The following is a 72,089-nucleotide window of genomic DNA, read 5'->3' as shown; positions in this document are numbered from 1 at the left end:
GTCCACAACAAGCTTGATAATAACTTGAGGTTGTGCTGAGCCCACTGCCTATCATCACCAGATTGCCTTACTGGTTCTTTTACTTCCTCATTTGTCTGTGCTGATCTTTGTCCTAGAGTAAGAGGAAGCCATACTATAAGTTCTCTAGGACTTGCAGTCTTTTTGTTTTGTATTTATACAGGATGCAGCAGAGTTGCATGGGGTTGATGCCTGAAGACCTAGATGTTACACTACTGCACAGCTGCTTGAGTAAATTTGGATCTGAGACTTAAAGGATTTATGGAGAGAGCAGAGAGGAATTAAAGAGAGAGGATGGTTGTGGAATGGCATCTTTGGATTACAATTCATTGATGCTGAGGGGAGGAGAAGGGGAGAAGGGGAAAGACCGGAAGGATGAGATGTACAACAGAAAAACAAAGGTAGGTGAAGCAACATGTCAGGAAAAATAAGGTTAGAGCTGCAATATGTAAATCAAAACAAAACCACAGACAATTATCAACATATAGTTTACTTAACAAACAGTAATTATTCTAGAAGATGCATTGACTGGATCTGAGTGAGACCCACAGAAGCAGCTGTTAGAAGAGTGGGTTTGTCCAATTTCAAGAAGCAAGACTGCAGAAAATCTTGGCTGATCCCCATCAAAAAAGCTCTTTGACTGCACAGCTTACAGTGTTCTTGGAATTATGAATAACCGATCCTAATACAGTATCTGGATGCAAACTATTTGGTTTCTTTATTCTGTCAGGAAACAAATATAACTAGAAGAAAAAAGAGGGAGGAAGACTAATTAGTTTTTTAAGATGTCTTAACACATGGTGTTTCATACATTACTTGCAAATTATAATTGGGTCAGGAAATTAAACACAATACTCTGTAGAAATTTAAAAAATAGAGCAAGCTTGAAGAAAAACCTTAAATAAAAATATCTTTTAAAATATGATTTTAAAATAGTTATGAATACATTTGAAGCCACATGTTGAAAAATTTATGACTGCTCTGGTATGCAGACCCCACTCTGTTTCAGCCTCTCTTCTTTATTTCACTTTTTATATTTTGGTTCAGTTTGGCAATAAAATGGACATATTAATAAGGTTGGTAAATCAGTTCTAATGTGTAAAAGGGGAATTTAGTGTGGACATACATATTCTTGCCTCTCATACTTGTGCTAGAATCTCCAGTGTCTCCCTGCTGGAGCAGCTGTGATTTCAATAGCTGTGTAGCTTATGTGTGGCAATGCTTTTTCCTTATAATTAAGAACACATTTACAAATAAAACCCAGGAAAGGAAGGAAAGAATGTTAGGGGTGATAAAATTAAAGACTTCTGAATGGAAACTCTTTGAAGGGCATACAATATAGGTAATTCTTCATTTCAGAAAGAGAATTTATAAGTTTAGTTTAGTTCTGATCTGTGTGATTATTGTGTTTTGAGACTGTGCATTTGGTTACAATGTAAGACTCCTTGCTAAGGGCCAGTTCCTCAACTGGTTCAGTCCTTAATTAGGGGACTATCTAGTGGTGGTGACAGAGGTTGTATGGGTAAAATTACAAGAAGAAAAAGAACATCAAAGAGCTCCAGGTTTTAGCATTGTTTAATACTTGCTTAGGAGGCAGGCAGCTCCCCCATTATCTGCCGGGACCCGGGGTGCCCTGTGGTCTGCTCTGTTCCTTGGCAGACTCTCCAGTTTGGAGTGGTTCCCCCAGACCAAGGCAGACCGGGGCATTTGTCAGCAGTGAGAAGTCCATGAATCATCCCCACCCCCAAATAAATGCTCTGGGAAGTCTGTATGAGCCACAGGAGAAGGAAACAAACCTCTTTGTATGAAAGGGGACCTGTAAGACTACAGCCTAATCTTCTGGTGTTTCACTATAGAAGTTTTCACTCTTAGAAAATACAAGTCTGCCTTTCCTTGGTCTGTGCATAAAATTAATTCTTAGTATGTGTAATAAAATGTGTTAACCAGCAAGTAATTTAGAGCTGATTAGGCTGCATGTGCATTAAATAATACCAGAGTAGGCCTTTTCTATTTTAAATATGAATGATGAGGATATACTGATTTCATGACTGTCATATGTGTGACAGAAAACAGAGACTAATTATGTGACAAAACCTAGAAATTCTCGGTAAAAAAAAAAAAAAGGCTATGTCAGACAACTTCTGACGTTTTTCCATACTCAGTACTTTTGGGTAATCTCTATCCCCTTTCTCTGCAGGGCGAGGCACTGTTCTGTATCCTGTCTTGTCTTATTTTGATGCCCTGACATAATTGACCATGGTATGAACTGGAACAGGTCACCCAGAGATGTGCTGGAGTCTCCATCCTTGGAGATACTCTCGAAACCTGACTGCATGCAGCCCTGAGCACTGCCGTAGCTGCCCCTGCTTAGGCAGCCTCCAGAGGTCCCTTCCAGCCTCAAAGACTCTGTGATTCTGTGATCTATTCTGTGCTGTAAAGCAAATGTTCAATCTAATTCCTCTTGAGTTTTTCTCCTGGTTTCTTTGCTGTTTTCCATTGTGAAACGTCCCTTTAAATGCACGTAGACCAGGCTCAGATGCAAAATGCCCAGTAAAACTCCTAGGATGGTATTTATGTCCCCTAACTTAGGAAGTCCATAGCAGAGGCTTCTGCCGCAGAGCTGGTCACTCTAGATACTTCTTACAGTATGTCAACAGATTTTTAGGGTTATGTTCACAGGTGTATTTTTGTTGTTTATTTTAAGAGAAGATGAATAACCCTGTGAAGGGTCTGTTTCTCTCCATCAGCTATAAATGCATCTGAAAATGACTACTTCAGATAACTCAAGCTATTGGTATATTTTGGATTGTTTCACTGAGTTTTTTCCAGTGTCTTCTTCCAAAGTTTCGACTATCATTTCTGTTTGCCATTAGTGTCTGAACTTCATCCACTGAAAAGGCCAGGTGAATGGGATACATCACTTTGTTATTAGAATAACTAAACAACACTGTGTTATCTTGTAGTAAATTCTCATCTTTTGAGGCTTCCACACCCAGAACATTTCTGAAATCTCTGTTTTTTGTAGGCACTCTTTTTTTTTTTCGTGGAAAAAGTAGGCAGAAGTAATACAGTTGTTTACAGATTTTGAAATATAACAAAACCTACCTAATAGCACTGGAATGCATTGGATACATTTATTGCATGTTTTTAGTACTGGATTAGGGCTGTTTCACAGAGTATTGCCATTGTGAATTTTAAACTCAGTTTACTTCATTTTTATCCAATGTGTATAAATAAAGAGTGTACTGCAGGCAAGGTCTACAAGAAGTTATCTACAAGAGGTGCTCTGTTATTTTGGTTTTGTGATTTCAGTAAAAATTATCGCTGCAGTATTTTGATAAAATATTTAATGAAAAAGACAACAAAAGCACCTGTGATATGACCAAGTGCATAACTTAGCTCAGGGAGTTGTCACTGTCTGGTTAGAGAGTCCAAGCTCTCCTGTCCAGGCAGAACACAGAGTCTCTGCTGAAAGATAATTTCTTGCACACGTCCAGTAACCACTGTGCAGCCTGGCATCCATGGAGGTCCACTTGGTCTGTTTATGGACAGTGAACTTTCCTGTCAAACAGAAGTATAAGTAGCTGAAGTCAGTCAGCAGAGACCTGGAAAGATCATGTCTATCATCATGTGATAGGAGTGAATAGTCTCTGTGAGCACAGAGGATGACAGTGTTCCTACTTCGCTATTGTCTGGGCATTTGCGGCCAGTTCAGTATCAGCTTTTCCTTGTTGCTGTGTATGAACAGAGTACCATCTTGAGAAGCCTCCTGGGGTCTGCAAGTAATCCTGTGAGGAAAATATATTGTGAGATAGCATGGGGATGAAACAATAGTGACTTGAGGGCTCCCTGAAAAGTTGCATGAGGTTTGAATAGCTTTTAGACCTTTTTAGAATTCTTAAGAAGAAATGTAATTCTCTATTAAGATAGTTAAATTTCTCTTGAGGATTTTCTTTTTCTTTTGCTTTGTCTGTTTTCAAGAAAGGCCATCAGCTCAGCAGCAACTGAGTAATAATCCCTAAATTGTTAACATTGAAAAGAAGAAAGCCCTACCAGAATTGCAAGGTGATCAAATCCAGCAGCAGCATTCCACTGAGGAAAAGGTGATAGAAAAATGTCTGTCAGCATTTCAACCTAGGCAGCCTTCTGCTGACCTCCTAACCCTGTTCATTACAGCTGAATGGCCTAATAACGCGACGGCCCGGTCCCTCCCAATAACTAGCTGCGCTTCTTTTATTCAGCTGCAGAGAGATGAACGCAGGAGCGCCTCAGGGCTGTTATACAATACTGCAGGAAGTTCCAAAGAATCCTCATTGCTTTTCTTTGAGGGAGGACTGATGCATATTTTGGAAAACTTAAATGTCTAACTTAAATGCACTTAAACTGTCTTTTTATTTGGCAGAAGGATGGAAATGAAAGGCTTTTCTTATGTACATCTGGAATTGCCTCTTAACTAGAAATACTTCCAAATAAGGGTGAGCCAAGTAAACACCCACTGGAAAAATTATTTTACTGTGTTGTTATTCCTAGTGGATATCTTCATTGGTTTTATTTATTCAAGTTCTAGTCACATCACTTGCATGGATGAGATTTCATAATTGCTATTGATTTCTATAAAGAATTCTTTTTGTTATAAAGCAGTGTGATGTAACCCTTTGAACACCAGCATTTGCCAGTATCAGTCCAAGGGTGGCGATTCCTCTGGCTTGCTTGCAATCTCTGAAAACAAGCACAGTATTTCCAGTGAAGGGTAATATTGCTTAAAATTTTAATTCTTCTAAGTTTCCCTTAATTTGTTTCACTATGTGAATGGTGATAGCAACAAGTCATGTCTCCATACATGCTATTAATTTCTCTCCTTTTTCAAATCCCCTGTTGTCTTCTGAACAGTTTATAAGTACATAAATACTTAGAGAATACAGAGAAAAATGATGTTGTGCTGGAGCTGTCAAGCAGAAAGGAGATGCAACTACTGTCCATGACCTTCTTCCTTTGCGATGGATGTTACATACTTCTGCTCAGTGTACCTGAGGAAGTGTTTTAAATATTAACCTCAAACTGCTCTACCTCAGCCAGATTTCCCATCTTTTTTTTTTTTTTTTTTTTCTGTTTGATACTTTGGCTTTGTCTTTGACAATGAACTTTTCTTTTTCTGTGTGTCCACATTATGTTTATATAGCTGCTATTATAGCTTCCATTACTACAGCCATAATGTTACTAATATAGAAATCTTCCTCAACTACTACTGTATTTATCTAGGATATAGCAGCTAACTTCTAAGGAACAAAGGAAAGAAAACTGGTTTTGAATAGTGGTTCTGTACATCTTCTTACAAACTAACATCTAAATATGTAAACAATATTTTCCTTCCCTGCTTCTTCCTTAGCCACACGCAACTACAAGATGTGTACCTGGACTTCAAGATGGACAAAGAAGTCAAGCACATGCTGATTTCTTAAAGGTAAGAACCTTACTATTTTTGGGGGGAGGAGGAAAGTGGGAGAAGAGGAACGTAATAAACTGGGTGTGATTCATAACAGGATAAAGAATTTCACCTTTATAGGGTGAAAAACTTCTTATTTTTGCAATGTTCTACATCCTCAGTGTTTGGAAACATATCAAAAAAGGCAGTTACCTGTTCCCAAATTCTGCTTCCAGGACAGAGCAGCACAGTACTTGATGGGACCTGGGTTCCTGTATATGGGAGCAGAATATCTAAATTGATCTAAAACATCACTCAAGATCAGATCAAATTCCACTGACTGAAAATCAACAGGAGCTGGAAGATGTAATCCCAGTCTAGTAAGTGTGCCTTTGAGGAGCTGGACTGGAGAATGGGAAGATATTGGTTACCATCTAGAGGTGACTTGTTTGGAAAGAACTTGGTCCCTCAGAAGGGTAACCGTGGGTTAACACTGGATGTGATTTTGTAAGGTTTTTATCGCTTTCTGGATAATGAAAGGGCAAAGTATACCAGCAAGAGGACTGAACTTCTTTGTCTCAACAGGTGATGGACTTGGTGAGAGAAGAAACTTTGTCTTCTTTATAGAAAAGCATGCCCTTTTATTTCTAGGAATAAGATTTGGATTCTCTAATGGTTCAAAAAACTCTCAGGTGAGAATGAAGGCTGCCTAATTACTGCTAATTAAGCTTAACAGTTCCACTTGGTGGGAGTTAAAAAAAGAAGCAAAAGTTAAGTTGTCAGCTCTATAAACTTGTAAGTGAGGAGGTATTCCAAATACCTTCATACATACCCACTGTATTAATATGAAGGCAGATGTACAAGTAGGTATTTGGGAGAAAAAATTAAACACAGACAGATCAAACAGTAGCATTTTTCACGTGGTATTTCAAATGTGTTGTTTCATTGTTCCTTCTTTATTTGGCTTCTGTAGCTTTATTAATTGTCAGACTGCAATTGGAAGACTAGTTACAGATGCTAATGGTAATCAGATATTTTCATGTATAAATCTACTACAGACTTTGAAAGAGAAACAGTGTAGGATTGCAATGTATGTCTACTTCAGTCTGAAGTACCTAATAATATATGCAAACAATGTAGAGAAAACAATATATTGTTTGCATTTCTTTTAGGTAGTAAGGAAAGACCTTTACTATGTTGAACGTGTCTTTGGTGTCCGTCAGTTCACAGTAGTCTACTCACTGGCCCGTTTCAAACAGAGAGACTGAAGGAGATATTGCTCACAAAAAAAATTTGCAAGTGATAATGCAAACTTTGTGCAAACGGAGAAGGATGGAGACTCTATTAAGATCCCTCTACTGAGGAAGACTGCAATATGAACTCCACTCTTACTGCCCCCATGAGAGAGGGTGTTGCAGGTGCCTTAAAACCAGAGGTAAAAATGTCACTCAAAATTTGCACTTCATCAGCATCAGATAATTCACACGGAGTGAATGGAAACAATAAATAAAGAGCAACACACATCCATTAGAGATGAGTTTTCAGGGAACTAATTGTTTTAATTGCCTGGGTGATTCCTTTAAACTAGACATATCTAAGAGTAAAGCAGCTGGTCAGTGATGTTGCTCTCACAGAAAGCAGATGTTCTGCACAGTGCGAGAGCAGCAGAAGCCTGCCTGGGGGTTTGAAGGCAGTAGGTTCCACATGGCTTAGAGAGAACCTGGGACCACAACCTGCAGCCCTCATCCATCTGATAAGCCCTCCCCTTGGGAACAGTTCTCCACACACCATGCACTAGTGACAGCAGTCAAGGGTTGCCCTCAGGATTAGCAGAATCTCAGCACTTTGTAGTTCTTTCACATTTGTAACACATTACTCCCTGCTAGCTGTATAAAAGGGAATTCCCTATTACCTGTTGCAGTGGGTTTGATTTGCAAAAGAAATTGATCTTATTTGCAGTACAAGACATAGTTGTTAGCTTCTTTCATGTAAAAAGGGCAGATGAGGGAGAAGATAATATCAAACATTACAAGTGTGTAACACCACCAATGAACTCTTTCGTCTTTATAGGCATAGGTTACAAATTACTTACATATTAGAAGAAGAATAAAGATGGGAAGCTGGGCATAGTGAATCACCCCAAATTACACATTATATGCATCATACAGGTGTGTACAAATAGACCTGTAGCTGAATGGTCAGGACTGTATGCAGTTGCTGTAATCAGCATACCAGACCTTGGCTTTGAATTGCTAGGAGAATGACTGGAGGTGGTCACAGCACGTGAAGTGAGTTGGGTGGAAGTGCAAAGGGTCAGAGTAACATGGTTATCCATGAATGACCTTCCGGTCATGAATGAGTTAGAAGATGGTGGCTCTGATTTAGCAGATCGCTTTAATCACAGATACACCTGCTTATCTCTTCTTGCATAATGAAGTTTCCATGTACATTTGTACATAGAACCGGAGTTTCTAACCCAGTCCTCTGTGAATGCACAAATGCAGTAAGCGGAGGTAGCTGAGTAGTATTCTAGTTGCTGTAAAACAAGCACCTTCTGACCTCTTGTTTTTGAGGTAAGTTCAATGTCATGGTGATTTTGAACTTAATAACATGTAGATACACCTCATCTTTTAAAACAGTCACCCTGTGTTGCTTCTGTCTCTGCACACTACCATATCCACAAAAGATTGCTTAAAAAAAGGTCAGTGAGAATTGGTGCAATGACTCACCTTAGCAAAACCTAAAGAGAGAGTAAGGTTTGATTTTGTTGATAGTTTCTTATGAGATTCTTGCATATTCTAGCTAGAACTATTGTTATTTTGGCTGCAATGTCTTAAAAAGAAATTGCATCCCAATTGTTCTTTGTACTGAAACTTCGCAGCATGGTGTTTTTTGTTTTTGTTTTTGTTTTTTTACATTTTTGTATAAGTTTTCCCTTAAGTTTTCCCTGGGTGTTTTATCATTCTTGCAGTACTTTTGACATGTTTGTTACTTTTGATGGTGGACCTGGTGTATTGAGAAAGATTTTGCTTTCCATTTGCCACAAGCACTCTTCGGTGAACAATGTCCTGTAAAATCTAGTGCCAGCATTTCAGGGATTTTAAAAATAATTTCTTTAAATACCTAAAAGCATGCAACATGCTCCCATAAATTTTAAAAATTATGGTGAGAAAACTTTCCTACCTCTTTGCAGTCAAAATACCATAGTTTGCAGTAAACTTATGATGATTTAAAATTGCAGATAACAAAAACACAAACATAAGCAAAACCAGATAAGGCTGACTTCTTGTCATTGCTCAAGGTGAGAGAAATGCAAAATCATTAAGCAATCCCATGCAAAACAAATATGTCAAGTCCTTTCAGTTTTCATAATCGACAGTGCTGTTCATCTGATAGGGAAGTTGGAAGATGTGTCTTTAACCTGAAGTACCTTTCTAAGAATAAATCCTTTGGGAGGATGCAGCACAGTTCTCTAGGGTAATACCATCCTTGGAGATCTGAGCTGACTTAACACTCTTCAGTCACTCTGGAGAATGGTATCAGCCAACTATACCAAGCCAAAACCAGCAGTCTGCACTTTGGCTTGAGGAGCAGATTGTGTGGCATCCAAAATCAATTTGTAAGGTAAGCATGAAAGAAGTGGGTTAGACTGGGTGTAAACAGATGTTCATAAATGAGGGACTGGGTGAGGGATTTAGAGTCTGTAGTGTTATTTAGGAATCAGGCCTTGATTTAGGAGCTAACTGCAGATGGAGATAAGTTATTTTGAAAGAGTCTCTAATTATGTATTTCTAACCTTAAAAGTATGGGAGCTGGGAAAAAAACATAAAAGAAAATCGCTGAGGTATACCCTTCATTTTCATAAATGATCAGGTGGAAGCATAAAAGAATGGATGGAAAGGGAAAAATAGGGATTTGGCAGGTATAGAATGAAAGATATGGCATTTTTGAGAATTTCAGAACTTAAGTACTTCGCCTCTCTCCCCACTGTCAGAGGTGATCGCCAAGAACCGAACGGTTCCTTGCACATGGCAAGTGAAGGGAATGTAGAAAACGTGGTCAGTGTAATTTAGCAGGATTCCTATCAGCTGATATACTGCAGATATATTCCTGATACAGTAGCAGCTCCCAAAAAGGAAATGTGATATTTGTTAGATTGTTAATAGTTAGCGAATGTGTGTGTATTATTAATATATGAATGTTTCCCACTGTGGTACTCACTGAAAATTTGGCACACCAAAAATCCTTTTAGTGCAAAGTTATAATTTGATAGCAATATTAACTTGGCTGCATTGAAGAGTAAAGCATAGAACAATGTGCAAAAGACACACCACACTTAAGAATTTGATTAATAATTGAAAAGAAAGTCCTTCTAAAGCCTTCTAACATTAGAAAACATACACCAGTTGTGGAGTATTGGAATTCAACAGATGTGTATGTAATATTTGGTATAGCATCTCCAGTGAGACTACTATACATCTCAGACAGATAGTAAACCACATCTTCTATTAAGTGTAATTACTTCTCGCAGCAGTAGTGCAGCATAGTTCAAGACAGAACAAAAGCTGTTTCCTTTCTTTTAAGTAAACCCTGCTGCACCCTGCATGGTTAAGGTGTGACTGTGAAACAAATGTAGTTAATAATGGAGGGAAGTTTCTAAAGATGAAAGCAATATGTTATACCAAAAGAGTTTGAATCAAATAGGGACTAAACTGATCTAGAGGGAAATCCTTTGCTAGAGGTTAATGCTACATGATAGCAACTAAGGCAGAAAGTGGGGTTATTAGAAGTTATTTAAGAAACAGACAGCATGTCTAAAAGCCTAAGGGACCTGCAGAAAATTCTGGAAGACTTCATTTCACCTTAAGGAAAGAAGGACACGGGGTTGAAATATTTCAATTCAGATGAAGCAACAACCCCAGATGGGATACTGTGTGAATTCTGTAAGAAGTGGTAAGTCATTGGCTTATTTGGCATAATAATTTAAAACGTTTCTAGGAAATTGACATTTTCCAGGCAGTATATGAGAAGCAGAAGAAAAACGCATCTGGAAAACACTCTGATTTCACTACATAGCTGAAGGACATCTGAAGAAGTTGCTTGAACCCTGAAGATAGAATCCATCCATACTTGAGCTGGTCACCCTAGACTCACTGTAGAGTCAGTGGAGGCAGTCTAAAGTTAGAGGAAAGGAATGCAGCCATAGGTACCAGTAATTCCCTTGGATACTGTGTGATTTGGCTCAGCGCAAGGAGTTTCAGAGGTTAAGTTAGACTTCAGATTTTCAGTCCACAAGACTGCTAGGTTCCCCATAGCCAAAGCTGGAAATACTGCTTTGATATTTACACCCATGGCCTTGTTCAGAGCACATGTGTACACGTGTGCATGGCCATATATGCGCAAAACCGAGAAGGAGCATGTACAGAGCTGCAGTGCTCTGACAGGGCACACACACACAAATGGACACTTAACACGGCCTTTGAAAGAGGTGCTAGACTCTCCTGGGGAAGTTGGTCATTGCCTGAAATTACCTGGCTGACTGCAAGCGAGTTGTAAAGCAGTGGTAAGAATACCCCGAGTCTGTTATACTGCCTTGTCTGTGTCTGTGAGGTTGGAAACGAGAAGACACTTCTGTAAATCTGTTATTATCCATCACTCAGATGGCAACTGTACCTAAGGCTTACAGATGTTAACTAAAGAGGCATCTGTGCCTGAACAGCTCACTGTCCAAGTCTGCAAGTCTGTGAAACCCCTTGGTCCACTTCAGTGCAGTTCTCTCGATACGGTTTTTAAAACTCTGTACACTAATCTTGATTTTTGTGTCTCACCGTATTTCAGTGCTGACACCCTATATTCACACCAAGCCTGGCAGTGGGTATGTTGGTAAATCTCTGTATTCAACTCTCCTTAAGGCTTCTGTTCAGCTTTCAGAAAATGGCATTCTGGCGAACGACAAGATGACAAGATTTGCCAATATGTGAGATGCTGCTCTTAATAAAAACAACAAAAGTCTGTGGTTGAGCAGAACAACGTGCCAGTGGATTGACAGCTCACTGCTTTCATTTCCTCTTCAGCCTCCGAGTACTGCTGACACTGCTGTGCTTTAAAGAAAAATGCCCACAGAACAGGTTTATATTACAAGATTATTATTTACATGCTCAATGTCATCTATCAGATCTGTTTTGCCACCTGCTGGAACTGATTTAGGACCCAACGCTCTCCACCCTTTTATCTCGGTGGGGCCGCACGCCTGCACAGTGTTAGGGGAGCGCAGGGGCCACCCACGGAGAGCAACCTGCAGGGAAAAGCTTTGCCCCCAACAATATGCTTTCCAGCAGTGACCTAGATGTTGTATTGCAGCATCCGGCTGCTTAGCTCTCCTATATTCTCTATGTAGTAAATGGATGATTAGGATGATGAGAACACAAGGACACAGTTTTTCCGTGTTCATGTCTGCAGTCCTAATTCCCTTGCTAAGAAATTCAGGACAATCTACAAGTCTGCTTAGCACTTCCAATCAAAAGAAGAAGCAGTAATCAGAGGTTTAATACAGATGCTGGAGTTTAATTGGTCTGGTCTGTATGTCTGAAGATACTGGGAATTATTGCTTAATCCTCATCACTGGAAGAAGGGAAGCAGACCCAATGGGGATTAAATGCAGTAGCCAATAAAAGCCATACCCTATGAAAAGATTACAATTATAAATGAAAGACAGCCTTTCCGGATAGCTTTCCTTGCGCTTTTACAAATGTTTAGACAGCCTCATCTACCCACATATTTAGAACAGCTATTTTCAGTGAGACCCTGTGAACTGTACTGTTAGTTAGCATTCTTGGCCCAGGTTAGCAATGGAAAATATTTCTTATCTGATTTGGCTGTATTTATAAGTGAAATACATGTAAAATGTATTTTATCTTTTGAAACTTTTTTGATTTACGAAAAATAACAGGGTTCGTAATGTATCAGGAAAATTGCCTGTGAACATGTATGTAATTGTCTTTGATGCTACTCTGCAACTCTTTTGTAAGCATTTTATGTATAAAGAGCAACACATTTTACATATATAATGTAGGCTTATATAGCTAGCTTTCTGCAGTATTATAAACAGGCATAAATGTCTGGGGATATAATCAAAGCTCTGTCATTCAACCATGAAGCCAGCAGCTGACAGATCAGCAACAGGCCATAGGAGCTACATTTATATGTATATAAAATTTGAAATGATCTTTCATATCACAATATTGCTGTTTCCATCCATCCTTTAGAAGAGTGAGGAGAGGAAAAATGATCCCATATAAAGTCAGAAGTTTAGTATTTCGGCAAACTGGTACTAGTGATATGTAAATCAGAATTCTCAGAAAGGACCCAAGAAAATAAATTCTCCAGGAACTATATGTGTCCTTTATTAAAAGGGCACTGTTGATACATCCAAATTGCAGATTACTTCATATAAAATCCTATATGTCACTTTGGAAAATGGTATTCAAGGTTTAAATGAAGACAGAGTGACAGTGAGGACCTTGTGGGACAGTTCTGTGCAGGCAATGAAACGTATGTCATAAGAATGTAAGGTCTTATTTGAATGGGACTATCCACTTTTTACAGGCTCCTCTCCTTTATATAATTTTCTCCTGCATTTTAAAATACGTACTAGAGTATTTCAGCCATTTCTTATCCATAGTCCATGCAACAACAAAAGATTTTGGGCCATCCTTCATATCCAGAAAAGGCTGGCTGCACAGATCTAACTTGAAAGTGGAGGGAAAATGGCCTTCTTTCATGGTAGAAACATTTTGGGGCAACACTAAGAAAGAGTGAATCTGAATGTATTCAAGAAAAAAATTCTTATAAGGATTTTAAACTGATTTTAAGAGAAACATAAATATTTCTGAGCAAAATAATTTTCAGTGGTGTTTAGAAAGAATATACAATTGGGTTCCTATAATTTCTTTTCATACTTAAATGCCTGTTTTATTCAAAGGTCCTGATGATGCTAAGCAAAAATTAGAACTTCACCATCCAGTGTATTGACTGATGGTGCCTGTTCAGTTTGAGAACAAGGTAGCTCTGCCCTAATAATTGCAGCCTGAAGGACACTTCTTGATAAGACTTAAGATGAGAGCTGTTGTCACTGTTGCCATAAGCCATACCTGTGGGCTCATCACCTTGCTCACAGCTCCCCACAGACTTCAAAATATAAATTTACAAACATACGCTCAGAATTTTAGATCAGAAAGTTCCTAAATATTCCATAATGCTTGTGCTTTTATTAATTGGTCAAATTTTTCTTAATTTTCATTAATTCATTTTTCATCGATCCCTCAACCTCTGCATTAATTGTGAAGATGGAATTGGAAAGGGGACCTTTCCATTGACGTCAGCAGGAACAGAGTTTCACCTGGGCTGATCATTCCTTTTGCAATTCTAAAAAATTAATTATCCCAGAATAAAGTTATTCTTTTTCCCAAAATAGGACAATAAGACAACAATAATAGGTCTGTAGTTACACTTAACATGTTAACTATTCTCCAGATGAGTTTGTCTTGTGTATTGCCTACTTTTCCAGCCTTGGGGATCATCTGTGAGACTGCAGTGGGGAGTCTCTCTTTGGGGAAGCAAAGTAGACACCGTAAGTCACTATGAGTCTTGATGAATTTACATCATGGTGGGATCCTCTCATCCTCTGTCCGTCTCATCTGATCTTTTGCTGTGTTCTGCTTCCTCTTGTGCTCTTTCTTGTATTCAGAACAATGGTGGGTGGGGTTGTATGCATGCCAGAGAAATATTCTTAACATGGAGTCCAGCTTGGCAGAAAGATTCATAAGTAATTATCTGTTGAAATGTGTTTACTGTATTTGCTTTGGTCCCCCAATAGCAGAAGACAATTAAAACCAGGGAAGTCAAGGTTGCTTGCATCAAAGGTCATAGCAGATGCAGATCTGCACAAAACATTCCTAATAGCATACATTTTCTCAGCCTCAGGTAGTCACTTGGACTATTTTATAACATCGAATAAAAGAGGGACAGACCCTCTTCCTGAGGTCAAGAGACTTATATTCAAATTGCTTCAGGCAAACCTGTCAGGCTAGTATTTATGAGCAGGCTGGCTGAATCTGGGCTATGCAGAATTTGGCCAGGCATCTCCTCTAAGCTCCATGTGATGTTCCTGTGGCTTTAAGTCATAATTATCCCCTTTTATGACTTTTTAAACATCATTATCCTTAATGACTTAATCATTAGATCATAATTATGTATGTAGCATGCCTTGGAGCATGGCAGGAAGACACTTGTGAATGTTTGAAGATGCAAAGCCTGCCTGAAGACTATCGTAAAGCTCTGGGTGAGGCGAATCAGGGAATCCCCTTGCTACAGTCTTGCTCGTTGATAAAGAGAACTCTGGAATGAACTATTGCCAGAACTACACCTGGGTGTTGCCTTGGAGTGAGCTAACCAGGGTGGTGCAAAACAGGGCCAGGGAGCAATGTAACCATGAATTAGGGTGGAGGAGCAGAGATCCAATACTCAAAACTCTCTGTCTGTCTCTTTTATATTTAAAAATCTAGAGGTATCCTCAGTTCCCAGTTAATACTGAAAAAAATGGATTAGAACCTGCTCATTGGGTTAAAAAACCTGTTTCTTAGTGTCTTTTATGGAGCATTGGTAATTATGTTTTGAAAACCTGAAAATATTTTACTACATCTCCAGCTCTTTAAGATTTGGTACCTCTCAGATAAGGACTGATCTTATTCCTGAAGAGCTTTCTGTCAAAGTAAAGGCATCACAAGAGCAAGAGTTGAAGATTTAGGTACAGATCATGTATTTTTTTGCAGTGTTTCAAAACTTGTTGCAAATTTGATATTATTTTAACTACTGTTTTCTAACCTGTCACAGCAGTGATAGATTCCCAGAAGTTTTTTAGCTAATTAAGGCTTAATTTCCTTTAGACTCATGTCTGCCTGTTTTCTTTGCTTTTTTTTATTTCTTACTTTTAATAAGTAAATGCTATTTCGGAATCTAAACAGTGTTCACTTTTTATATTAGAAATTCTTCTATCAAATTTCTCCACTGCATTTAAAGAAAGATTAACCTAGCAGTTGATGATACAAAGTTAAGAATATCATTATTTTACTTGGTTCTTGTCTTCTTTCTTTTCTTTTAAACAGCATAGATTTGCTTGCCGTTCTCTAACTGCCCTCCTGGGCCTAGAGGGTTTTGTAATGAATAGCCAGGCCAAAAGGCAGTGCTAGAGGCTTAAGTTCATGGTGTATTCATCAAATATCACCAACAGAGTAATTTCCAGATGGATGAGGAGGTCTCTCAGAGCTGTCGTGACATTATAAAATTCTCTGTGTAAAACCTTATGGTTTATATGACCAAGTGAACTCTTCTACTCTACAACACCATGACTGCTGGGTGATACATCAGGCTTTCTCTGTTATCTGAACACAGTCACAGAATCTTTCACTTGGGAGCAGATGTGGGGAACAGCAGGCAGTGGTCTAATCCATAAAAACATAGGTTTGCATTGGATGTGAGACCAGCAGGCTCAGAGATGAATGAATGCCAGGGCACTCTCTGAGCTGCTTCAGGACTCCTCCTGTCCTTTGAGAAGCCTTGATGGCACCTGGTCTTCTGAACCCTGATGTCTGCAGTGGATGGGCATTAGAGATAAGCAGATCATTTCACATAGGTGACTGACCAGATGATGATGGCTCTGCAGTGCTCATTTGATCTTGGCATGCAGGCAGACAGATCTGGAGTAGCACTATCAACTTGGGGATGAAAACTCTTTACAAAAGCCAGTTGGCCAGGCCATCTTCTCTTTTGTTTTCAATAGGAAATGCAGGGTGAGGTTGACAAACTGTGTTTATGTTTATACATTATTGATAGCAATAGGATGTAATAGAGACAGGAAACAGGGGGAAAGAGAAGTGCTTTTGTGTTTTAAGTGTGAAAAAATCATCCTATTAGAGCTAGAGATGAACTTTGTGATATACATACTTTACAGTACACATTTACTTCTCTAAACATCCTCAAGAGAGAGATCATTAATTCTCCCCTGCTGATGTCAGGGAGCTGATTTACCCTTTGTTGTCCTAGTGTTTGTGAATGTTAAAGCAGTGAAACCAAATGTAAATAATAAACATTTCATCCCCAAACTTTAAGTTGCACCAGATGGGTTTTATTTTCAGATTACTGAGCTGTTACTCTAAAATGTCCTCAAATAGGTATTAAGTCCTGAAATTAACTTTCCAAGTTCTGCTGTCATTGTAAACCACTGTGTGCATACTCTCAGGGTGTTCACTGCAAGGTCAATTATGCTGAACCTTGTACTTGTTCTCCGACCATCTGTTCTATATGCATATATTGCTCCAAGGATGTTGCTTCAGGGTGCTGCAGAAGTAAGCAGGGAAATCACGTGTAGAAAATAAATGTATAAACCCCTCTATTGTCACCCTCTTGCTGTCATACCTCCCACAATGTGGTCTCAGTTTACCTAGAACTTGTATCAAAATTTGCTCCCTCTGAACCTCTTCGCTTCTACTTCTCTCCCTGTTTTCTCTGATCTCTTAGTTGCCTTTATTTGTGAAAATGTCTGTATGGGGAGTGGGAGTCTCCGTTCGGGAGAAATGCTGGGTGAAGGTAGTTGTTCCAAGGAATTTTTACTGCTGAAAGTTTCTGCAAAAAGCTGCTTTGTTTTCAATGAAGGCAGCGAGAGACAGGGAGGGTGAACACAGGTATCTTTAAGCTATCTTGTGTTTCTGGCTTGGCCTTGGAGTTCCTTGCTGGCCTTGAGGGGCAGGATGTTTTCACAGTATACTCTGGCCATACCCACTGGGTCAAGAGTCTGGGACCTGGGCAAAGAAATTGTTCCCAGGGGGTTGTTTCTGCTTATTTCAAGGCCTCATCTCCCTGACAGGACATCAGAGCTAGGAAGCAAGAAACATCTGAGCCCTGGGACTCGGCCAGGTGCTTGAACTTGATGTATTCTGTATTACTTTTAACTAAGAACGTTTTTGAGTAGACTGGATATGATCAAAATGTCCAGAAAAAAGGCCAAAGGCTACTTTACGTTTTAGGTAAATACATTTGGTTGTGAGACTAGTTTTTTCTGTCATCCTGTTATGACAGACTAAGTCATGCCTACAGTTCCACCAACTGCTTATGTTGGTGAAGCCTGGTGTCTGAAGTGCAAAGATGAAACTAATCTTGCATGTTCCACTTGTATCACAAAGTCTGCCTACCTCAAAGAAGTGTTGCAATGAGTTGGGTGAAGCTCTCCAGGAGCACTTGAAGGCAATCCTGTGGTAAGGACTGCTTCAGAAAATATCCTTGCATGAATTCAGCTTTAACTGACCAGGCCTGTAACATGTATTTGCTCTTTGACCTCTGAGAATGCAACTGTCACTAGACTAAATGAATATTTTTTTATCTAACAGATGTTTTATGATGCTATTTTCATCATTATAAGGCTGTGTCAGATCTCCCTGATGTCTTGTAGCTGCTCTGCTGCCACCATACACCCTACAGCTACTTGAATTATACTGCTGCAGGACTCTACAGTACTGGATAAGAAAAAAGGAAATGTTTAAAGTACAGGCTGTGTTGTTGCTTTTTCATGTGGAAATATCTAACATCTTGTTCTGACTGAAGAGTAATTGCCAGCTGGTGCTACCTTGTCCATTGCAGCAGGAGTACACAAGTGTGTACAGCAGGAACAGATAAGGCTCTTTAACTTGCTCAAGACATTACCAGAGACTGCAAGCTTAAGGATGTTGGTATCATCTGCAGTCATGTATTCCTCTTGAGAAATTCTAGGCTTGATGTGCGTAATACAACAAACCAAATTCAGTTACACAAGTTGGTGCAAGCTGCCCACACCCTTAAGTCACAGGGTAATTTAGCAACAGTGCCACGTGTGCTGGAGCAAATGAGAACCTATTATCTTCTTCTTTACAAGCGCCCACGAGTTCATCTGTTTTGATTGCAACCCATTCAGGATTCAGCAGTCTGGATACTCACTGTGCTTTGCAGTTACACCTCCCTTTCTTACTGTACAGTAGCAGAGGATGAAGTGTCAGACTGAATGTAGACATTGAAGTGTTGATGTTGAATCCATCCTCTTGGTATCTGCTTCCTTCCTTGGCTTTGTGAGCTGTTTCGGACATCTGACTTGAACTGGTAGTGATCCTCAGATGTACTTCAACACCAGCCAGCCAGTGTTTCGCAGGCAGTCTGGAGGCAAGGCCCTTGCTACAATAAGAGGTGTGAAGGATGGCATCTGCTCCCTGGGCAGAGCTCCTCCTCTCCCTCCTCCTCTCTCTCCTTCTTCTCCTCTCCTCTCCCTCCCCCCTTTTTTCTTTCCCTTTCTTCTCCTTAACTGTGAGACCTCTTTTATCCTTCTGTTCAGCTTGCCTAATTTCTCTGTAGAAAGAAGCAAGGACTAGAAAGAAGCAAGGACTTATAAAAGTCACAGGCGAAATAAAGGCTTGTGAATGCTATTACATGCCTCTGTAATTAAAGTTTGATTATCGTTCCAGTTGTGCCCTCATTAGTGGTTATGTAAACACAGATGGATGTGAAGACAAGCAGACACAGAGCTCCCATTATTGTAGATAAATATGAATTACGGGAATCCAGAGAGAGGTCTTTCTCTCTGGATCAGGGGACGTGTAGGTTAGGCTCCTTAGAAGTTGGAGTTAGTTACACAAACAGATGCAAAGGAAGCACTGAAACCAAGGAAACACCAATTTTTTCACACTTGGGCTAGCTAAAGCTGTTGCTCAGCACAACAGCCATCCCCACAGTGGCTTTCCATCTTTCCAGGCATTAGGTATTACAAATGTGAACTAGAGAAGGGTAACAAGGCAGCTGTGCTCTTCATGAGGTTAGGGCAGAGCCTTTCAAAGACAGAGCAATTCGAAGGTGTGTTCATCACTCAAAAGTTCAACCAAAAATCTTTGTTTGTGATTTTTATCTGCCTTTTGCTGACTGTGCTCCTCCTGCTGCATGCCGTTAACAACAGCATCCCTCCTCTGAGCAGGGCCACAGCGTGGCATGGCTGAGAACTGAACCGGTGGATATTGTGGTTCGTATTTGCTAAAGTTAAGAGTATGCCTGCCCTTCAGCCAAGGATGTGTTTGTAGCTTGTGTAGACACTCCCTAGTGAACTTTAAGCTAGCTAGATGGGGTATGGATAGCAGTTTAGCCACTGCAGCCTGGAGTGCAGTAGAGGCACAGCATCCAGCTGGGTTGTTCTGCTTCTCAGGCAGGTTTTTCAGCCTGCACTGAGCTCTAGGTTTGCTGCAGCAAGTAGACAGTTAGGCTATCTAATTTAAGGGTAGCTAAAGTGTAACCTTATGAGATGAAGCAGCGTTCTGGCTGGCGTGAGGGCTGGCTCTGGAGGTGGATGGTTGGTATTGCCCCCATCGCTCCACTAGCACGGCTTCGGCAGAGTCTTGTCATGCTCTGAATCTGAGACTCTGCAGATTGGATTTTGCATATTTTTCTAAATTTTACCAATCCAGCTTAGCACTTAGTGTCATGTTTCAAGCATTCTGCTATTTGATAGAAATTTCTGATGCCAGTAGCCGTTACACTAAACATTGCTTTATTTAAAAAAAATGTTTAATTTAATAATTACTTGGTAATTAATTTAATAATGTGTACTGAGTGACCTCTAATTGCCATATAATTGCTGTGTCATGAATGTCTTATTAAATCTAAGTTAGATTTTTGTTTGCAATATTTGAGATAATTGACCCAATTTTTCTTTTTCTATGTCATTTTCAAGAAAACAAAAGTTCCTCTGTGTGTGGATTACTTAGAGAGAATGTACAGATCTGCTCATAGAATCGTCTTACAAATACTTAATGACCTTCATTAGGAATTACATTATTTCCCTGAACATTGCGCCATGCTGAAACTTGAAATGGTGTTGAGTTCTCAAGTGAGAAGTATCTGGTGAAATAATACCTTATTTGAAGTAAAGGCAATGAAATGCCTTTATTGATCTCCAGTTTTAACTTTGCAATCTGAGACTGATCAATTTAATTGGGGTTTATTTAGGGCATATCTTCACAAACCTTCTGTGATTTGAGTAGTCCTATTGATTTATGGCTTACTCTTGTGTTAAAAGGCCTGAAATATCTTCCTTTTGTGTTTTGTTACTTTTCTCCAAATGAAGATGGTTTTTGTTTGAGATGTTTCCCTTTTAGTTTTGTCTGGCAAATAGTGACACTAGTCTGGACCTATCTGTGGGTGTAAGTTATTTTCAGATAGACGAAGGAATTTACTGTCTCACCTGAAAGAATTTCAGCTTGAAGAATATGAGTTGCTCAGCATTGTCAAGAAATTCTTCTGTTCCTTGGGTGTGTATGCATGCAAGAAATGTGTAAGCTAAATATGGTGCTATTTTTTCAGTTCTAGTCATCTGTACTGGCCTTTTTTCTCTTTGCTGTGAAGCCCAAGTATAGAACCTGCAATGCACCATGGTAAGCAGTTCTGGTAAATAAGCTGCACTTGGTCTGCGTATTCTATCTTAAAAATTAGTGGAAAGTACAAAGAAACTATGATTAGTCTCTTCTTAGGAATATCTGCCAATATCTGTTGGGAATATCTGTTCTGAGTCTTTTACATGTTCCCTTCCATCACAAAAACAGAGTATGGGAATCAGTGAATCAGAGTTTCTGTGCAATGTATGTGAGACTGTTACTTTGGAATAAAGACTCATAAGCTTAAAATATTATTGAATGAATTATACATAATGTTTGCAGATAAATAAATTTAAACTTCTTTTCATCCGTATTGTTCATCCATTTGAGACATCAGTGTTGATCAATATTTGAAAGAGACTTAACTAAACTGAATTTTTAAGCACTTGCGAAGAACTGACTCATTGCCACAATATTAATCTATTAGCTGCTCACCCAAAGGTGACATAAATGTTTGAATTCTCAGTTCATTACACAGTATTTAGCCTTGTTGATGTCAATGAAGCTGCTTATTAAGCTACAAAAGTAGAGTCATTGAATTAGTCATGTAAATTTTATTTAAGTACTTTTTTATACAGTGCCATGTTTTAAAAGAAATACAAATCCGAGCCGCGCACAGAACTGAGCAGGTGGCTCTACAATAGCGAACTGAGATAAAACAAGAAACTAGAATGTTAGTATTGTAACTTGTGTTCATATATTAAATGAAAACATAGGGCATAGTCCTAGGAGGTGTCTGGTCAGACAGCAAGACTCTTCACTGCTGTTGCAGGCAGCCTGCAATATAATCTCAACTTACTTCTGAGTTTTGAGCTTCAATGCAAAAGTATTTAGATTGTTCTCAGGGCAGTAGTAGGCAGGAAAAATGGTAAGAAAGCTGTGTGAGGAGCAGGGCTGAGATGGTGCTGGAGGAAGCACTAATTCATATCCTGAACTGGAGAAGAGAGGCAAAAGCAATAGGGAAAGGGATGGGGACAGTGGTGCAGATGGTGAAAACACTATTATTTCCCAAAAACCAATGACCAGAGTTGCTCTGCTGTCCTATCAACTGATTTCTCTTGCTTTGCCTTTGCTTTCACTAACAACCTTGAGCTAGATTTAAAGTCCTCTGCAGTTAACAAAAGGGTTTTTTCTTTCTTTGCTAGTCTTTATGCCAGAGTCCTAAGGGAGAGACTAGGTATTTTTTGTCTTCTGCCTGTAGCATCTAACTTGCTCTTGTAAATGAGTTTGATCCAGTGCCTGCTGGTCAGTTCAGTCTTCCTGCCAAAAAGCCTGCTGAAGCCAGAGGTCGGTGGACTTTTCTGATGAACGGTTTGCTTTGAGAAAGATGCAAGTTTGGTCTTTCCAAATGTATTTGTAATTCAGAGTTGAATTTGGCAAGTAACTGTGATGAACTAAAACACACACAAAATATTATTGAGCTGTTTCCCTCCAGCATTTGCAAAACAAGCAGCCTTGATTTTCTAGTGCTAGATTGCTAAGAGTCCCAGAAGTACAGTTTGTGGGTCTTGCAAGGGCAGAAAGGCAATCACCACCCTCACCGTGAGGCTGAGGATGTGAGACCCCTTGGGTTTGAATCGCTTTTTTCTTGATTTAGAGCAGAGACCAGAGATATGCTCTTGTTCTCAGAAACGTGCCTTCCTTGCTGATTTGCAGAACATACCACCACAGATGCTTTTCACTCTCCCTGCTGAAGCTGTTTTGCTTCGTGCAAGCAGTTAAACACTCGCTGGGGTGGCAGGAGAAATTCCATAGCTGGTGTTTAAAAACCTCAGTGCTGCTTCTGGGCTTTCCCTTGCTTCTGCCAACTTATGAAGTAGAGAGGTGATGCCTGTGAGAATGACAGATGTGGTCTGGCTGACGGCCGGAGGGAAGGCTTGCTCCAGGTGCCTGGTCAGGCTGGTGAAATTTTGCATCCCTGAACTGTGCTGGAGACGGGCTGTAGAAGTATCCCACTCACCAGGCATGAGGGCATGAGGGCATGTATCGCTTCTTGCCTGTTTTGTGAATCTGGGTCTGTGTTTCAAATAATGATCCCCTTAAATGAGAGACGTTAATTGCCAAGCACTCCCTCCAGTTAATTACAGGTCAATAGAAAGTTATTATCATGCAATCCTGAGAGTATAGTGGTTATTTTTTGTTTGGTCCCTTAGCTGAAGCAGTGCATCCGAGGCTGCAGAGTATTCATTTAGTTTAGCAGGCTCTCAGTTCCTGTAAGGAGATGGATATTACTATCAGAAGGGAAATGGAGACATTAAATGACGTGAAGGTGACTGCACATAAGCATTAGATAATATATTAATTTAAAATGATGAATGAAATAGTTAAAGTATTTTAATGGTAAACTACAGTACAGACACAGAATGTCCCTTGTAGCGTGGGGCCTGTGAAACTGTGTGAATATTGCTGGCAGCCTGGGTGCGGGGAAGGTACGAAGGGGAGAAGCAGGTACCTAGAGAAGAGGAGCTTTTTCACACCCAATTCAAAGAGGTGAGGCTCCTGCTATCCTTGCACGAAACAATGTGGGCTAGGTGGGGGAGGAAGCCACCAGCTAGAAAAAAGGGGGAATTTCACAAAACAAGTGGCAAAAGACAAAGCTAAACAATAATACATTTATGTATAAGTTTTTAAAACCTAATGGTTCTGTTAACTGACAACAGCTGGAAAGACTGGATTCAAATAATTTTCTCTCCAATGTCCGTTTGTGATGAATACTTAGGAAGAAATTATGCAAGCTAATGATAGTTACAGAAGTGTGACTTGTATTTAAGAGAGCTACTGCTTGGATGTCAGAGGTAGGAAGCCAGTGCTCTGAAATATTAGGTACATGACTGTTTTATGTTAAAAACTGTGGAGTCTGATTCTGCAAACCCTAAGACATATGAGAGTGGAACTACTCTCCTGAACACAATATATTATATGAGTACAGCAATATAGATTTAACATGCATAAATATCAGAGCCTTTGTCTGTGTTATAATTTTACATGTTAGATCTCCATTTTGGTTTTAAACTGTGGGAATATACTGAGGAAATGCATGCACATCTCAGGGCAGAAATAATGATTGTGTTTTGCTGCAATAAAAATAGATTTTTTCCTTTTATATCTGCAGCTTCACAAGTTTTCATTAAAAAAATCAAAATCTTTTTTGTTTTTAACCTTGCTTTTTAAAATCTATTTAGCAAACCCTATGCCACATAAGATAGAATACATTAAAGAAAGTCAGTCTTTCTCTTTTCTTTTCCCTCCCTCTCTTTTTTTTTTTAAAAGAATTAACTTAAAATATGTGTGCTGTGTAAGAACGTGTGCTGAAGTTTCATGTTTCAGGTAATCTTCTTTAAAATAATGGGAGTCTAGATTGCATCAGTTAGTTTAAAAACTGCTATGCTATTGGTAGGGACAAAATGGGATTAGAGCCAAAATTTGACTGTGTTACTGCCAAAGTCTGTATCAGATTTAAGACACATGCTTCTGCAAGCTTCCATGAAGGTTGTGAAAAAAGTTTTAATACAGAGTTGGATTACAGCTCTCGAGCTCAAAACATTGGCCATTACACTACCATCTTAAAAGGCTGCTGTAACACAGAGCACAGAATAGAGCAGATTTCTTACATTTTCTGGACCACAGATGGATTTTGAATGCCTCTTTGTGCCTTGATGGAAGATATATTAACTTCAGTAACTGGAATCCATACCTGATCACTTGCGAGCGTGTATGTGTGTGTATACATACAGATATATATCTATTTAAACCCTTATCATGATTTTCTTTCAAGTGTATCTAAAATCTACTCAAAGAAATGACATTCTCTAGAGGAGCTTACAATTGTTTTGAGCAGTAAAGAGCCAGATATTTACTCTCGTATATTGGAATCCTTTGTGAGTTTATAAGAGATATTCTGGAAGCTTTTCTTTTCTGTATTGCTGATAGAGAAATGCATTTGGAAATAGACGCCGCTAGCTGTATGACGACGACTGCGTAGTAACCTGTGGATTTTAAACATCAGAATGTACAAACCGTGGGCAACTGTGAATATTTTCATAGTTTCTCTTCTACATCTGCTGCAAGGATCTGACTATGAGAATGGATCTGTGAAGGTAAGTGATCTTTATTTACTGTCATTCTTAATAACCCAAATTGCCAGAATTACATACATTTCATGTGCAAGGTGCTGGTCTTTTTGCTGGTTTGGTGCTTGGGTTTTTTTTTGTGATGATTTAGTTAAACAGATGTTTAGCAGCCATAGAGGAAAGAGAATCCATAAAGAATTTAAATCCATATTTGCTGTTTAATATTTTATGTCTTTTTACTAGTTATTTTTAAGTACTTGTTGTATACTTTGTTCTTAAGTTAAACTCTTAGTGTCAGTCATGCAAAATACAAGCAAAATCTAAACAAAAAATGCAAGTCAGAGCATTTAGAATATTTGTTAAATACACTTTTTTCCCAGGTATTTATAATTGCAGGAATTAGTATCCTTGTATTGAAAATTTTCCTCTAAAAACACGTGTTCATCAGTTGTTCACTTGTTTACCAGAAATCAGAGGAATGTTTTTCTTTTGTTTTATTACAAGATGTTGTCCAGGACTTTAAAATAAGCAGCAACTAGTAATAATAGAGCACATTGCAGGGGAATTAACCTTTCTTCTGAATATAATGCATGCAACAAAATTTAAGCTGAAGCCTCACCTTGAGAGTAGGATTTTTCAGATCTGACTTTCTGAGACAATGTGAGAACATCCAGGACAACCATTTAGAAAAATCAGAACAAAAACTGGAACAAGTTTCTACATGTGCAGTATGTCCAAAAATGATTAATTCAGTGTGTGGTCCAGAACAAATTATTTGTTTTTCACTAACAGAGCAAACAAGCTAATACTTTTGTTTTCAGCTCAGAAAACCTCCCGCTTGCAAGAGATGACCACACACTAGTCTGCGAACTGCACTGCATGCTGACCTGTGTTTTAGAAAAGAAATGCTAAGTTGTGTGCTTAATTGCAGACTGCTGTTGCCAGCACAAGAAGTTAGCAGTGGTGAGCGATGTGTGCCTCAGGATGACTAATGACTAACTCCTTTGCCTGCTCACCATTCACAAGCTTTTAATTTACAACCTCAACAACCAGTTCTTTGAAGGCATTAGGACCAGAGTAATCAGTCTTGTATACATTACCTTTATGCACTGCATGACAAATCACTGGTTTCTTACATGTACGAATCACTTTATTTAAACCAGAAAGCGCTTTCTAATATAGAATACTAATCATTGCATAATTGGCAGTGATGATAATTCTGTCCTCATGTGGGACACAAGTTTATTAGTAAACCACTAGTTAGTCCTTTAATTAAATTTTGAAACCATATCCACTTTGCCTAGAATAAATGCAAGAGCTCTTCTTGCTAATTTAAACTGGTTTATAGTTTATTCACTGTGATAGGATTTTCCATCCAACATATGTATATCTGTAATTGTTTTCAGTGAAATTTGGATACTACTCTCAAGCAACCAGCTTAGCCACAGGGTACAGTATATAATAAAAAATCACTGTTAGTTTCTAAGACTATCCTGAAGGTATTGTGTAGAACACACTAAAAAGGGCTGTGTTTGACAGGTACTGGCTGCTGATTGCCACAAGGAAAAGACTGGTTTTCCACTTGTTCCCGCTTTTTCTGTGTAGACAGAGATTTTTGGCTAAGCTGATGATTATTTTTCTTTTAATGTTTTACACAGTATGTTAGATTTCTGGGTTGTGTTAGCATGTATGATCTGTGGGTTTTTGTGTGTGTGCATATGTGGATATACCCCACAAAATGTCCATCATGTTACAGTGTTCAATGGTACACAGGTATGGCAGGTGAATGCAATACATCATTTCTGTGTTTTGCAAATTCAATCTGAGGTGCAATTGGTAAAAACAGGCATTGGTCTTGGAGGTTTTTATGTTTGGGTGGATTTTTGCAGAGATAGCAGTAGATATATCTGGGCCAGCAAAGGTTCCTCAGGTGTCAAGCTTCACAACAGTGATCCACAGCAGGGAAACGCCAGACATTTGCAAAGATGAGATTGCCAGAAAATGTTTTTGCACGGTTAAAGAAGGAGCTTCATCCTCTACTGTGGTCAAGCCATTTTGACAGAGAAAGCAAAAAATTATTAAAATCATTTTGAGGCAGACATCTGGTGTGGAAAGTTTCAGCCTGAACATCTAACATCTGGCAGTGTTATAAACAACTGGAAAACAGTCTCATGATGGGAAGCGGTGGGCAGCCTCAGACTGGGACAGCGCAGCCGCGCAGGTGTCAGGCAGGGCTCCTTAGCTGAACTCACGTCAAGGCTGGCAGCAAGCCCTCTGCCTCGCATGCCAGTTGCTTGGTTCAGGGTGCCAGCCTGACATACAAAGTCCTCATTGAACAATTAGATTACCACATGGGTTTTCGGAAGACTGAGCATTATTGTTTTGTCCTGACCGTCTCTTACATTTTGGAACCGCTCAGCTAGGGAACTGCAAACTTTGCTGTCTCTTTTCCTGTCTCTCCCCGCCCCCATTTTTCCTCTCCTAGAGCAATGACAGACATAGGCTACTTTTTCCAGAATTTTAAAATTAGATGCAAAGAGCTATGTCCTATATTCATCAGAGCCGAGGTAATTTTTTTGCCAAGAAAAGCCAATGATCTGTCAGAGCTGCTCCTGCCTTCCAACACTAAAACTGCCTCTCTAATGAGGTTGCAAGGTCTTGATGTCTGAGAATTTGAGTCTCATTGCTCCCTGCCCTATTCTGCCCCTTACGTTATTAATGAAGTGTTAGAGGGAAGGCAAGAGAAAGGGACAACTGGTAATGCCCAAGTTATAACAGACTCACAGTTTTTTCTTGTTGTAGAGGTCTTCTCCCCATGGTGAACCCTCCTTTGGTTCATTAAAGAGAAACCCACAGCTGGTAGGCCCAAAGAGTATCATTGAACTAGAAATCTGCTTTCTGATGAGAAGACCGAGGTGTTAGTTATGCTTAGCCCTGGAGGTAAACATGGCTGCTCTCTGTTACATGCACTCCTTTTCCACAGCTAAACCTTTTTTACTTCTGTAGTAAACATTGATACAGCCTGGAGTGGTCATTTTTGCCTTAACAGTTCTTAGATTCAACAATCTCGTATTGCCACTGTGAGCTGGACAGAGGTGGAAGCCACTTTCCGAACACAGCTGGTGCATAGTCCCTGGCTGCTGGTGAATGTGAAACAGCACTTCACCATGATCCTCGGTCCCCAGACCACCTAAATGGAGAATGCTTTGCCCCTGGGAAGGCATGGAAATACTGGAGAGCCGTCACACCATGAGCAGAAGGAATCGGGAAGCTCTTTGCATCTCTCCCTTCCTAGAGCCAGCTGCAGTCTCTCTGTACAACCAAAACAGACAGAGCTCTGCAAAGAAACCTAAGCAGCAGAGCTGGACGTAAGCTTTTGTCTCTGTAATTATGACTGACACTGTTTTTCAGATAGATCTACACAGCTGTCTGATAACTGCTTGCAAATGTTGCTCAGTTTCTAGAAAAGAGAGATTCGAAGACATCTTCTGTCTCGTGGGTTATCTTCCTCAAAGGCAACTCCTGGAAGTACAGCAAACTGTTCAACAGCTAGAAAAAGCAACTATAAAGGTTGTTGGAAACAATTTCTCTGTTTAAACTAGGCTTTTCATCCTCACATCCAGCTTCCTTTCAAAGTTAGCAAACTCTTTTAAACAAAGATTAGGAAATTGTGGTTTTCAGAAGTGTTTTATTATCCCAGCTTTGTCACTGCTGCTTTTGATTCTCTGTGATTACCATCTCTGATAGGCACGATGAGCCAAAAACATGTGAAAATGTACTTGCTGCATTCCTGCAGAAATGATCGTCTGTGCTTTTCCTTCAGGAGTGGAAAGCTGTCAAGGAGGCTGTGAGGAAAGCCAGTTTGTTCTGACTTATCTGCTACTGCCTTGACAAGGTACAGCGAAGGATAAGAGAACAATTCTGTATTGTTGCCATGCCACACGGCATCCGTCCTTGGCTCTTATCAATTTGGAAAGGAAACTACTAACACACTGCTACTTTATCAAGAGCAGTTCTCGCTCGTGAGAAATAGCAAAAAAATCTCTCCCAGCTGCTGTTCCAGTACAGTCCATCTCAGTGAGGACTGTAATGTCTGAGTATAGAGCAGAGCTCTGAAAAGTACAGCAGGCTGTTCAGATTAATCAGATGCAGCATTTGAGAAATTCATTCTATTAGTCAGCTGTTTGAAATGAAGACAGCGCTAATTAAACTTTGACATCAGTCGTGGCTCACATCTGAAACTCTGTGAAGCCAAGGAGAGGCAGGAAGGCAGGTTCAGAGGGCAGTGGAGCAACTTGCTGTTGATTTGTGGTCACAAGGCAACCACAACAAGCAATCCACTCAGGCTCAGTGAACGTTGCTTGTCTCTGTTTTCTGCAGCCTACTTGTGCTTTCTCCCTCACAGGCATTTGCGTTGTTTCTAACCACTGATGTGGTGATATTAATGCAGGCTCCCACAGGAAGCAAACAGAGAAAGAGTCTGCTTGAAAATGGAAAAAAAAAAAAACAAACAACAAACTGGCGCAAACTCTGGCTTGTGAGACCTCTGCCGTTGTCTCTGCAAATATTTTTCTGATCACTACTGTCTGTATTCCAGACTAGATCTGAGTAAGGTTTACTTGTGTCTTTTCTCCTCTGGACACCATATTGGTATTTGGGAAAAATAAATAAGGTACAGTTGTTATAGGTGATAACTCATTTATTCTTATTCCCATTAAAAACCTTGTACAGTAGTTTTTACAGTTATCACTAAATGACTGGGATCCGTGTTTCTTTTAGACCTTTCTCTCAGGGCATGTAAGTCCAGTTACAAAACCAGCCATTGCTGTTTCTTGGGCTTGGCTTTGAGATGTAGTCCCAACATGACTGTATTGCTCAGCTTTGCTGGAGGGAAAAAGTGACCCGAGATATTTTGCTGCAGGGAAGTAAATCTGATATGATACCTTTCCTACAGAAACCCTTATTCCTTAGAAATTCCTTATTCCTCCCACTATGTGCCAGTCCCTTATCTACTTCTCTGCCTGCTCCCTACCTCCCCAGCATGTTTTGCAAATCTTCATAATTCTCATTGGGATTTGAGGGATGGAGACAAAATGCTATGTGCCCCCACTACAGCTGCAGAGACCCCATTTGCCCATGGGAAGACGAAGCAGAATTTGCTCTTTTTTGGATGTCCTTGTGAAAGAACTATACATGGGCTTCTGTATCAATGAATAGCAGAACAATTGAGCAGGGTATTTTAGTTTGCTTGCATTAAGAAAAATTGCTTCCTGAAGGACATCTGTGTATTTTTTCTATTTTCCCCCCAAATGTGAATTAAAGCGTGCGACCACTCAGTCAGTGGTAGAACGCCATCTAGGGTCCTTGTCACCTCAGCAGAGTCATACTGAGTACAAGAGATGTGCAGCTGAACACATGGGATTTGGCAATCCAATGTGGGTGCCACAGGGGTTTGGAAAGGGGTGACTGCTCTCCTTATTACCAGGATGTCAGGATGGCTTTGCCTGAGCCATGCTTTCGGATGGAAAGCACGCTGGGTTAGTTTTGAGAATTCATTGTCACCGACTGCAGCGTGGTCACTATTTGCGTGCAGCTGGGGAGGGAATTCTATTTGAGTCGGGTTGAATTGCAAAAAAGTTGCATCATGTTACTGTATCATATGTCACCTTGCATGTAGAGAATGTGCCATACAAACAGGCAAAACTTTTCACTTTAATTATCAATGTGACTCAGAAACCACATCAGGATACTTTCTTGATCTGCTAGGGAAATATTACTTAAGAAAAATCACAATTCCAGGAACATGTGTGCATGTGATTGGGGTAACATAAGTTCATTCGGTATTGGCAATGTCTTCGCTTTGTGAAGTGACATTTTGAAAGCCGGCCGTCCAATTGGCTAGTCACACTTCCAAAACATTCATTAAAGTGTCTTGGGGCAAACCCAGAAACCAATGAAAGTACTAACTAAGGGAACCTTCATCACATTAAAAAATATTTTCAAGTATTAAAAGAATACATAGTCATCTGATTTCATTCAGGTCTCTTACTGAGCCATTCCGAAATCACTGTCCAAACCACAGCAACTTCCAAAGAAGGGACAAATATCAAAAGAAAGTGACCACAGTCTGGACATGCTCTTTGTAAACACATATAATATGCTATTTTTGACATTTGTACCCTGTCACAGCATTAGACTGGCACCTAACATTATGTATGAGGAAGTAAATGCTCTGTAATGTTTCTAGCTGTCCTCTGTACTGGCCATCATGGCTGCCGGAACAGATTGCAGCAGTGCAAGACGATATGAACAAGCATACAAGTAGAGGCTCAGAAAACGTATTGTAAGACTCCCAAAGCTGTCAGTAGCATTTGGGATATATCAGTGAGTTACCACCCTGGACATTTATGACAATCCATCTGTGTCCTTTCACTGACCAAGCAAATATACTTTGCGTCATCACCATAGGAGGGACCTAAAGGTAAACTCTCAATGTAGGTGAGTAGGCTTGAACAGGAAGAAACTCCATACCATAGTAGACCTACTCTTTTCTTCCATCTGCCCATCCGGCTTTTCCATCATTGGTGACAAAATGATGCACAGTGAATGCTGTTACCTTCAAAATCACACTTCAGCTGTTGTGAGGATGTTTCCCACGAGAGCCAAAAGACCTGGCTGTGGCAAGAAATATTTGTTTCATGAGAGTTGTAACTGATTCTCAAAATATTTGCTGGCTGGAAAAAAAAAACCTCCCTCATTTTGGTGTAAAGATCTAGTTGGCTAAAAGTATATAGTTGTGAGAGTTATTCTGATAAAATATGATCACTCTCTGATTGCTTTGGACATGAAAAAGAATATGAAATATTCTGAGATTTATGTTTTTACAAAATCATGTACAATTCTGATGTTTTGAGTTCTTTGCTTTGAATATTTTGGTTCATTCAAATGAAGAACACAGCAACCAAAATGTCTTGTCTCTGAGGATTTTGATAATGTAAGCATGCTACTAAAGTGCCAGAAGTCTGATTTGTTTGCTGTAGCACCACAGAAGATCTATTCTAGTTCAAAAGGCCATTCAAAATATAAAACAGCTGTTCTCTTGAAGCCATAGGGTAGCTAATATGATTTACTTGCGAAAACGTATCATCTTCAGCTAAAGTAGAAGCTGTTTTATTACCACCTTGACCACTAACTTTAGGAAACAGGTAATTAAGTCTCCTGTCTTCACTGGAAGTAAAGCTAGAGCCCAAGGAGACAGACTCCCAAGGACGGGAGTCTGGAGGGAACTTTTTACCACACTGAACATCAGAGGTGGAGCGGTCTAGAAGTTGCTTCTCCTCCAGCTTTGGGTCTTGGTCAGATGATGTACTGGCAAGGTTTTAGCAAAAGAGGCCCTCAAACATCACATCTGTATCAGTGAGAAATGTGACAGTCTCAGATAAACGTCTCCCTGTCAGCCCCCTGCCCCCTCCGCAGGCACAGCAGGAGTAGTGGTCTGGGCTTCACAGCCAGGTGATGCATGTCTGACACATGCATATTTTTGCTGGTGAGAGTTACTTGATGACCTTAAAGGTCTTTTCCAACCTAAACGATTCTGTGATTCTATGATTCTATACGGAGTCTGCCTTCCATGCAGTTGCAGAAAATGCTGTAGTAGTGGGCACAGCTGAAAATATTAGCAGGCAAATCAAGGCATCAATTTTGTGAGGGGGCTTTGGAAAACAAAAAGTGTTGCCCTGGTACTTCGCTTCTGAGCCCCAAAATCCCAACTTCTTTGACTATCATATGTCTGATGCAACCCTAGGGTTTCTCAACTGTAACGTTAATTTTACTAATTTTATATTTGGGGAAAGAATGTTGAGGCCATTTTCAACCTCTTAAAGAAGAAATTCAGCCCAGTTGCATGTTTTTTGCTGTATACTTGGATAATACAGTTGTATGCTTTCAATACAGTTCTCACTGGAGAAAGCACCCTTCTAAAAAAGCGACAGCTGGAAATCTGCCCCATAGGACCTAAACTTTTCCCCACCATAAGCAACATGTCCTTCCAGGTTATTAAGGATGTAACTGTGATGATCAAGTGAATATTCAGTCTGGATAAGGCAGTGCACTAAGAGAGCCTAAACTTTTTTCTAAGTATTAGAACAGATTTGAGTATTCGTTTAGTCACCATTTGAAGGTGGAATGAAGTACTGCATGCTCCTGAAACTTCATCCATGCTTCTGATAATGATGGCAAAGCCTGTAATAGTCACTGAAAAATCCCATAACAAGCCCATCTGCTTCAGAGAATAATATTAGTAGGAAGTCAAAACATCTCATTGTTTTGTCTCTCTGTTATAATTAAAATAGCTTATTTGTGCATTAATAATGCATAGATAATCATGCTTCCAAAGGGGATACAATCAGGGATGGGACTTCATATATCAGAAGTTCACAGCTGACAGAGAATCAAAATTCTGATTTTATTGGAGCTGTTGAAAAGTAGATGTTCTTCTCTCCTCAGAAATGAAATACAATGGTGATGATAATAGTGCGAACTAGTATGTGTCAGACATGTGGTAGAGTTAGACGCCTCATGCTAGATGTTTACAGCGTGATGCAGTTGCTTGTTGATAAGGCAGTAAGTCACTCCTGCAAGCCTGATGTTTTGAAGCTGCAGAAGATTCTCTCACTATTTTATTACCCATTATGCAACACCCCAAGGATAAAAGACGCTGTATTATAGACAATATTTGTTATGATAAAATTTGGCAATGGTCGAGCCCCTGCTATCTCAAAATCATGGCTCATCAGTCAGAGCAATATCTTTTGTGTTTCCTTGGTACTCTTTTTAGATGAATGCCTTTGTATTCTCTTGTCTTTTACTTTGGTTGTAGACACCAGGTTAGGGATCGTCTCTTTATTTTGTGTTTGTACTTGACCCTATACTCCTAGGAGCCACAATACTGCTAAAAATACTAATGATGAAAATCCTCAAAAGGAGTTCCTCTTACTGCAGAGACTCCACACAAGCTTGTCATCCTCACCAGGAAAACGGTCAAACAAGAGACCTTCAGACACCACGTAGATCTTTGTGTTGGCCTCACAATGTCAGGAGCTGCCTTGTTTTCCTACCAAGAGAGAACAAGACTTTTCCACAGGAACTCCCTTGCAGTTCCCTGGCCACATCAGCTCACAGTCTGTCCGCTGCGAGCCACAGCAGGGCTGGGCAACTACCCCATGGCTTTGGGGCTGGGAATGAAGTGCTTTCTTCTGTCCAGGCAGCTGCCAGTGCTGGCCTGCAGCCAGTCCCAGGTCCTTCAGAGCCTGGTGCAGCTGCGCTTCCTGGTTATTTGTATTTGTGCACCTGAGAAAAATTGACTGCTGTCCCTCATACATTGCTTGTGCTTTGGACAAGGAGAGGGGATTTCATCTCATTTGACTGCTCTCAGTTGAGTGGCATTCAGGTCACCTAACTACAGCTGAGCTAGTGACCTGCCGACTCTTCCTTCAGCATCAATGGAGAGAAAGAGGCAGTTTGGAAGCACAGTTTATCCAACAGACTTTAGAATCAGGTGAACATGCACCCAATGGACCTATTTTTCTCTATTAACTATAGTAGGAGTCTCAGATAAGTAGTTCATATTCCGTCAGGTGAATGACCCATAGGATCAGATTTTTTTTTTATTTTTAATGATTGTGGGGTAGCAGGGAGCTGTAGGTACTTTATCTCTGCAAGATGAGCCCGTAACTATGATCAGCTCATACACTGTTATTAAAACACCTTGGGGAATGCATCACGGAAGAAAAGAAGGTTATTTTCAGGTGTAGCATATATAGCAGCAAAGTTCCTTGGTATTTTCATGTGGCAATGAATCATCTGCCTAGTATTTAAACTGGTTTGAGTCTAGTTCTGAGAATAGCCTTTGGGCAGCACTGGAACTGGAGTTCAACTTCTGGTCGCGTCAAGTCTTTGTCTTCTACATGACTTCTCTTGAACTGAATGCAGCTGCTACTGCTGCATTAAGCACACAACACTCACGTAAAGTTCAAAATGTCCTCACATGCTGCCAGTACTCTTTGTTGATGTCCAAGTGCCCTCACTTTGTGATGAAACTTCACCCCCCAGAATGGTTAATTTTGAAAGATTTAGTCTGAACTTAGCTTAAACCTGTTTGGCCATGTTTGTGATACGATGGCATTACGAGAATCATCACTGTGTTATGCAGCTACAATCTGCTTTCCCTGGCAAGATAAAGCTGTTACCTTCTTTTTATTGCTTAACCGCTGAGAGGATGGATCATAAAACAGTGCAAGGTTATTGAGAGGTTCCTTAATCATTTGTCCTGGCCCCAGACGCAGTGATAATGTTGAAGATTTCCATTGGCGTTTATGCAGCTCTTGCCACAATAGTATCTGTGACCCTAACTCAGAAAAACATTCCTTTTCAGAAGAGCTCTTACATGTGTTTAGCTTTAAGCAGAGGTTTATGTCCCACTGTGGATAAGGACTGCAAGGCTGGGGCTTAAGGAAAGTAGTCATCTGTGTAAGATTTCAGGATGTATTTCCTGGGTCTGTGGGTGTGCTTGAGTACAGAGTGAAATGCAAGCAGGACTTTCCTCAGATTGAGCAAAGTACGGATTTCAATCAACCTTTATTTTTGCCTTCTCATGCACACAAAATATAATTCACCATGCATCTGTTTTCTTAAATAATAATACTGATAGTTACTGATGGCCTCGAAAAGAATCAGTTTTGGGTGCTAGGCATGTGTTTGTGCTATAGGTCGTCAAATAAATTTAGGACTTTAGTGGGCCTTTCTTTTACTATTGTATTCTACGCATCTTTCCTCCATTGTTCAAAATACCTCCAGGATATCCTGAAACACAGCATTAATGCAAAGACCATCTGTGTCAGGCTGGAAATGTGGTTCTGCTGACTCACTCAGACATCAGTTTGAAAAGAGTCGGGTACTTTTTCTTAGGCAAGAAACCTAGGAGCTTGTCAAGGACAGAGAAAAAGTGCGAACTGCTGAGCTGCAGCACCTGATAGATTGTCAATACTAATTCTCAAGACAGGGCCCAGTTTGAACAGCACAGACTATGTGTGGGATTGTGCATCTGTATGACATGATGCATAAGCCAAATATTTGACTAGCATAAATCAACAGGGTAATGAACTCAGTGTCTGATTTAAGCCAGCGTCCAAGGTGGGAAAGGCCACTGAATATACCACTGCTTTTTCTCTTGTTCCTTTCCAATGCTAACTAGTTTTAGGGTTTTTCTGGCATCTGAGATTGCTAGGAAGAAGACAGATAGGCCATTAGGGGTTTTTCTGGAAGGACAAAAGTTGTAATTATCCAAAAATCACAATGCTAACCCACCTTATCATTTCCTGATGTCAATGATGTTGCTCATAGCCCAAATAGAGGAAAACAGATATTCCTCTCTGAGTTGAAGAATAGTTTTGGAATATATGAGAAGTCAGTGTTATGAAAAACATACAACTTCATTTAAATATGAATCTGATTTTAATCTCTGGGTATGGGATCCACTCTTAGATGAGATACTTAGAAAAATTATATTAAGAGCAGCAGTAAGCTGAAGAGATAAGAATGAACTACTTAAACCTACTACTTTGACATGTGTTATTGATGAGTTCTGTGCAAACATTTCTTGTAGGCAATAGCATGATGTATTTTGTTGACTACAGGGTGTACATTTATGGGTACTGAAAGTTTAGGACATTTGGAGCTTTCCAGTGATATGGCTCCTCCACAGGTAATTTGTTCATTTTGGGAGCCTGTAAAGGACATTGCCCTGGCCCTTTGCCAATGGCTTCTTCTCTACTTTCTTTCCCTCTCAAGCCTTAATGTATATTTTAAGCTTTCTGGGGCCAGAGGTCATCATTTTGCTACCTATGTGAACCACACCAAGTGCAGTGAATTCCTGCTCCACATCTAGGTTGCAGCCCTTACAACCAACATCTACCACAGTGGTGATGGCTCATCCCAGCTGACTACTAAAATCTGGGACAACCTAAGCGAAGTGGACTGAGGGCATGGCAGGGAGAAAAATGGATGTTCCTTTGTATCAGGGGGCTGAGCAGCTCAGCCTGAGGTAGGTCTCATTAGACTCCCACCTGGCAGAACATGGGGAAAGGAGTAGAAATAAGCAACATAAAAGCACAGTGGGATCCAAGCAGTACAAGATGATGAGAGCAGAGTGGAGAATGGGAGGCGAACCTGGAAGGAAGGACTGTAGTTACCAGAAAAAGCCCAAAAAAGGGAGGTAGGACTATCTGAAAAGTGGGAAATAGCACGTGCAGATGACTACAGTCAGGACAAAGAGACAGACGGCGGCTCTGTTCCTCTTGCTCTTTGTGAGAAGCTGGATCTCCAAAAAATGTCAGTGGAGGTTTGACCTCTCTATTCATCTCCCTGCTCTGTGGCTGAGTGGGGAGCTCCTCTCCTGTTCAAATGCTGATTTTAACTGCTGTCCACTCGATATCATTGTGAGAGGGGATAAAGTCCTTGATCATCACATGAGGGGTAGATTTGGTATGCTGTTGAACCTAACACCTTCCTCCAATTTCACATTTTGAAACATTTATTCATCTTTCTGTGCAAAGCTGCACTGTTCTAAGTGGAGCTTTTCAGTCAGCCAGAGTATGTTTCTATATATCTAAACAGGGCTTGAATTTAAACTGCCGTACATGACAGAAGTCTCCATATCTGTGTGGTGCTAGCAGCCCTACTGCACATCATCTACGGTATTATTCGAGCCTGTAAGAGGTTCTGTGTTTTCATTTGATGCTGTCCTTTTCAAAATAGGATTACCAGAAATGAATGCTTCGGAAAGATTTCGCGACCACACGCTATTCAGTGCTGCTGTCCCGCAGCACGAGAGTTCCCAACTGAAGCAGTTCAGTCTGTGGTGTTCAAGGCCGTAGGGCTGTGCCCAGCTGGTGGGGCTGATGCATTTTCCACCTTCTTTTCATTTTTTAAGCTTTTAGTTTTGGATACTTTTAAGTTGTGGATAGCTGCCTCTATGGTCAAAGTGTATAAGGATGAGGGATGTCCTTCTAGATGCGGAACATTGCTAGATGTGATATTGTAGTAGTCTCAAAGGAGTCAAAACAAACACATAAGGCACTATTCACTGTTCCTGTTTTGGCGCTTAGGTAGATTGGAACAAAATTAGGTGCTTCTCTTCAGATGTTTTATACCCCAGATAGCTGCAGTGAGATTTGTTTCACCAAAGATCCACCACACAAAAACCTCTTGTGATCCAGTCAGCCTGGGCTTGCTGGGCAGCCAGCAGGAAAACTTTCAAGGCAATTTCAAATGAAACATGCTCTAAAAGTGTCTATATTTCTCTGTCTTGGCTATAGAGGGAGCTGAGAGTGACTAACTCTCAGACAAAATAGATGTCCACACTGTAAAAACCACAACTATCTGGGATTCAGCCCTGCCTTAAAATCCAGCAGTACCTTCTGCTCACCATCTTGCCTAGTGTCAGCAGTGCTCAGAGGGAGAGTCTGCACTTTATTTCAATGCTGCTGTTGTTACGGGAAAGGGCATTAGGAAATTTACTGGATAGGGATTCCTGGGAAGAAGTTATAAAATCAGCTGTAAAATCTGTTCCCTCCAGTAAGAAGTCAAATACAAGAAGAAGGAAGACAATTATTCTGCCATTGTGCTGGTAGGCAACTGGTGATCCCATCAAACTGCAGAGCTTGGATAGGTGTTAGGAAACATGAAGAGGGTAGAGACAACAGATTCACTTCAGGGTCGAATAGCCCAGGCAACATTGAGCAGGGCTGGAGTTGACAAAGCAGCAATAAGTCGGTTCCAAGGGCTCTGTGTGAGTTTTGGATAATCACGGTTTAGTTAATTAGGCTACATTTCTGATGACTGCATAGGGAATTCTGTCATGAGCACTGCTCCTTCCATTTCCTTTGACTGTACTCCTTCAGTTTCCAATATATGAAAAACTGTAAGAGAAGGAACAACCTGCACACTTAGGCAGGCTTTGTCAACAGCACTATGATGCATCAATATCAGAGGCACATTTTTTTAATTGCCACATTTGAAATCCTATTGGAGATGCATTTTTCGGCTTATAAAAATTACTTCTACTACTTGTTCCTCTTTCTGTACAATACTAATTGTGAAGGCATAAAGTCAGTTCATTTCAGTGTATTCAGTCCACGTTAAGGAACTTGTATAGCTTTAAAAATACAAGAATCCTTAAAAAGGTACAATTCTTACTTTAGATAAGCCCAGAGATCTTTTCTTACCATAAGGAGGTGTGTATACTTTTTCTGTTGTCTTTGATTTTAGGTTTAAAACTTATTTTGCTCATATAATAATCATTAATAAAACCTCTTGATATTTAAGTAAAAGAAATGGAAAAGCTAGTCCCAAACTACTGATCCTTACAAGAAGTTCAGGAATATGTCTTTTCATCTACAGAATACCATTGTCTCATTTTACAGGTTCCCTGTAATTTCATTCTAGTTTAGGAGTCTCAGATGCTGATTCAGCTAGAACATTTTTTTACTGTAAAGAGAGAGAAAAAAGTCTTGTTAATGGTTAATAGAGTTCAATTTTAATATCTTTGGTCCCATTACCACACCAGCTCTGGTCCTATACTCACATGTTTTGTAGGGTCAAGGAGACAGTTTGTGAATGGGAGTGAATATAAGCTGCCGTTCTTAGAAAAAATGAGTCTTGATGCATTGACCTCAAGCTGAATTTCAGCTTTCCTAGCTCGCCAAAATTCTGGGTAGCTTGTTTGTAAAACTACCTTGAAATTCAGTTACTGGTGCTAAATATTCACATTTCTTCTGACCGATTTGTCCATAAGTATTGAGATGGGCTTTCCAGTTTTCACCACATATGAACTATATGAGAAATCATTCACCTATGAAAACCAGCCATCTCTGTAATGAAACATGGCAGGTTGCTAGAACGCAATATAATGTTCTGTATGGGCATAAAAGAAGAGCAAATAACTTATTCTGAGTTAACTACACAGGGAATTTTAGGTCAGTAGAAGGTAATTACCCCAAAACGAACTTGGCCTGCATGTACGGGCTAACATCTGTATCATTGCAAAATAAATGCCACAGATGTTTTAATAACAAATAACAGATGCAGTCAGTGCCTAGGTTTCAGATCTCATCTAAAAATGTTCATCTTATAGGTGACCCTTTCCTCCATCCCTTCCCCAGTCCTATACAGAGCACTCGCTTGCCCCCATTCAGACGGCAGGCTGCTGCACAGCTCATGGCCAGCTTCCTATATTTCAGCTTTGCCTTTAAGGACTGGCGTTTTATTTACGAGAGCTGGCAGTGCAGCCCTTTATTTGCAAGTCAAAAAGTACAGTCAACTGCATCACCAGAGAGTACAACTCAGAGCACCAGCCCAGCGCAACACAGCCATTTACAAAGATAACCTTTTACTTGGGTTGGAGGCAATAGGTTTCAGCAGATCTGGTGAGTCAGTGGAAATAAATACTCAATGATAAGGCACAAACACAGATGTCGGAAAGCAGCAGCCAAAGAAACTAGTACTGTTAGGGGGTGCTGTGCAATATTAAGTTTCTGTTAAACAGGTATGTTTTAAGTGAATAATGACTTTAAACTGATGGGGTAGGCCTTTGTAGGGAGTGTTTTCCCATGGGAGCGGAGAATGGTCACGCACATCATGCAGGTGGAAAATGCAACGACTGTGCTAACACTGCTGCACAGCCGCTGGACTTGAGGCCACTTTGGCTGACTTGGGCATGACCCAAATGGTAGTCGGGATGGGAAATGGCAGATGCATCCTGCACTTTGCAGCACGTTGAACGCTGCGTTTGCCTGCCATGTGGATGGGCCCTCATATTTAGGGCAGCTTCCAGCTGTATCACCTGCCCCTGCAGTGATGTCTCGTGGTTGGCACCAGAGTTTTGGCACCTGAGGTGGATTGGCTGCAAAGGCAGATGGGCTGTGCTCACCAGCTGAACTCATTCAGGTTGTTTATAGGGGTGGCCTGGGATTCCTGCTGGCATGGCCGGGCAGTTCAGGCACAGCAGCGATGTGATTGGTGTCTGCCAGGTTCCCTGGGGAGCTGGAATATTGGGGAGTACAGCCTGCATTTGTCAAATAGCTGTAGTGGCTGTGACGGAAAGGGTGAGGAAGCGGGCATCTCCCCTTCCCAATTTATATGGGCACAAATCCTGCAGATCAGTCTGACGCCGGGCACTGTCAAAGCCTGGGACATCTCTGTGTGCTCCTGTCTTCCCAGGGGTGCTCAGCTGCCCTCAGTAACGTGCTGCCTTTTTGTACAAGTGCTCCATATGCTGCACTGGGGACAGGCTGTAAAGGTACTGGCTTTCTGACTTCCCCCTTCCCTTCCAGAGGACATCTCTCTCAGCATTGGAGCGGTCAGAACAGCAGATCAGGAGAGCATCCAGCCTGGAAGAGCTGCTTCGCATCACTCACTCTGAGGACTGGAAGCTGTGGAAGTGCAGGCTAAAACTCAAAAGCCTGGCCAATTTAGACTCCCGCTCTGCATCACATCGCTCCACCAGATTTGCTGCTGCTTTCTATGATATCGATACACTGAAAGGTAGGTGCAGGTTTGCAGGTGAATGATCTCAGCTTCAGGACCACTGATTCTTAACCAGTAAAGGGTTAACTACCAGGGGTTTCCGAGAAAACACCCATACTGGAAACAACAGGGCATTCATGGAAAATTAATTTGTATGAAAAAATTTCAGGCAATAGTCTGAGTCTGCCTCCCTGCTTTGAGGCCAAATCAGGCTTATTGTTCTCTGTATACTCTCCAAAGGGAGGATGTATTATGTATGGATTTGTCAGTCCACAGAAAGGAGGGGAAGTCAATGTGCAAAGAACAGGTTGGAATGACCGGCCGAGCGGCTGGCCAGCAGCACTGGGCTAAAGCTCAGAATGTGCTTGCAGGCAGAAACAAACGAGTTTTCCTGCAGGCATAGAAATCTCTTTTTTTATTAGGTGTGCTCTGATATAAGGCACTGTATCAGCTGCAGTACCTGGGTGGGAATTGCAGAGGAAGGAAGTAGTTCCCTAATCCCAATCTATTTGAGGAAGTCTCTCCAGAGAGAAGGAGGAGATCTTGAAAGAACCAACCAACAGCTGAATGTGGGGAATCACAATCTATTCCCTCACCTGGAGCAAAAATGAATGCTATTCCGTGTAGGTGAGAGACGCGGGAGGCATTATACGTTCATTGATGTAAAATAAAGGATCAGTGACTATACTTTGGTCTAGCAAATGCATATCCTACAGCAGAACTACACTGTAGCCTAACCGAGCTATTCTTTTTTGTTCAGTCTGTACCCTGAAGTGATATGATCATATCACTTTCCCTTTGGGAAATAAGATATTGCTGATCCTGTTCCAATACCACTTTTACAATAACCACAGCCACATTTGCACACCATTACTCAGTTAAATTATGGCTGAGCAAAGGCCTTAATTTGCGTCTCTGAGCCACAGCACAGAAATGCAGACATGAGTGCCAGTCTGGAAAGAGTTTTCATATGACAGGCATGGCTTTAAACTTCTCATAGAAATTTTGTACAGAAACAAATAATCCAATATACACTGGAAGAAGAATTAAGAGGGCTTTAATTAATGATACACATTTTGTTTGCTCACCTTTACAAGTCTAGGAGTCCATAGAGCTGTTATTAGAAGTAGTACCCAGTGTCAAATGCTGTAATTCTCTATTCTCTATTGCTCATTTATTGAGCACCAGCATTTCTGCAAAATTAAAGTATTCCTTTTGTCCATACAGCAAGACAACAGAGGATGTTGTCAAGTCTTACTGAGGCAGTGCGTATTGCAATGGGCTTTTTTCAATAGCAGAATAATGTAACTGTTCAGGTAATAAAGTCAGATGACTGTAGTCATACAGATATAGTTTTCTTATAATTGCTTGGAACAGCTGTTAAGTCGTTTCTTATTTCTCCTTTAAAAGTCTAACTCTAGACACAGAGATGTCAGCTTTCTTATTCAAAGTCAAGCCACTGAAATTTAAGTTAAAAAAAGGCTATTGGGTCATCTTCTCCATTCTTCCATCCAAAGTGGAAACATCCAGGACAGAAACTACTTTTGTTCTAATATCTTAACATGTTCAAGGTACTAAAGCTTCTTTTAAAAAAAACAAGTCTATAAACATGTATTTCTTTCCCACACCCTTTCCAGTCATTAAGCATTGATCTTTTTGCCAAGGGCATCTGTTTTGTTTTAATAAAGTGTTTTGATGAGAGGGCTGGGTCAAGGCTCCTCATTGTTTCACTGCTAGACCATCTTCCACAGCACCCCAAACTCCAGCAGGGCGAATTTCTAGAGCTTTAACTATGAATCTGCTGAAAGCCTGTATCACCCCACCTAGCCCCAGCCTCCCCTGAGCAGCTCAGCTCACCTAGGATGGCAGCGCTTTCAAGCTGGAGTCTGTATCAGAGCCAAATTTCTCAGCAGATACCCTGCGCTTGCTCATGGAAAAGATCAGGGTGACCACGGTGCTTCTGAACAAAATGTGACACCCACTTCTTTGACCGCCCCTTCCTATAACAGCCCTTCTGCTAAAGAAGTGGTTAATAACGTGAGGATGTGTGCAGTTGGAAAGGTCACCATCGCGTACACTCATTGAAGTGACATCTGAAGTGATTACATGCACATACCTTAATGAGTTTGGCAAACACTTTATTTTCTATTTTAAGGATAGGATTGGATTGCTGTTTTGATAGACTAACATTGCCCTAGAAAATTCTATTGATTTTTGTGATTCTTCTCTTAATTTATGCTGTAAAATCAGAATCCGGACCCCAAGCTCTTATTTCTTGTACTTTTTGCATGACTGGAAAGTGGAGTGAATCATCCCTGGGGAAGAACTTTGCAGGAATAAACAAACTGATTTAAATATACACAGGCAGTTAAAAAAAATAATAATAAAAGGAAAGTCAGGTAGGAAAGGGAGAAGTAAATTCTCATCTGAAAACAAAGTATAGCATCTAGATTAAAAGTCTTCCAGAATTTTTTTTTTTTTTTTCCCAGAACTTCCCTGTAAATGTATGTAGTGCTTGCACAGTCTTAGGGAGGTGGACTGCAGTGGAAGAGAGAGCAATTTTCTTAACAGTACAAAAGCTGCTTTTGATCTTTCAGAAGCTTGCTGGAGGGGGGCAGAGAGGAAAAATGTTTTTCATAATTTTAAGAAGGACTTAAAGCATAAGCATTGATGATTCTCGAGTGATTCCACAACTTGAATCAGGTAAGCAAAAGCCAAAAAAAGCAGGGCCACCTCTTAACAAGACTCGAGATAATATTATGTAAATGTCACTGCTTTCTCCCTCTGGTTCAGTCAGTTAATGCATTATTCCTTCTCGCAGTCAGAATTTGACAGATCAGTCTAAAATAAATTACTAGTCGACAACAATTCACTATTTGAAAGATGTCACAGTGTTTTGAATAGATAAATCATGCTTGAATTCATATTCCTATTATTCAAACGCGAACCCCCTGAGGGTACTGAGGTGTGAGAGTGTTTGTCTTGGATTTCATTAGACATTTTGGAAACAGTGCTCGCTGGCTGACATCCAGTAGAAGTATTAATACCCTCTGACCAGAATCTGTTAATCATTAATATGCTTTTGCAGTCAGGCCCAGGCTCTACTGAGTCCGCAGTGGGGTACATGTGAAGAGAGGATAAAATGACAACACGGAGGTCTACCCTGGAGAAAAGGAGAACAGGGTGTGGGCCAGCTTTGTCAGACAGAGGCTGTGGAGCTGACTCTTGGCTAGGGGAAATCAATGCAGCTCTACTTAACCCACTGGAATTAACAGAGGTTTTGGTCATCTGCATTGAAAGCTAAAGGCGTATAAATGCAATGACCTCTCTGCCAGTGCAGCTGGTGTAAGTTACAGGGATAATTTTGCACTCAGACTCTCTCTGGTCCTTAGATCGATCCAAGTAAGTGCAAATCGATCCAAGTAAGTGCAAATGGCCTGCCAGCACTTCGTTTTTATTTATATAATGCTTCTGCCTCACTAATCAGAGGTTTAACTTTGCCATGATTGCTCATAAAAATGGTGTTTTCTTCAGTCATAGATGAGGAATGGCAAAAGACTCAATGCGTGCCAAGGGAAACCTGCGTGGAAGTTGCCAAGGAGCTGGGTACAACAACCAACAAATTCTTCAAGCCTCCCTGTGTGAACGTGTTCAGATGCGGAGGCTGCTGCAACGAGGAGAGTCTGAGCTGCATGAATACAAGTACAACTTATGTGTCAAAAACGGTAAATGAGGCTATTCATCTGCTTTCTTTTTACCCTGGCTCTCCAAGAAGGGAAGGGAAAGAGGATGTTTGGTTTCTGAGATCCTGTTATGAAGATCTGCCTGCACTATCATAACAAACAGAAGAATTAATCTTTTATCCATGCGGAGTGAATGCAGGCATGTGCAATGATATTTTGCATTCATGTTGCATTATTTAAAATGGCTATATATGCGTAGAGATGGAAAATCAGGCCCTGGGAAAGTGACTGCAGGCTCACGTAATGTTAAGGAGTTTAATCTTTCATTTATGTATTGTTACTTGGACCTGGGACCTCTTGAGAGTAGTGGCTCATGGGAATCCTCTGCACCAATGTTTAAGAGGCACTCCAGGAAATTTTGTTGCGTGAGGCCAGGAGTCCAAGAGCTGCATTTTCAAAATTGCCATTAGTGCCAAAAGGGCTGGCTAATAATTTTGGATATGCAGTTTTGCAAGCTTAAAAAGGGGACATTTTCAACAGGAGAGGACAGATGCTTTCAATTTGGATGCCTCAGGATCTGAATGTCCCAAATCATAAATCACTTTGGAAAAGAAAGGCTTAAACCAGCAGCCACTTACTGCTTAGGTGCAACAGGCGACAAATACTTGAGTTTTAAGGCAATGCCGGTGTCAAAAAGTGAGCATAAAGAGAGTACCCAGAGAGTTGCTTTCTGTAGACTCCCTCTAGTGTCTACGTACAGATACCTTGCTCCAGTGGGTGACTGAGCAGAGCTCCAAGTTTAGTACTTTCAATCAATCAGCTCTACAGATGAAACTGTGATCTGTGTTCATACCTACAGAAGGAGCACAGGACACTGGTCCTCCTTGATTAATCTTCACTTTGTGCATCCCTACTTATAGTTGATAAAGCCTTTTGACTTGGAGTAAGATACTAAATTCTAGTTATGAAAAAGGCTTTTCCTTAAATCAGAACAAAGATTGAGGGCAGTTGTTTTAAAAAGAAAATTGAAGTCCTCATGGGGAGCAGGTCTGATTCACGTCTGTATTTGTTTCAGGTTTGTTGGAATGTAATTCCACTGTGTCTGTACTGGAATACAGCTGGAGTAAAATAAATCAGGGCCCATCCTTCTTGCGTCAATGTTCATTAATTGCTTTCATTCCACACCAGAAGGAGAAAGCTGTTATGAGCTGTTGACCACACACAAAAGACATCCGATCAGCTCAGGGAGCTAGGTCAGGCTAAAAAGTATTTATTTATTTATCTGTTTGGAGCAGCAGTTCATAAGTTTGTTGAAAAACTGCAGTTTTGCAGAGTGTAACATTCCTTTAGCATCCTTCAAAATAAAGATTCTCTCAAAAACCCCCAGATAAATTCCACTCCTGGATACACCACCATCAGTCCAGATTTACTCCCCTAAAATGAATGGAAGTACTCCCATATTAGTGAGAGATTTTTTTTTTCCTTGATATAAAATATCCACTGAAGGATACTCGTGACACCTAAAGTTAGACACTGTGACACCTAAATTTAAATGTCTAAGCAGTCAGGCTTAGGAATACTTCTCAGCCCCTGCATGTGGATGCAGCATTAAGCCAAGACATGCTGGCACATGAAGACGTACCCTATGCTTTTGTTTCCACGGGAAGGAAGCTGGCTGGGGGGGCAGAGGGGGTGTGAGTTGCTTCAACAGCTCCTGCACGTAGCTGCCCAGGGAACCAGGGCTTCCACAAGGCTACTCAGAGATCACCCTAAACAATTTGGATGCAGTGAAGGAAGGCTGCTTGGTTCCTTCAGCTCCTGCTACAGTCAAGAGAGAGATGTTTCCAGGATGATGCCCTGCAGGAACCCAACTGAAGCGGAATAAACTCTCCTCTATTTACTCCTCTTTCTTCCCTCTCTGAGGAGGCTGTGGGGGTTAAGTTAGGCCCCTAAAGATGCATGCTGTGACTATACCCTAGGACAGTTAAATAGCTGTCTCCATAAGTGGTTGAGATTAATCCGGTGATATAATTGAGAACAAAGTTTCCAACACCTGTATCTTTCCCATTTGCCCTAGCATCCGTAACAGGCTTTTGAGTGTGTTTGCAAATAATTTTGAATGATCTCAGGTGTTTAACAGCTGGTATACAGCACTGGAACCAGCATTTTGGCAAGTTCCTACCTTGGTGGGCATTGCTTAGTCTTCAAAACCCTCAATGCCCAGTGCTCATTTATACCTATGGTACCTGTCTCTAGAAAAGAGCAACGTCAGGGAAAATGGTGGCAAAGGATAAGAGGTTTTGAAAACTCCAAATATTAACTGTATAATGGAAACTGAAAAATAAATGTTATTTCACCCACCTAGCTCTTTGAAATCTCGGTTCCCTTGACAAGTGTTCCTGAGCCCGTGCCAATCAAAATTGCCAATCACACAGGCTGTAAGTGTCTATCAAATACCCAGCGTCATCAGTACACCATCATACGAAGATCTGTCCAGTATCCAGAAGAAGATGGGTAAGTTCCCTCATTTAAAAACTTCTACACATGTTGTGCAGTCCGAAGTGTGAAAATTATTTTGTTTGGGTGTGGTCATTACAATGGTCCCTTCACTTTCTGTTATCCCAACAGTTTTTCCAAATAACTTGGTTATCACTCAGGGTTAGAAAGTTTCAACTAAACCTGGTGAATGGACACCGGAATGGTGTGAATGGGTGAATGGACCACAAAATTATAAGTGAATGGACACCAGAATCCAACAAACAGCAGGTTAGGCTAGCTCAGCAGGATCTGGAGTCATTAAGACACTTAGGGGTTTGAGCAGGGACTCAAAGTGCACATATTAGCCCTGTGCTCCAGCGCAGCTATTTGGGTATTTGTGCATAGACTTTTTCAACCTGACATGAGCAACTCTGCTTGCACATTATTTGGCCAGGGCACGTAGAGTGCTATGCTCAAGCTAAAGCCCTCTGCCATACCTCATGGCATGTCAGGTCAGAAGCAGTGTGAACTGTGGCTTTGCGATTTCTGGTCCAGTCTTGGTTTGCATCGGTCAGGCTCATTGCCTGGAGAAAAGCGATCTCACATCTAACTCCAAAATATGGTATAAAATACCTGCAGTCCTGATGAGAACAGGCTACCTTAATTTAACAAATACTTTAGAAGCACAGCCAGCTTGAGTGACTCTTGAAGTTATACCTCAGGTGTCTCTGTCTAGCCTTGCGTGTAGGCTTGCCCCCGTAACTGCCCTTTAGTTAGACATCTGGGCTGGGGGAGAGGTGGCATTTCAGCTGGCCACTCTGAATTCCCTTCCTACACAAATACAGAACAACCACAGCCTTCTTCCAGTTTGTGAGTTCCCCTCCCAGAGCCAAGTGCCTAAAAGTCAAACTGACCCCTCTGACCCTGAAAACAGTCCACTGTACATCCTTAAGCATGGGCAAATTTAAACTGGATCTGCACTTTCTGGCAGGATGGCAAAATTGAATACAGTTACATGGCATGAATACTGTAAGACAAAGATGACGCTGGGTGGGCTAGAGCAGTTTTATGGAAAAGTAGAACTGAGAAATTGTAGCTGTTCCCTAAGGATGTAATCTGAAATATGTGCTGTACCTGCTCCTCCTAGTTGCTGGGAGCCAGACAGCTCAGCCCTATCAGCAAGACCATCCAGTCCCAAGGTCTTCTGTTTGCAGCAGTAACGCACACAGATGCCGTACCTTCACGTAGTACAAGTGGCAGACCCAGCATACCAGCAGGCTCATTTTGCCAAATGACTACACTGGTGCTCCTAATTTTTTTTTTTTAATTCCTATCTTAATTTTTTTTTTCTTCTAGATGCCCCTTTACCAACAAACTTTGCCATAATGGATGGATCTGGGATAGTGACAAATGTGAATGTGTTGTAGATGTACAGCACCCCAACAGACGGGAAGGTAAAGATGAAATTACAAACGGACACTTTTGCTTACTGTCTCCAGGCTGCCTGTGTTTCATTTTGGTTTTGTCCCATTTTTTTAAGGAGAGAGTTATAGTTTTGATTCCACATCCCCAGAGAGACTTGGCTTATGGTGTAGAAATGCACCTGAAAATAAACGCTCACATGTGCTTATCCCCATCTCATGTTTTTTGCTTGGACATTTTACTCCTCCTATGTTAGCCACCTGAATAGGAAATAGGAAAGTATTAAAAAGATCTAGTGAAGTAGGCACCCTGGATACATTTTTATTTTACATGGGCCTTAAATTGTATGATGGGCATTAGGGAAAACTTTTTCACTGCAGAAAAAATTGCGTCCTGGAATATATTGCACGGGGAAGCTGCTAAATCTTTATCGTAGGAAATTCTTAAGAACAGACTTAATCAGAAATAAGACAGGAAATTCAGTCCTGTCTATTAGCTGTAGTCAGTGCAAAAGATTACAAGACCTTTCAAAGTATTTGACTACTTTTTATGGTAATATTAAGGTATTTAGGAAGCTTTCAAACTGATATGCCATACATACTCAGGAGTATGCACACATACCCCTTCAGGTCTGTGGAAGGAAATGGAAGAGGGTAAAATTTGTAGAAGTGTACACTACTTCCCTTCTCCCTCTGGTTTTCATGGAAAACTTTAACCTATCAAAGAAATTTTCAGGAAATATTCTGGGGGGTAACTGTGTAAGTCTAAAGATACTTGCTCGCAGTAAACATTAAAAGAGGTTAAAATTTCTCCAAGCCCTGTATAAGGTTTTTAAAAAAATTGTTTTTCTCAGGAAATCATACTGGTCAAAATAAAATTATGATAGCGCTAGAGTAGACGGACACAGAAGGAAGCCTTGCCTTTGTGGTTTAACCTACATGCAGCAAGCAAAAGAATAAGCCATCCAAGACAACAATAAAAGCAAGCTGGCAAGCAATTCCTAGGCTAGCAAGCTAAAATAAAACTAAATAACCTCATAAACTGGTCTGTTGATTACAGTCTCCTAATGTTAATAAGGAAGAAATCAGTTGCATAGTGGTATATGTAGGATCTATTCTCACTCTGGATCAGATCATCTGACCATCAGGTTAGGCAGTTAAGCTCAAGTTATACTTTTCACTCAAGAAGGAATTAGTACTCTATATTAAAGTCCAAAGGACTGTGAATAGCCAGAGTCCTCTTAACTCTTAGCCTTTTGTAAGGTCAGCTTGGAGCATTAAAATTTGTGGCTTGCTGAATTATAGCTTTTGTTGACATAGACTCAGTATTTCCTCAGATAAAATATCATTCTCTGAAGTACATTGTGTTTGGCAGTGGCTGGGAGAAAATAACTTAAAATCTGTCTTTGAGGTTGAAACAAAGTGAGACCGAACCACTCTACGCCACTTCACACATGCCAAGCTTTATCATCCCAAGGAAGGGGTTTGTCTTCCAAGAATTTGGGGCAGATTGCTTCCTCCCTTCCAATAGGACTTGGGTTTTATTCTGTCTGGATATTGGTTTTCCAGCATGAAGTAAATAATAATGAAGGTTTCTTTCAAGTAATGTGCAAGCCTTTTCTGGCCACTGAGATCAGAGCTCAGGCTGCAGAGGTCGCAGACGCAGGTTACATTCCACATTCCATAGGTTAAATCCGAGAGCTAATTGTAAAACTACAGGAAATTACCTTCCCAATGACACATCATATGGCATGACCTTTAAGCGGAGATGTGCTGCTAGCATTTTAATAAAGGTTTCACAAAATGTGTTCCCTTTTTGCTGGGATTAGCCTCATATTGCACTCCAGATGTGTATTTAGAAGGAAGATAGATGAGGTACCAGACAGTGCGTTCACTTGGCTGAGGTTTTGTGTCTGAAACAAAGTATTTTCTTCTATCTTTAACTGACAAGTTTGCATATGCTCCTTATTGAATCGCTAGACCAGCTCGCACCTTACTAGACGTAGCATTACTTTTGCAAAATTTCTGCAGCCTATGGATAGCGAAGTACATTGAGTAGTGAGTGTGACAGTTTGCATGGATGTGCATTTTGTCATGGGTATAGACTAAATCCTTTTCCAGGTTTTCTTTTTAAAACCTGCTGTCCAGTAAAGATTTGTGCATTCCAAAACCTAACACTAGGCTCATTTAATATACAGCCCCAAAATAAAGTCTTTTTATGTGGGGCTCAACCCACAAGAAATAGCAGTATTAGAGTGTGAAATAATCAGTCCAATCCTCTCAAGTCCTTTTCTGCACTGTAACAGAAATTCCGAAGACTAGAATCTATCAGCGAGTACATGTGGGAGTCATAGTGATTGCAAAGAAAGAGTCTCTTCAAAAGCAGGATTTAGACCTGTAAAGCTTACCGCTAATAGATGTATGTGCTATTGCAGGACTCCCTCCTCTTGCTGAGCTGGCTATGTGTGGACAACATATGGAATTTGATGAAGAAAATTGTGAATGCATCTGTAGACAGAAGTGTCCCACAGATTTCTTTCAAAGTAAAGAGAACTGCAGCTGCTATTTGTGTAGGGAGAGCCAAGAGAGCTGTGCTCTAAAACACAAGATATTTCATGCTGAAACCTGCAGGTAAGTGTGCCTTGTCATTCAGTGTCTATGCTGCAGAATCTGAATTAGCTTGCGTAGATGCTAGAGGTGCAAGTGCTGAATTAGCTAGGAGGTCCACCCAGGATAAAATACCTTGCTGCAGTTAGAGAGATAATAATAATAAAGGTGATATTTACAATACTTGCTTCATAGGAGGAGTCTAAGATTTATTTAATTAACATGTTTTAAAGAAATCTGGACAAGGATGCTATTCAACTACCAATAGTTATTACTTTTTTCCCCCTAATCTTAAAGGAATGATGGTTAAAGCTGTGCTACAATTGAAATTACTGTGTGGCACAGGGGATGCGCAGTGAGATACTGAGTCTTGGATTTGTAAGCAGGTAGAACCCATCCTGTGTTCTCTGTCACAGCTGAATGCAGACTCACGGACGTCTATGGACAAAAGCTCCCTAAGTTGGCACCCACACCATACAGCTCATTCCTTATTCAATTTGCCCTCAGAGCAAGTGATTTTCTAGAGCTCATGCAATTTTGTACACATACAAAGCCACTCAATCAGCGCTGATTCCACTCAGAAGCTGGAAAATTGTTCTGGGGCTGTTATACTCCATGCATTTCCCTAATCCTTTTGTGTAACTAGTTTTGAGGTTTCTCTGGCAAAACTTCGATAGAAAATACCCTTTTAAAATACTCCTTTTTCATGCATTAGTTTATTTTCAAAATTTCCTTCTCAAAGAGCCTTGGCTACATGTAGAGACCCAGGAGCATGCAGGAGCTCTGTCTGAAAGCTTATGTAAGGACAGTCAGCATCCAGTTTCCCTGGGTACCTTAGCAGAGCTGCAGTTGACTGAATGATCACCCACAGGGTCCACTCTCATAGACTTCATAGGTTCATTCATGGAGAAGAAGCTGTGGAAGAAGTAACCTTCTTCCAAGAAGGGCAAGCCTAAAATAGTTGACAAGTATAAAAATAGAATCAGCAGAGCTGAAAGTGAGCATTAGAGACTTGGCCATTTCTGTGTTTCAGACAGGTGGGAGGGGATCAATGCAATCATTTGTTTACATGAGTTTGGCTTCTAGAAATTACTATAACCTGGACACAGGACTTTTATGCCCAGTATTCCTGGAGCATCAAAGCTGAAGCGTCAGGTGTGCTAAGGTACTTTGCAGAATTTGAGGGCAGCACTATCCCATGCTGACACCCTGGGCTTCACTGCTCAGGAGAAATGAAAGCATTACGTAGGCCATGGCTGTGGACAAATGGACAACAGCAAGACATGTTGCTGTAGACAAGAACTGTCAGGCAGCAGTCTTGTCTCCCTGTGTTGTAGGGTGTTAATGCATTCCCAAACGTTGTCTAGAGAGCATTGCAGTGTTCAATGATGAAAAAGTTGAGGACTGCAACAGTGAGGAATTATCATATTACAATGCTTCTCTCTTTTTCCTTTTTTCTCCTTTATCAAACAGCTGTGAGGACAAATGTCCATCTCAACCCAGAACATGCCCAACTGCAAAACCAGTGTGTTCCAGGCATTGTCGTTGTCCAAAGGAGAAGAGAGGTTCTCATGGGTCCCAAAGCAAAGAAACTCCTTGACTGAGCTTCTCCTATTCTCTGAAAATCCACTGCTTTGCAAAGTAGCTGTCACTGACTTTCAAACAGTAGTAAACAAGAACATCTTCCATATTAGCAGCAGAAGAATGAATCCAGTCTGCATTTATTTATTAATCACCAACTACAGGTGAATCCTCTGGGACACTGGTAATTTTTCTCTAAGAGGTAACAACAACCGATGAATTGCTGGCTGCATGGAAGAAAGAGTGGAAAGTGCCAGTTCAATGTTACATTATGGAAGATGAAGCTGGTATACTGGTAATAGAGTCACAGTCACCAGCCAGTCTTTCAGAAATTGAGACTATGTAATCTTAGCCTCTGAATCTTTAGCTAATGCAGCTCCTGGGTGAAACTTTCTTCAGAAATACAGTGTACAGGATTTGGCTTCTAATAGGTTCAGCACTGAGTTATTTGATCTACTGTCCAGCTTTGATTATCATTTTGAGTTTATTGTACAACTACTGTCAGATGTGCCATATTTAAGTGTATATAAGAAAATAAATACATCAGTTATTCGAGTGGTTTTGATTTTTCTCTGTTATTTTAAAACTCTGCCCAACAAAAAGAAAATAAGCAAAAACCCAAAGCCATCTCAAGTACAGCCTTCTTATGTTTGTCCCACTGAGACTGGCTTCTGCCCAAACCCAGGTCGAAACAAGGTCACTTGATCCAATAGTTTCAGTAAAGAAGAATCATTTTTCCCCACGTCTGCCTGACAACCATGTGTGATTTATTTATTTGTTCCTGGTGTAGTGTGTTAATCTCCCTAAGGGGATAACAGCCACACTAGTACTAACTCTTTAGTGATTTTTGGACAGGCATGTTCACTAAAAGATGGTTTTCCTTTTAGCTTACCAAGCTATGAAAATATCTCCTTTGCACTGAAATTCCTTTCACCAGTGTGAGGCCTGAGTTAACAGTGTTTTAATCAAATCAAGTACAAGGACAGCATTATTTTCTGAGCCACTGAAGTTTGGACTGAGCCAGTCCAGAGAAAATATTGTGAGCAATAATCCTGAACTGGAAGTGATAGTCTTGACGACTGAATCATTTTTTCCCCTTTGCTGAATTCTCCAATTCTACACTGCACTGTGAATGAAGAGAACAAATGAAACAACTGCTACAGAGATGGAAAGGTTGACACAACGCGGGGAATAGAAAATGGCTTTTTGATGTGCATCTGAGATTTTTTCATGTTTATATAGGGAAAAAATAGATTGCTTTAAAATAAAATTAGAGCCAAATCCTGTAAGACTGATTGAATTGTTGGACAAAGCACCAAACAATTTAATGTGTCTTTTGTCTGAGTAAGGCATTTAGGATTCGACCCTGGATGACTGCTCTGAGCGCTTCCTAAACTCTCTGTGATCTCGGTCTGTGCAAACATACCGGCAGGCTGTTTTTGTTATCCGTACTGGGAACTGGCCTGAGATTCTCCGACCAAGCAACACCGACTGACCTGTGAGCGAACTGGGTGGAGCGCCTGGGGCAGGGTTACCTACTGGTCTGCCCAGGGCTCGCCTGCTGAGGGTTTTGTTCCAGAGCGCAGGCCACGTGCAACTAGCGTGCACCCGGCACCGACAAGAAGGGGAACGTGACACAAGTGCAAAACCAGGTGAACCAGCTTGGCAGCAGAAGCACACCCTTACATTGCCCTCGCTCCTCTGAGAGGCTCTAAATTCAGACACACGTAGATGGTGGGCGAAGTCCCTGAGCTATACAAGGGGCCGTAAAAGGAATGAACTGCCCCATCACTTCTCACCTAGCTCAGTCGGGGGCACCCCGACCTCCTGGTTGGATTGCTGATAGGCTACACCATTAGCACATTCCTCAGAAAGCCAGGGAGCTGTAGAGGCAAACCAGACACTTAACTGGTGGCACCAGAGGCGTACGGAGTAAAAATACACCTTTGTGTGACACTGTACAACAGCATTTGTACAGCTAAATTCTGTGGAAAGAGTTTAAGATTTTGCATTTCCTAGCTTTTCTTAAATTGAAGTTTAGCAGCTGGAACCCTGTATTAATTATGCCTGAGTCTTGTCAGTGTTGATCTGTAGAGGCTTCCTCAGCTTTCTGTCCTGACCCACGAATATATTAACTTCTTTTTACAAAACAGAACTGCTCCAACCTGAGAGACAAATAAGTCTGCTTCAACTCCAGAAGGCTCTTAGATAAAGCAGTCACTGAGGGGCTGAAAACCATGTTCAAAAGCTTTTCTCACTGAGGCAGAGAGGGATTTGAACATGAGCTGCCTAACCCCCAGGAGAGTGCAATAGTCATTAGGATACCCAGGCTAGAAAGGTGCCATCGCTGACCACCGCTGTGAAACCCGCTCTGAGGTTTTCACACCTTCCTAGACCACTGAAAAACAGACCTGTGCCTGGAGGTCTAACTCAGGACTGACGGATCCCAATGGGAAGGAGTGAGATGTTGCCATGTCCACACGCTTTGTTCAGCCTAAGTCTCTGGGTGAATTTAACCCTTAACCTCAAAATTTTGTGATTTCCTCTTGCAGATCACTTTGTGAAATGCTTAGGTAAACATTTTTTTTGATAGAAACACGCTCAAACAACAGAGAATGCATGATCATCAAAAACACACTTGACAGCCAACATAAAATTCAGTGTTATTTTCACATTTAATCCCCTACAGGTTCTTTTACCTGTGAGGGACTTCCATTTTGCAGCAGGTCACAAAATGAGGTGGAGGTGAGCACCCACGCTGTGCCAGGGCTGGCAGGGGAAGGGACACCTCTTGCCGGTGTCCCGCACGCAAGGACACCACACACACCAGGACAGCGCTGCAGTCCTGTAGCCTTCCCCTGCAACTCAGTGGATCCATCCCCTCTCGCTTCACCTAACGCACAGCACTGTCCTCGGCAAGAAAGCAGAGACGCCCAAGAGCTCTGAATTGACCAGATTCACGCTTACCTGCGCAGGAACATGAAAATATCTTTCCCTAGCCCTACAAACCAATTGCTTGAGTATGACGATTGGCCATCCTTCCCCTCCTGTTGGCTCCTGTAGAAGAAAGGCACTTTCACCTTCTGAAGCCTTGACCCACCTACTTTTTGGACTGCACTCATGCACTACTGTGTTTGCAGCATGGGGATCTTACAGCTTCTTTCTTTTACAATAAATTCCCCTCCTAGCAGATCATCTTCTCGTAAGGCCCTGTGCCAGTCTCTGCATTGCAGGGTGCTCCTCTTTTCCATCCTGCTCCCGTATGATTAGAGAATGACCAAAGCTAGAGCATAGACTGCATATTTGTAATATTCACTGAAATACTATGGGGAAAAGCTCAAGAATTTAAGCACAATGCTGTAAATGCCAGTGCTGCATGATGGTCTTCATTGCCACAGCCCCAAGAATATCTGGATGCCACTAACACCGTTGCACAGCCATAAATCCTTTACCTGGAAAACCATGACTAAAAGGAGGCTCTGGGTGGAGATGGAAACACAAACAGATAATTAGAATTTGAAGAGGATTTATAAAATCTCATAATGTTATTTTATTTGAGAAATTCTGTATTCTTCGATCCATTTAAAAATATTCAACAAACTTTAAAATAGAAATGGTTTATGTTATCTTTCATATTGATACATCAGAATTTAGTAACAGAGATTTAATATAAAAATTCAGAAAACTTAAATGAGGTATGTAAAATTCATAGCAGATCTGTTTTTTGACTGATGTCATTAGCTCTTAACCTATGACTAAATCACCTTCTCAGGGGAAAGGTTATTGAGCGGAGGAATGTTCTCTTTGAAGTTTGAAATGCCTTTTTTTACTGTGTTCAGCATGACTTGCTTTTTAAGCATATGGACATGATTTACAGATTTCATAGCCAGAACAATAATGCTACAACTTCCTGTTATGGTGTGTCTTAATTTTTATATAGTGAGGGAGGTCTTTAAGGTGATATTTGTATTATGGCCTCTACATATTCATGTATATAATAGGAATGAGAATACTTAAATAATAATTGTTAACTCTAAATAAATGCACATGGAATTTCTAAAAACATCGGTTTTTATGAGTAGCTAGCTTTCACTTGCATGTGCTTTTTGCAGGGAGGGGGCAGGGAAAAAGACCGAATGAGAATAATAGCAAAATATTCACACTACATTTGAAAGAGTCAGGAAATCTTTACCTACTTGCAAAAAATGTACTTGACTTCTAGAAGGACAGAGGTATGTCTGATCTTACAAAATGCCAGCGATACTGAAGAAATTCAAGCAAATCTTGAGAGCACTGCTACCATTTACTTTGAAAGCCATATGTCACGTACCGTGACATTGTTTACAGCAAGCATTATTCATAGGAAGGTTGACAGACCATATATAAATCCTGTCATACTCATATACATTGCAAATGTATAAATCTATATGTATCCTTTGGGCATCAACGCCAGCTGACTCTTAAGGTCCCTTCGTGTTTTCCAGCCAAAAAAGTTGTGAATCTGTTTGGTTTTTTTGTTTTGTTTTGTTTTCTTGTACCACTGTAAACCAGGAGTTATGCTATTTAAATCAAGAGTTACTTTGCTTTACAGTAGTGTAAAAAAAGGAAGGTGAAACCTTGAAAACCCAAAAGTTTGTGGAAGCTCCTTCAGCTGCCGGTTTCCTTTGTATTTTCTAAATAACTGATAAATGCGTTTCAACTTTAAAATGTCAAAGAGGTTGTTAGCTTCTAATTTTGGACTCATGGAGTGAATTGGTCTCTCTGGGAAGTACAAGGTGGTTACCAGGACAAGTGAATCTATACTCTCATTTATTACACTCTACATTAAAAAACAAATAAGTCAAGGGTTAGAAATTATGTACTGCCATTCATTTTATTTCTGTCAGACTCCTACATCAGCAGTTACACAAAACCTTCAATAAAAACTTTTCACCTGCGGCGGGAGAAAGTCTGTTTTAAATTAAGTCAAAAGGAAACCATTCCTTTAGCCAATAAAGTGAAATGAGTACATAAAAGGATGCTGTCAGGGCTTGGTCTGTATTTTGACTTCTATGCCATTAACACCCTTCTTTCTTTGTTTCCACTTTTATCATACTCTACAATACTACTCAATGTGGAAGGTCCTCCAGGTTGAGAGCATTCAGGATCCATGACTTAGCTTCATTTCTTAAACATCAAAAGCTACCTTTAAAATGTTTATGACTGAATAATCAATGATTTAATTCTAGTCTGCATTAGTATATGCTATATATTTAAAAATACAACAGCAGCTATACAAAAAATATCCAGTTATTGAGTGTGATTACAAATTAAGTGACAAGAAAAGAAGGTAACAAAATAGGAAACATTCCACCTAGTCTTCTGCCCCACTTTTGCTAAGTGGTGTTTTTAATTGGTGAAGACTGTATCTCTAACGTTTGGCTTAGTATCACAGGTCCAGCTGAAATGGTGATGCAAGACATCCAGACTAACCCATCTGTTTCTGTTAGGTGACTCATTGGCAAAGCATTTATCCAGAACTTTCCCCTGACCCCTGATCCCGCTGTCTAAGCACACTCATGTGCCTCCTTTGCTCTTCCTTCCTTCTTGGGAAAGCGTTTCTTGCTCCCTATGAACGGGCTAACTGTTCAGAATTGTGTTTGAACACTCAAATACGGTTGCATAGTGATTATTTAGCTTCACTCCTCAGAATAAAATTACCAATACAAGTGATGAAACACAAGGAAAAGTTCAATGTATTCACAAGCACTATGCAACAGTTCTTATCAATATTGTCTCCATAATAAACTGCAAGATTTTCCTGTAGCTCAATTACAAAAGCATATAATGAAAATTCCTTTAAAATCACCTGGCCTCTCTGATCTGGCATTTCCCTGTGCATCCCATTTTAAAACCACCCACAGCTCGCTCCTAAAGATTCCATAGCTAATAATTGCCTTTCCCTCTCCACCTGTCCCCTGGGGGCCAATCATGTTATCACCTTGCTCTGCTCCACATTAATTAAATTAAACTCAGAGCACTTGTTTCCAACCTGCACAAAGCTTGAAATCTGTGGCTTCCGTTTCAGACCTCAAGAAGGCTTTGCGTTCCTGGAAGCCTCTCTGAGTCTTGCCAGTTCTAACAGTCAAATAAAAATTCCTGCTCCCTCCACGGACCTTACCTTGTTTTTATCTTCAGATGTTCAAGGTTATAATAACACTATCAACTTAAAGAAAACTTTGTTTCATTTCATGGATTTTAAAGTATAATTACAATGAATTATTCTTGCTTTACAGTTTAAAACTGGCCATAAACTATCAAAATATTGCATAGTTCATGTTTAGTTTTTATAAGAAACTCAGTTTTCTTTTAATTCAAACTATAGAAAACAGGCAGGTACTACACTATTGGGTATCAGGGAACAGTGTTGATAATGTTCTGGAGCATACGTGTAGTAGGAGCATTAGTAGTAGGAAGTAACACAGACCAGGTGCAGGTTGTTCAGCTTTGCACATAGAATATTTTGCATCCCCACCAGGACGAACACATTTGAAGTTTCCAACAGCTCCATCTGCTGTTGTCACTGCATCTTTTTTTTTTTTCCTCCACCAAGAAGTCCTTACACTTGTTTGACTTTCAGTTAAAACCATTGTGTTAGCATTTTAATACTGAAACCCATCTCAGGGTTCTGGCACTTCAGTTTGTATTGACTCTACGACATAAATTCCCAGAATTTTTTAAGAGTTCATCAAGTATAGTCTTAAAGGTACAAACAGAAGACCTCTAAGACAGGCCTTCTCTTCTAACGCAGCTGATGGATAAATGCTAAAGCACTTCGAAGTGGCCTCAAGGCTGCAGAAACAGAAATTTAGATCTGCAACTAAATAGGCAGTAAAAACTAGTAAAGCTGAGAAAAAAAAAGTAAAACCAAGCCTAGTCTGGTCAACAGCCTGTGGCTTCATAATAACTGATACAAGATCTGTGTGTTAATGTATCTCACTTGATCCAGATCAGATACAGGCACACGATTGCATTTCTGTCAGATTAGTCAGATGGCTTGCTAGAGAGTTGACGCTGGCTGTACGCTGGCTGCAGAACAGATATCCCTTAGGTCTGCCGGTACAAAGGTCCTTCCGACTGACTTCAAGTGTCAGGCAGAGCACAGCCGTCACTTTGCGTTGTGTGCCCAGGAATTTTTTCTGCCCCGTTCTGGGAGCCCTTAAGGTGGATCACTGACTCGGCTGACAAGGCAGAAGACAGACAGCACGCCGGCTCTGTTTGCGACGACTGCTCCTGCTAGGGATCGGGAAGGACTCTGAGACCAGGTGCTCAGGTGCTGACATGGTCCCTGCATGGAAGTGGCGACCAGCTTATGCCTAGGTGGTGTAAAAGAGGATTATTTGCAGCAACTGTCAATGCACTGTGAGCAGCTGTCCTGTACTGGTAAGGACAGAGACGTGACCTGTGTGTCAGACCAGAGGACTGGACTACATACCCCCCGACGGCTCCCAAACCCTTGTGCTCCTCCCCACCTTCACCGCCCTGATCTGAGCCGGAAGGGAAGCTGGGCTGTGGGACGGGAGAGCGTTGTAGTACACAGAGGGCGACTGAGTGATCGAGACCTCGGGGCGTGCGTGAGGGGCACAGGTTAGATGTAGTAACACACATAGACCTGCCGATCAACTTCTCACTTCTGTCAGTAAATTCATCTGCCACAGATGAATTCCAGCCTTCTTGGAAGGGAGACATACCTGTAAAATGGAAAACTAACTTATTTTCTGGCATCTAAGAGATAAATCTGGCTTAAAGAAAAGAAAGAAACCCTTTTTACAGATTGTATTTAATGGTGACTAAATACACACTGCAGTTTGTTAACCTTTCAACTTGAAACCTTTTTTTTTAAAGTACATTAACATGTCATTTCATCCAGCTTCTGTGGAATTTCACGAATACAGGAGAAAGACCGTAAGAAAACGCAGGTGCTTGAATAAGAAACCTATGATTTTTCTTGGCTGCTTTCTGGGTGGTATTGCAGCCAGATATGGGATTGGCTGTACCCAGTAGAAACCAGGCAAAACCAACCTTTTTAAGGTACTATAGAAACCTGTTACATCCTGTTTTTAAATCCTAGTACCAAAAAAAACTGCTGAGGTAGGCAGTTGGGCCCTCACTCCCTCTTCGCAGGAGTCTTAGGAGAAGTGACAGGCTCTCCAGCCTTATCATATGAAAGTAAACCAAACAGAAAGACAGTTCATCCTTTCCTTCAGGACAAAGATTCCAAATATTGCTTTCCTCCTCGTTTTGGAGCATATTTAATTCCAGCAGGATCAGAAACTGAAAACACCGTGTTTTTTCAAACAGGGTGTTGGGCTGTCTCTGGCTTTTTCCTGCTTGGTTTCACTACTCAATCTCGCTCTATGCTTGCACCCGTAGGCCACAATTCTCCATCCGGCAGTACTATTTTTCACTAATGTTCTCCATTTGGGGCTTCCAACAGTTTCTGCTTTCCTGAATCCTAGGAGAGAAAATGTCCTTCACTGTGAGCCAGCTGTGCACTCTCACAGTCACTATTCCATGTCACGAGAGTTCTCCAGGAACGCTGTGGCTCCCTCGCCATGGCATCAGGCTCTGGAGCACCACTGCTTCGCAGCTCTCTTGTGAATTACTTTGTGAACAACTGATCGCCTGTTTTTGTCCATTACTGATGTTTTGAAATAATAAACGTGCATGCTTTAGGCATATTAAATGTAAACAAATGCATTAATTTAATACACCAGCTTATTACACACAGCAAAGCCACTTCATCAAACTGATACTTTTTGCTCGAGACAGACATGCAATAGAAGCAACATTGTCCACCAGGCTGGGGACAGAGTAGCAAACTCAGCATGAGAGGACGCGGAGAGGGAGATGACAGAGCAGAGTACCTGGCAGAAAGATTTCCTGCCTTTTCAAGAATACCAAAGTGGCCTCCTGGAGGCAAGACGGCATATGCTACCAGAACAAAGCCATGGGAGTCTCTAAGTCTCCTTCATCTTCTCTCTCCATTAACTCGATTTATGAGGGTGCTTTAGGGAGCATTTGAGGACCAGGCTTGGAAGCAGTAATTACTCTGCTGTCACTGGTTTAATGTCTTTACTCTCTACTTTACATATCCCACAGTCTCACTCTGACTTTGTACGTGCTTTAAATGAGGGATTGAATGCATCCAGTTCAGGCATGTAGAAAGGAAGAAAATTTGATTCTCTCTTCTGCTGTTGGTCCCTTCACAACAGCTTCACCTCAGACCAGGGCAGGACACACTCTGGATCTGCCCAGGATCAGTGACAATTTTATGAATAAACAACACAAAAACACAGACGGTGAAAAGTGTGTGGTACCCCATCCTTGTGAACCAGCCGCAGACAGAAAACTTAGCAGCACCTTTGCCAGCTTTGCAGTGGCAAAGATTCCTTTCCTTTCCATTAAGGTTTTTCCTAGGCTCCTTGGTAGACAAATTTTCCAAGGTCATTTGAACATGACAACGGGAGGAGGCTGCTGATATAGAGGAACTGAGTTGGACTACTGACAGGTCTGACATTAAGCACAACTAGACACGTTTAGTGAGGAACACAGATGTCAGACCACCAAAGCTAACATGCCAGGCCAAAGGCAGGAAGACTTGGCCACAGTACTTTTCCTGGCCTCCTTCAGGAAAGATGTTCAGAGCCGATGGCCAGCTGCTGAGAAAGCACCAAGTCCTCTCCAAAGTTCAGATCAACATAGAGGGCCAAAAAATCACAACTGCTGTGGCATAAAAACACGTTTCTGAGATTAAGTGGCTCTGTTCTGTGGAAGGTTTTGTAGGTCGGTGCCAGTATTCTGGATTTGCATAGTGGTTGGTCAACAGCCGCTTATGGAACATGCCAAATCCCACTTCTTTTCACTGAAGAGAGGGGCTGCTATGTTGTATACCAGTTAAGATTTCTCTCTGGATTTTTTTAAGCTTGCATACCAAGAATTACAACCTCTCTAGACAGCACACAAGAAGAACTAGTCTAAAAAAAAATAAAATCATTTTCCAAATAGTTTAAACCATAAGCATTGTTTTTCTGACAGCTAAAATTGGAGTGACTAGGACAGCTTGATTCTTCACTGAGAGAGGTCACCACCATCATTTACCAGCGATCACATCATCGGGTGCTGCAACTGAGAACCTCCAAGTGCTTTCCTCCTCCTCCTGGCACTACTTTGGTTTTTTTTTTTTTTTTCCTAGATGGAATTTAAGGCAACTGCTTTACACCCAGGCTCCAGCTTCTGCTGAGAACTAGGATCCCTATGGCCTCCTGGTCCCTGGTCTCTTCTTCTTTCACAGCAGGATACCTGCCGCTGCAGGTGAGAAGCCTCCTCCCTTCTGGCCTCATACTCAGCTTCTCATCTGGAAATTCAGGTTCTTGCCACCCTGGAGGAGCACCTGATAATGAAGTCAGATTTGCCAATACTGGTCTTGCCTTTCTGAACACGAGAAAAACTTAAAAAACAAGCAGTGTTTTTCTTATTCAGCACACTAACATCTTTCACGTCTTTCAGTCCCAGAATGGCCTGATTTCCCCCTTGATCCTTCTGGGGATCAGCGCCTCCAAACCACATCTGTCCAAGCTTCAACCTAACCAGGAATCCAGCCAGCACTACAGCCTAAGTCAGCTTGTACTGTCACTCATGGCACACATATCTGCATAGGAGCGATGACAGAATCAAATCTGACAAAATTCTTATCAGAAATCTTGGCAAGGAGAAGTAGCTGCCAAACATAATCTTGGGAACGTATAGGGAAGGCATGAACACCCCCAGCCTGGTGAGGTAACATCTTTCTTGGCGTTCACCAGCAGTCCGGCTGGTGCTGCAGCTGCTAACAGCTGATTGCAAAGCTCCTTGAGAAGACAGAAATACACGGCCAAGCGATGCCAGCCTGGGGTGTCAGAGCACAACCCACACAACCCAGCTGCATTTCTCTAAGTTCAAGCTCCTGGACTTTCTGTAAAAATCATAGTATTTTTATTTTCATTTAGAGAGACCAAGCTTCCAGCACTTGTGGTGGAAGACTTAAGGACATTTTAGGAGTTCCAGCTGTGACTGACCCAAAGAGTACACCAGAAGAGCTTCTCCACCGGGGGCAGGGCAAAGCCTGTGGAGTTTTAAGGCAATGCTATCACTTTACAGCACGCAGCTCACTTTTTTCATCACGTTGGGACTATGCTTTTTTACATACAAGCTGTTTTTTTGGACAGCAAGCGGCCGAGGCGGCCTTCCCACGACAGCAAGGGCAACACTGCTGCAGCAGAGCGGACAGCCCGCTGCTTGGCGGCCGGCATCACGGCCAGAGGCACCAGGAAGAGGCCTGAGGCTAAGCCCGCCGCAGCCACGCTCCCCGCCCCTCCTCAGCCCGGCTTCCGTCACGTCCCTTCACCCCGCGGCCGCTCCGATTGGCCGCTTCTTTTCCCGCGTGACGCGGCGCCGGCCGGCGATTGGCTCCGGGCTGGAGGCGGGAGCGCTCGTCTGCGGGGGGGAAGGGGAGGGCGGGGAAATAGCCGTGCGGTTGCCGTGGTGACCGGGCGCCCCTTCCCGGAAATGGGAGGGCGCCGGGAAGCGCCCGGGAAGCGCCGGCGGCCGGCAGGTACGTGCAGGCGCGCGCGCGCGCGCGCGGACGCAGGCGCCCCCGCCCCCCCCACCCCCCTTCGCCACCCCTCCCCCACTCCCTCAAGGAGGTCGCCGCGGGCCCTTTAAGCGGGCGATCGCCCCGACGGGGGCGATCGCCCGCTTAAAGGGCCCGCGGCGACCTCCCCCTGAGTGCGCTTTGCTTGCCGGCGAGTGATGGCGCCTTGTGGTTCCCCCGGCAGGAACGGGCCCGGGATGGCGGCGGGGGTCCCGGCGGGGGGAAGGCACAACGTCTGTATGGTGTCGGACTTCTTCTACCCCAACATGGGGGGCGTGGAGAGCCACGTCTACCAGTTGTCGCAGTGCCTCATCGAGCGGGGCCACAAAGTCCTGGTGGTCACCCATGCCTACGGCCATCGGAAGGGCGTCCGCTACCTCACCAACGGGCTGAAAGTCTACTACTTGCCCCTGAAGGTCATGTACAACCAGTCCACAGCGACGACGCTCTTCCACAGCCTGCCCCTGCTCAGGTACATATTTGTGCGGGAGAGGGTCACCGTCGTCCACGCCCACAGCTCCTTCTCCGCCATGGCCCACGACGCCCTCTTCCACGCCAAGACCATGGGGCTGCGGACGGTCTTCACGGACCACTCCCTCTTTGGGTTTGCGGATGTCAGCTCGGTGCTTACCAACAAACTTCTGACGGTGTCCCTGTGCGATACGAACCATATCATTTGTGTCTCCTACACAAGTAAGGAAAACACGGTGCTGCGAGCAGCTTTGGACCCTCAGATAGTCTCTGTCATCCCCAATGCTGTCGACCCCACCGACTTCACTCCAGACCCATCACGGAGGGATGACAGTACAATAACAATTGTTGTTGTCAGCAGACTTGTTTACAGAAAAGGTAATGGGGGCTAAAATGTAAGTTCATTTTGGTTATTTTTTTTTTCTTTAGGGTATGGTAAGAAAGGTCTTGGTTAGGTGCCACTTATGCTGTATCTGTGGTATGGATTGGACCTTAAATGGGAGTCGTAAGGTGACAGTTCTGAGCTTTTATGTCTGTGCATTGAAGAAGAAGAAATGTATGTTTCAGTTACGCCTGTTGGGTTCAGAGGTGTATTTCTTCTGTAATACTGAAGATATTGAAACTTGAAATTTGTAAAATGGAAGGTCTGGCTTATATTGGGGATGTGATTTAGGCCCTAATCCATATATTCTGTTAGAAATGTTTTAACTGGTTTTTATTTAATCAAGCTACAACAACTTAAGTGGTTTTTTTTGGGTAAGTTCTAAAATCAAATACAATAACGACTTGCCCTAAATTTTGTACTCTTAGGTATAGATTTGCTTAGTGGTATAATTCCTGAGCTCTGTCAGAAGTATCCAGAGTTACATTTCTTAGTTGGAGGAGAAGGACCAAAACGAATCGTACTGGAAGAAGTCCGGGAAAGATACCAGCTCCATGACAGGTTTGTTCTGTGTATGTCTATGACCCTTCAATGTACTTTAGGGATGGGGAAAACAACATCAACGCCCTTTCTGCCTGGCCCCCTCCCGCTAAAAAAACCCAAACCCCAAAAACTTGAGGCTGGAGAAAATGAGGACTGTTGAAGGCAAGGCAGGTAGACCAGACACTAACTGAACACTTACGGAGTTGGACTATGATCCTGCAAGTTAATTCATAGAAACAGACCCTGTATGAACCTTCACTCGAGTCAGAGAAAAGCTGACTTTAGCCATAAATTTATCATATTCCTCTCTGAAACTGTGATGCTTGGATCACATATTACTATATGGCATACGGTGTTAGACAGCTAGTTTGTGTCACTACTGCTTGTGAGGATGACTGCTAGTAATTTATTTTATTATTTCAGCATGAAACTTTTCAGGGTAGTGCTTATCTAATATGTGTTTTTGTGGTACTACAAACAGGTTCCTTTGCTGCTACTGTGTTACCAAAATGTTTCTGTGATGCATATGTATTTGTGTATTTCTTTGGGGTTTTCTTCTTGTTCAAAGACAGTTTTATGTGGCAAGGACAAGGTTCTTAATTTTCCATTTCCTTTTCTCTGTTTTCTGTTGCCCGTTCTGTACTTCAGTCAGTGATTCTTCTGGATGGACAATAAAGTTGTTTCTTAGTATCATTCTTATTTCGCCTTTTTCTGTTTCCCAGTATGTCTTCAAAATAATAGGTCCTGATCATTGTATCCTAAATACTTTCCCCCCAGCCCTCAGACTTTGAGATTGATCAGAACTCACGCTGAAAATTCAGATAATACATCTAAAGAAAGAAAGGATGACAAATCTTAATTATTAACTGCATGAAACCATGTTCTCTTACAGAACTAGAAAGCTCAGTAGTAATGTTTTGAAGGCAGTTGCCATCAAAACAAAGAGAGCAACTTCTCCCTCCAGCTTTATTTTCAGAAGTTTCTTTTAGTGTGAAAATAAGAAGCTGAGTCTTCTGTTTCTTCATTGCTGGAAAAATTTAGAGAAAACGGAGCAAACATGTCTGTGTTCCTTCTCTCGCTATCTAAGTGTGAACCATTGGTACATTTTTCAGAATATGTGTAACATTATACAGCATTATTACAGTCCAAATCTAGTGTATGTCTGGTTTTTTTTGGTTTTTTTTATATGCAGGGTACGTCTCCTAGGAGCCTTGGAACACCAGGATGTTAGAGATGTTCTAGTCCAGGGGCACATTTTTCTCAACACTTCCCTCACTGAGGCCTTTTGCATGGCAATTGTGGAAGCAGCAAGCTGTGGTTTACAGGTAATAAAAAAAAAAAAAAAAAATCTCAACTATCTATAATGCATGTATCCAATTTAAACAAAGTTTATGATTAAATAATATGTGCTTGTAGCATTTGATTTAATCTGAGGCTCTGTCTTTACAAAGGTGAGAAATATTATCCCCATTTACAGATCACCTGGAAGATGAGACAGAAGGGTTAACTGAATCTGCTTAAGCTCCCAGAAGAAACTTGTGCAGAATTGGGAATAATATGTAGATCTGCTAACTCAGTTCTCTAAACTAACCAGACTGCCTCTCCAAAATGCTATTTTGTATGTCGTTTTCTTATATTAACTGAGGATGTATTTGCCTTACCATGTCGGGATTCAAGATAAGAGTTGGAGAGAGAAAAAACAGTAAGAGCCCTTTCTGGCTAATGTACAACTCAGATTGACAACTCGAAAAAAAAGTTAAATCAACAGCCATAAAGAACTTAGATTCTCACATTAAAATATAAAGAAAATTTTTTAAAAATACAGACTGATAAGAGTATCTAATATACAAGAAGTATAGAAAATGTGAGGGACTTTTTTTTCCACTCCAATATCTTTTGACAGTAGTTACTACCTAGTTATGGTAGTTATTCCTTTGTCATCTGTTTTCCTCTCTAGAGGTGAGGAAGTTCTGCAGTTTTCTTATTGTTGCCTGCTGTTTAGAGGTGATTGCATAATGTAAGTCCTAGTGGTTTCTGATTTCCCTTTAAAAATAATAATTCAGATTAAAATTACTGAACTTCTAAAAAAATTCTTGTAAATGTTCAGTAGCCTAGAAAGCATAAATTAAAGGCAGATGTGGTAAAATTGTCCTCTCCAGGTAAAGGTAACAGTTTTTATGAGGGACTAGAGAGAGGAAGTCCAAAATCTGGTTCCACAGATTTAGTTGTGTACTGTGACAAACACCTTTAGGAAAGATGTCTCATAAAACACTCATTAGACCAAGTCTTCTGCCTTATCATGCTGCCAAAGAATCATTCTGAGCATCGTTTAAGGTAATCTGCTGTGCTAGGTCTTTTCTAGGGCCTAGACCTTCAGGTCGCATACAGGTAAAATTCCCAAAGCATGATATCATCTTTGCCTTCATGGCAACCACTCATTGTATTTTTTTTTTTTCCCCGATTCATCTTAAGTACTGCATCTAACCAGTGTAATAGCAGTGTCATCACTCTATTTTATTGTTATGCAGCATATGTGCTATTTCTTTTGTTTCTTTCAAAGGTGGTGAGTACAAGAGTTGGCGGGATTCCTGAGGTGCTTCCAGAAAATCTCATTATTTTATGTGAACCCTCTGTGCAATCATTGTGTGATGGATTAGAAAAAGCTATTGCCAAGCTCAGATCAGGAACACTACCATCTCCAGAAACTGTTCATAATAAAGTAAAGACATTTTATACATGGAGGAATGTAGCCGAAAGAACTGAGAAAGTATGTATGACCACTTCTTTTAAATTCTCATAAAGTACATTTCTGAAACAGCTACTGCTTTGAAACATAACTAGGTACATTGTCTGTAATCTTTCAGTGTCATTTTTCAGTGTTTCCTGTCAAACACATGTGGTTTAAAAAGGTTCAGAAAATACTTCCTTTTTTCCCCCCAAATACATCCCTAGATAGGTGGGGTTTATTTCTGTTTGCATTTTTTTCTATTCCATAACTGCTGATAAATATTCTGAAGAGCAGTTTAGATCCTTAGTTACATTTCTACTCATATATTTTTTTTCCAATCTTCACATTAAGTAACTTCTCTGCCATAACTTGAAAACATGCTGTATAAGATGTAGGAAAAGGAAAGGATAGAGTTCATGAGAAAGTTTTGTGTGCCATGCGCTAACAAATGGTTTAAAATTATGAGAGGTAGTTTAATGCCAGTAGGCTGAACATAGCTGAATTTATATAAGCTATGGATGTAATGGAAATAAATGATCACACTTCAGAAATCGTATTTCAGAATTAGAACTGTGCTTCAGCATAAAAGCCCTGCCTCGAATGAAGAAAGTTAACTGCAATAATGTTATAAATGCCTGAGGAGATCTGTTGCTTCTGACTTTGGCCCCTGTGTTTTAGGCAAGGGAGTAGCTGAATCACATGCCTCTTAATTACATTGTAGTGTACTCAGATATGTATCTTTTCTAAGTCTCCTTGAAGTGCCATGTACAATCAGTTTATTGTTTTCAGCTACTGTCAGTACAATTCGCTTTATGGTTTCGTAACTGCAAGCAACATTTCAATTGCAAAGTTTTTATAGAAGTTAGCTTATATTTCAGTTTCTTTTATAGCCCTTTCTTAAAAAACCAAAGAAACAAAAAACCCCTCTGTGAAGGAGAACGTTCGTATAATTGGAAGAAGTACGCATGGAACTTACATTGTACAAAAGACAGTTGTTTGTTAGCTCATTAAGTTACCCGTAGGATGAAGCCTGTAATGTTCTCAAGGAAAAAGCTCTGTATCCTCTAAGCCTTTTTAAAGCTGTGTGTATTGAGTATTTATGTTTCTGTTCTATGAAACACAGGACTATAATTTTTATTTTTCTTTTAGTGGTTGTGGTCAATAGGTATATTAAGTCACTAGTAGCATGTATTTGCTTTTCCCATTCATTGAATTTTAAGGATTTTACTAAGAATTACTGGTGTTTCTTTAAATAAAAATCAGTATCCTATTATGATTTGCTTGATTGTTCAAATACAGAGATTTGGAAGATTGCCAACTCCTCTATGAGTTCATCCATCTTTGTGTTGAAAATCTAGTAATTGCATGTTCAGACTCTTCCTATGACTGGTGTGAATATCAGATCAGAACCCACTAATTAATTAAAAAACCCCAGCCCTCTCTGTATAACACTACATGAGAGACAAATTATGCAGCCTTCCTATTTAATGAAATGCTCTTGAGGTCTGTAAAAAAAAAAAAAAAAGAAAAAAGAACATTTATTTTCCTTTTTCTCCTTAAATTAATGCAATTTCTAGAACAGTACTCATAAATCAACATTTAAAATCTGCAAAGCTTTTTTGCAGTAATATTTGTCCCATCTACTAGTTAGGAATAGATAATTTATTTTGCACACCGATGACGAAGTACTGCCTGATTTTTGAGGTAGAAGCAACATCGTTTTAAGATCTTACTTTCTGTCTCTTTTCCATTTAGGTGTATGACAGGGTTGCAGATGAAGTGGTTTTACCAATGGATGAGCGCCTTAACAGACTAATGTCTCACTGTGGTCCAGTGACGGGGTGTATTTTTGCTCTTTTTGCTGTTCTGAACTTCCTTTTCTTGGCGTTTCTGAGGTGGATGACTCCAGATTCCATTATTGATGTTGCAATAGATGCCACAGGACCTAAAGGTGCATGGACTAAGCAGTATTTTTTGGGGAAAAAACGAAGAGTTAAAGAAGAACTTCCAAGCTCCTAAAATGCTCAAATGGAGAGGAAAGAACGCATCAATCACTAAAGGTTTTAATGCTTGCTGATAGAGACATTACTCTTAAGATTCTGCAGTTTCTTTCTGAACTTCTTGGAAAGAAACTTGGCTAAACATGCTACCTCAATTCAGGATTATGTTTTGGATTCATGCAAATTTATGGACATCTCTTTTGCACTTAAAGCTGGGAGGAGAACATGGGTTTTTACATGGGTCAAAAGCCTTTGAGACAAAAATACAAGATTTTTCTCAACAACTTGAATATTACAGAAAGTGACTGTAAACTTCAGTGGTATTTCGGAAAGCAAAACACAAAAATTATTAGCTGGCAGTAGTACCTGCTATTTCCTCATATTTACTGTGATTCTTACTTTGAGACCTATTTAAAAATATTTAATTAAAAACCCAACAAAACATAACTTTTCTCTCCTAAGATGAAAACAGCACTTGAAATTAGTCATGAAGTCCATTACCATGGAAATGTCCGAGACTTAGTTCTAGCAGTTGTGTCCCAGTGACAGTGTTTTGCCTGCATAGCATTATTTTGAAGTTCTTCCCTAGTCAAAATTGGATCATCCTGTTGCTAAAAAAAACCTCCATAATGAATTTTTGATATTTTCAGAGGTGCTAAATTTCTCCTGTTCACTGACATGTGTCAAAGTGATGTAAAGCTTATGGTGTTTTCTTAAAGTACATAGGTGAAGACATTATATTATTTAGAGATAACATAGCCTTCAGAAACAGCTCAGGCCTGAAAACTCCTCCAGCAGACTATGCCAAAGCGTGAAGTAACACACGTGTGTGTGTGTGCATGAGAGCGAGAGAGAAATCTGTGAAGGGCTTAACAAGCACCATTGTGCGCTCTTGCTCGCTCTCCTCTCCAACCTCCCCCTTTTTTTTCTCTTCCCCTC

General features: G+C 40.9%; 2 protein-coding genes across 2 annotated transcripts; both read left to right on the top strand.

Annotated features, from left to right (window-relative positions):
* The first annotated feature begins 24,905 nt into the window (after positions 1–24,905).
* Positions 24,906–53,503, top strand: VEGFD (vascular endothelial growth factor D). Its single transcript, XM_082337619.1, has 7 exons — positions 24,906–25,031; positions 41,393–41,603; positions 45,120–45,310; positions 47,634–47,782; positions 49,103–49,200; positions 51,603–51,798; positions 53,248–53,503. Exons 1-7 carry the CDS (start codon positions 24,942–24,944, stop codon positions 53,372–53,374), a joined length of 1,062 nt encoding a protein of 353 aa, XP_082193745.1. The 5' UTR covers positions 24,906–24,941; the 3' UTR covers positions 53,375–53,503.
* An 11,681-nt stretch (positions 53,504–65,184) lies between these two features.
* Positions 65,185–71,169, top strand: PIGA (phosphatidylinositol glycan anchor biosynthesis class A; the record flags this gene model as incomplete). Its single annotated transcript, XM_082303970.1, has 5 exons — positions 65,185–65,875; positions 66,308–66,440; positions 67,615–67,747; positions 68,983–69,189; positions 70,906–71,169. 5 exons carry the CDS (start codon positions 65,185–65,187, stop codon positions 71,167–71,169), a joined length of 1,428 nt encoding a protein of 475 aa, XP_082160096.1.
* Positions 71,170–72,089: the final 920 nt, after the last annotated feature.

The sequence above is a fragment of the Platalea leucorodia genome (assembly GCF_965183815.1).
Source record: "Platalea leucorodia genome assembly, chromosome: 2".
In the NCBI taxonomy this organism is placed as follows: domain Eukaryota; kingdom Metazoa; phylum Chordata; class Aves; order Pelecaniformes; family Threskiornithidae; genus Platalea; species Platalea leucorodia.
This window is presented reverse-complemented; position numbering and strand designations above follow the sequence as displayed.

What these genes read in the sequence shown, in the direction of transcription:
- VEGFD (XM_082337619.1), top strand. Translation starts at nt 24,942, where the DNA reads ATGTACAAACCGTGGGCAACTGTGAATATTTTCATAGTTTCTCTTCTA. An exon ending in TGATATCGATACACTGAAAG is followed by an intron (nt 41,604 to 45,119) that starts GTAGGTGCAGGT and finishes TGTTTTCTTCAG; the next exon opens with TCATAGATGAGGAATGGCAA. An exon ending in TTTCATGCTGAAACCTGCAG is followed by an intron (nt 51,799 to 53,247) that starts GTAAGTGTGCCT and finishes TTTATCAAACAG; the next exon opens with CTGTGAGGACAAATGTCCAT.